General features: G+C 52.1%; 1 protein-coding gene and 1 long non-coding RNA gene across 2 annotated transcripts in view; both read right to left on the bottom strand.

Moving 5' to 3' along the window:
• Nucleotides 1-38,761: 38,761 nt before the first annotated feature.
• LOC140428691 (uncharacterized) lies at nucleotides 38,762-57,526 on the bottom strand. The gene is made up of 4 exons (XR_011948829.1): nucleotides 57,367-57,526; nucleotides 55,611-55,746; nucleotides 45,550-45,662; nucleotides 38,762-38,992 (listed from the first exon to the last, which is right to left on the bottom strand). It is a non-coding gene; the product is annotated as an uncharacterized lncRNA (long non-coding RNA).
• A 2,972-nt stretch (nucleotides 57,527-60,498) lies between these two features.
• The window catches only part of LOC140425117 (uncharacterized), a 19,833-nt gene continuing 8,242 nt past the window's right edge, over nucleotides 60,499-72,089 (bottom strand). The window contains exons 2-5 of the mRNA XM_072509069.1: nucleotides 64,443-67,587; nucleotides 62,325-62,570; nucleotides 61,051-61,196; nucleotides 60,499-60,614 (exon numbers count right to left, since the gene is read on the bottom strand). Of these exons, the coding sequence (XP_072365170.1) occupies nucleotides 60,499-60,614; nucleotides 61,051-61,196; nucleotides 62,325-62,570; nucleotides 64,443-67,587 (3,653 nt within the window). The remainder of the gene's footprint in view (nucleotides 60,615-61,050; nucleotides 61,197-62,324; nucleotides 62,571-64,442; nucleotides 67,588-72,089) is intronic.

The raw sequence follows: 72,089 nt of genomic DNA, 5'->3' as shown, positions 1-72,089 counted from the left end.
ACACCCTCTACACCCGGTACACCCTGTACACCCGGTACACCCTGTACACCCTGTACACCCTGTACACCCGGTACACCCTGTACACCCTGTTCACCCGGTACACCCAGTACACCCTGTACACCCTGTACACCCTGTACACCCGGTACACCCTGTACACCCGGTACACCCTGTACACCCGGTACACCCTGTACACCCTGTACACCCTGTACACCCGGTACACCCTGTACACCCTGTACACCCGGGACACCCTGTACACCCGGTACACCCTGTACACCCTGTACACCCGGGACACCCTGTACACCCGGTACACCCTGTACACCCGGTACACCCGGTACACCCGGTACACCCAGGACACCCTGTACACCCGGTACACCCTGTACACACGGGACACCCTGTACACCTGGTACACCCTGTACACCCTGTACACCCTGTACACCCTGTACACCCTGTACATCCTGTACACCCGGTACACCCTGTACACCTGGTACACCCTGTACACCCTGTACACCCGGTACACCCGGTACACCCTGTACACCCGGTACACACTGTACACCCTGTACACCTGGTACACCCTGTACACCCTGTACACCCTGTACATCCTGTACACGCTGCCCTATTTCAAATGGGTTTAAAGCTGACATGTGGCGGGATTCTCCGCCGCGCCACATTCCTGGTTCACCCCGCCGGCGGGTCAGTGGGGTTTCCCAGTATGGGGCAGCCCCACGCCATCGGGAAACCCCCGGGCTGTCGGAAATCGTAGCATCCCGCCGGCGGAGAAACCTGACCGTAGCTTTCCCGCCGGCGCGGTCCGAGATTGGAAGGTCTAACGAGGTTCCGGCGAGCAGTTTTCAGACAGATGGTGGGAAAATAATGGAGTTGAATTTAACTTCCCCGTCCGGTCACTGACACTCAGCAATAGTGGACGGTTTCGCTGAGCAGAACGATTAAAGTAGCTTCTGGAGTGGTGATGTCATTGTGAAAGTTCACTGTCAGCAATCTGCAGGCACGAACTTGTGGTTCTGTCACCCAGCAACGGCGAGCGGACATGAGAGGGACAGAGGAAGTGAAACACAGAGAACCGGATTCTTCCTTCCTCAGACTCGTGTTGATGCCAACGTGGATTCAGTGAACTTTCTCGACAGCAAAACTGCCCACACACACTCATCCCAGCCGCACACACACATTACACTCCCCACACACACTCATCCCAGCCGCACACACACATTACACTCCCCACACACACTCATCCCAGCCGCACACACACATTACACTCCCCACACACACTCATCCCAGCCGCACACACACATTACACTCCCCACACACACTCATCCCAGCCGCACACACACATTACACTCCCCACACACACTCATCCCAGCCGCACACACACATTACACTCCCCACACACACTCATCCCAGCCACACACACATTACACTCCCCACACACACTCATCCCAGCCGCACACACACATTACACTCCCCACACACACTCATCCCAGCCGCACACACACATTACACTCCCCACACACACTCATCCCAGCCGCACACACACATTACACTCCCCACACACACTCATCCCAGCCGCACACACACATTACACTCCCCACACACACTCATCCCAGCCGCACACACATTACACTACCCACACACACTCATCCCAGCCCCACACACACATTACACTCCCCACACACACTCATCCCAGCAGCACACACACATTACACTCCCCACACACACTCATCCCAGCCGCAGACACACATTACACTCCCCACACACACTCATCCCAGCCGCACACACATTACACTCCCCACACACACTCATCCCAGCCCCACACACACATTACACTCCCCACACACACTCATCCCAGCCGCACACACACATTACACTCCCCACACACACTCATCCCAGCCGCACACACACATTACACTCCCCACACACACTCATCCCAGCCGCACACACATTACACTCCCCACACACACTCATCCCAGCCGCACACACACATTACACTCCCCACACACACTCATCCCAGCCCCACACACACATTACACTCCCCACACACACTCATCCCAGCCCCACACACACATTACACTCCCCACACACACTCATCCCAGCCACACACACACATTACACTCCCCACACACACTCATCCCAGCCACACACACACATTACACTCCCCACACAAACTCATCCCAGCCGCACACACACATTACACTCCCCACACACACTCATCCAAGCCGCACACACACATTCCACTCCCCACACACACTCATCCCAGCCGCACACACACATTACACTCCCCACACACACTCATCCCAGCCCCACACACACATTACACTCCCCACACACACTCATCCCAGCCAGACACACACATTACACTCCCCACACAAACTCATCCCAGCCGCACACACACATTACACTCCCCACACACACTCATCCCAGCCGCACACACACATTACACTCCCCACACACACTCATCCCAGCCGCACACACACATTCCACTCCCCACACACACTCATCGCAGCCGCACAAACACATTACACTCCCCACACACACTCATCCCAGCCCCACACACACATTACACTCCCCACACACACTCATCCCAGCCACACACACACATTACACTCCCCACACAAACTCATCCCAGCCGCACACACACATTACACTCCCCACACACACTCATCCCAGCCGCACACACACATTCCACTCCCCACACACACTCATCCCAGCCGCACACACACATTACACTCCCCACACACACTCATCCCAGCCGCACACACATTACACTCCCCACACACACTCATCCCAGCCCCACACACACATTACACTCCCCACACACACTTATCCCAGCCGCACACACACATTACACTCCCCACACACACTCATCCCAGCCCCACACACACATTACACTCCCCACACACACTCATCCCAGCCACACACACACATTACACTCCCCACACACACTCATCCCAGCCGCACACGCACATTACACTCTCCACACACACTCATCCCAGCCGCACACACACATTACACTCCCCACACACACTCATCCCAGCCGCACACACATTACACTCCCCACACACACTCATCCCAGCCGCACACACATTACACTCCCCACACACACTCATCCCAGCCGCACACACATTACACTCCCCACACACACTCATCCCAGCCGCACACACACATTACACTCCCCACACACACTCATCCCAGCCGCACACACATTACACTCCCCACACACACTCATCCCAGCCGTACACACACATTACACTCACCACACACACTCATCCCAGCCGCACACACACATTACACTCCCCACACACACTCATTCCAGCCCCACACACATTACACTCCCCACACACACTCATCCCAGCCGCACACACACATTACACTCCCCACACACACTCATTCCAGCCCCACACACATTACACTCCCCACACACACTCATCCCAGCCACACACACACATTACACTCCCCACACACACTCATCCCAGCCGCACACACACATTACACTCCCCACACACACTCATCCCAGCCGCACACACACATTACACTCCCCACACACACTCATTCCAGCCCCACACACATTACACTCCCCACACACACTCATCCCAGCACCACACACACATTACACTCCCCACACACACTCATCCCAGCCACACACACACATTACACTCCCCACACACACTCATCCCAGCCACACACACACATTACACTCCCCACACACACTCATCCCAGCCGCACACACACATTACACTCCCCACACACACTCATCCCAGCCGCACGCACACATTACACTCCCCACACACACTCATCCCAGCCGCACACACACATTACACTCCCCACACACACTCATCCCAGCCACACACACACATTACACTCCCCACACACACTCATCCCAGGCGCACACACACATTACACTCCCCACACACACTCATCCTAGCGCACACTCACATTACACTCCCCACACACACTCATCCCAGCAGCACACACACATTACACTCCCCACACACACCCATCCCAGCCTCACACACACATTACACTCCCCACACACACTCATCCCAGCAGCACACACACATTACACTCCCCACACACACTCATCCCAGCAGCACACACACATTACACTCCCCACACACACTCATCCCAGCCGCACACACACATTAGACTCCCCACACACACTCATCCTAGCGCACACTCACATTACACTCCCCACACACACACATCCCAGCCGCACACTCACATTACACTCCCCACACACACTCATCCCAGCCGCACACACACATTACACTCCCCACACACACTCATCCCAGCAGCACACACACATTACACTCCCCACACACACTCATCCCAGCTGCACACACACATTACACTCCCCACACACACTCATCCCAGCTGCACACACATTACACTCCTCACACACACTCATCCCAGCCACACACACACATTACACTCCCCACACACACTCATCCCAGCTGCACACACACATTACACTCCCCACACACACTCATCCCAGCTGCACACACATTACACTCCTCACACACACTCATCCCAGCCACACACACACATTACACTCCCCACACACACTCATCCCAGCTGCACACACATTACACTCCCCACACACATTCATCCCAGCCGCACACACATTACACTCCCCACACACACTCATCCCAGCCGCACACACACATTACACTCCCCACACACACTCATCCAAGCCGCACACACACATTACACTCTCCACACACACTCATCCCAGCCGCACACACACATTACACTCCCCACACACACTCATCCCAGCCGCACACACACATTACACTCCCCACACACACTCATCCCAGTCGCACACACACATTATATTCCCCACACACACTCATCCCAGCCGCACACACACATTACACTCCCCACACACACTCATCCCAGCCTCCTACACACATTACACTCTCCACACACACTCATCCCAGCCGCACACACACATTATACTCCCCACACACACTCATCCCAGTCGCACACACACATTAAACTCCCCACACACACTCATCCCAGCCGCACACACACATTACACTCCCCACACACACTCATCCCAGCCGCACACACACATTACACTCCCCACACACACTCATCCCAGCCTCACACACACATTAGACTCCCCACACACACTCATCCCAGCGCACACACACATTACACTCCCCACACACACTCATCCCAGCCACACACACACATTAGACTCCCCACACACACTCATCCCAACCACACACACACATTACACTCCCCACACACACTCATCCCAGCCGCACACACACATTACACTCCCCACACACACTCATCCCAGCCGCACACACACATTACACTCCCCACACACACTCATCCCAGCCGCACACACACATTACACTCCCCACACACACTCATCCCAGCCGCACACACACATTACACTCCCCACACACACTCATCCCAGCCGCACACACACATTACACTCCTCACACACACTCATCCCAGCCGCCCACACACATTACACTCCCCACACACACTCATCCCAGCCGCACACACATTACATTCCCCACACACACTCATCCCAGCCGCACACACACATTACACTCCCCACACACACTCATCCCAGCCGCACACACATTACATTCCCCACACACACTCATCCCAGCCGCACACACACATTACATTCCCCACACACACTCATCCCAGCCGCACACACACATTACATTCCCCACACACACTCATCCCAGCCGCACACACACATTAGACTCCCCACACACACTCATCCCAACCACACACACACATTACACTCCCCACACACACTCATCCCAGCCGCACACACACATTACACTCCCCACACACACTCATCCCAGCAGCACACACACATTACACTCCCCACACACACTCATCCCAGCCGCACACACACATTACACTCCCCACACACACTCATCCCAGCAGCACACACACATTACACTCCCCACACACACTCATCCCAGCCGCACACACACATTACACTCCCCACACACACTCATCCCAGCCGCGCACACACATTACACTCCCCACACACACTCATCCCAGCCGCACACACACATTACACTCCCCACACACACTCATCCCAGCTGCACACACACATTACACTCCCCACACACACTCATCCCAGCCGCACACACACATTACACACCCCTCACACACTCATCCCAGCCGCACTCAGACATTACACTCCCCACACACACTCAACCCAGCCGCACACACACATTACACTCCCCACACACACTCATCCCAGCCGCACACACACATTACACTCCCCACACAAACTCATCCCAGCCGCACACACACATTACACTCCCCACACACACTCATCCACGCTGCACACACACATTACACACCCCTCACACACTCATCCCAGCCGCACACAGACATTACACTCCCCACACACACTCATCCCAGCCGCACACACATATTACACTCCCCACACACACTCATCCCAGCCGCACACAGACATTACACTCCCCACACACACTCATCCCAGCCGCACACACACATTACACTCCCCACACACACTCATCCCAGCAGCACACACACATTACACTCCCCACACACACTCATCCACGCTGCACACACACATTACACACCCCTCACACACTCATCCCAGCCGCACACAGACATTACACTCCCCACACACACTCATCCCAGCCGCACACACATATTACACTCCCCACACACACTCATCCCAGCCGCACACAGACATTACACTCCCCACACACACTCATCCCAGCCGCACACACACATTCCACTCCCCACACACACTCATCCCAGCCGCACACACACATTACACTCCCCACACACACTCATCCCAGCCGCACACACACATTACACTCCCACACACTCATCCCAGCCGCACACACACATTACACTCCCCACACACACTCATCCCAGCCGTACACACACATTACACTCCCCACACACACTCATCCCAGCCTCCTACACACATTACACTCTCCACACACACTCATCCCAGCCGCACACACACATTATACTCCCCACACACACTCATCCCAGTCGCACACACACATTAAACTCCCCACACACACTCATCCCAGCCGCACACACACATTACACTCCCCACACACACTCATCCCAGCCGCACACACACATTACACTCCCCACACACACTCATCCAAGCCTCACACACACATTAGACTCCCCACACACACTCATCCCGGACGCACACACACATTACACTCCCCACACACACTCATCCAAGCCTCACACACACATTAGACTCCCCACACACACTCATCCCGGACGCACACACACATTACACTCCCCACACACACTCATCCAAGCCTCACACACACATTAGACTCCCCACACACACTCATCCCAGCCTCACACACACATTAGACTCCCCACACACACTCATCACAGCCACACACACACAATTCACTCCCCACACACACTCATCCCAGCAGCACACACACATTACACTCCCCACACACACTCATCCCAGCAGCACACACACATTACACTCCCCACACACACTCATCCCAGCCGCACACACACATTACACTCCCCACACACACTCATCCCAGCCTCCTACACACATTACACTCCCCACACACACTCTCATCCCAGCCGCGCACACACATTACACTCCCCACACACACTCATCCCAGCAGCACACACACATTACACTCCCCACACACACTCATCCCAGCTGCACACACACATTACACTCCCCACACACACTCATCCCAGCCGCACACACACATTACACACCCCTCACACACTCATCCCAGCCGCACTCAGACATTACACTCCCCACACACACTCATCCCAGCTGCACACACACATTACACTCCCCACACACACTCATCCCAGCTGCACACACACATTACACTCCCCACACACACTCATCCCAGCCGCACACACACATTACACTCCCCACACACACTCATCCCAGCTGCACACACACATTACACTCCCCACACACACTCATCCCAGCCGCACACACACATTACACTCCCCACACACACTCATCCCAACCGCACACACATTACACTCCCCACACACACTCATCCCAGCTGCACACACACATTACACTCCCCACACACACTCATCCCAGCCGCACACACACATTACACTCCCCACAAACACTCCTCCCAGCCGCACACACACATTACACTCCCCACACACACTCATCCCAGCCGCACACACACATTACACTCCCCACACACACTCATCCCAGCCGCACACACACATTACACTCCCCACACACACTCATCCCAGCAGCACACACACATTACACTCCCCACACACACTCATCCCAGCCCCCACACACATTCCACTCCCCACACACACTCATCCCAGCCGCACACACACATTACACTCCCACACACTCATCCCAGCCGCACACACACATTACACTCCCCACACACACTCATCCCAGCCTCCTACACACATTACACTCTCCACACACACTCATCCCAGCCGCACACACACATTATACTCCCCACACACACTCATCCCAGCCGCACACACACATTACACTCCCACACACTCATCCCAGCCGCACACACACATTACACTCCCCACACACACTCATCCCAGCCTCCTACACACATTACACTCTCCACACACACTCATCCCAGCCGCACACACACATTATACTCCCCACACACACTCATCCCAGCCGCACACACACATTACACTCTCCACACACACTCATCCCAGCCGCACACACACATTATACTCCCCACACACACTCATCCCAGTCGCACACACACATTAAACTCCCCACACACACTCATCCCAGCCACACACACACATTACACTCCCCACACACACTCACCCCAGCCACACACACACATTACACTCCCCACACACACTCATCCCAGCCGCACACACACATTACACTCCCCACACACACTCATCCCAGCCTCCTACACACATTACACTCTCCACACACACTCATCCCAGCCGCACACACACATTATACTCCCCACACACACTCATCCCAGTCGCACACACACATTAAACTCCCCACACACACTCATCCCAGTCGCACACACACATTACACTCCCCACACACACACATCCCAGCTGCACACACACATTACACTCCCCACACACACTCATCCCAGCCGCACACACACATTACACTCCCCACACACACTCATCCCAGCAGCACACACACATTACACTCCCCAGACACACTCATCCCAGCCGCACACACACATTACACTCCCCACACACACTCATCCCAGCCTCACACACACATTAGACTCCCCACACACACTCATCCCAGCCGCACACACACATTACACTCCCCACACACACTCATCCCAGCCGCACACACACATTACACTCCCCACACACACTCATCCCAGCTGCACACACACATTACACTCCCCACACACACTCATCCCAGCAGCACACACACATTACACTCCCCACACACACTCATCCCAGCCTCACACACACATTACACTCCCCACACACACTCATCCCAGCCGCACACACACATTACACTCCCTACACACACTCATCCCAGCCGCACACACACATTACACTCACCACACACACTCATCCCAGCCGCACACACACATTACACTCCCCACACACACTCATCCCAGCCTCCTACACACATTACACTCCCCACACACACTCATCCCAGCCTCCTACACACATTACACTCCCCACACACACTCATCCACGCTGCACACACACATTACACACCCCTCACACACTCATCCCAGCCGCACACAGACATTACACTCCCCACACACACTCATCCCAGCCGCACACACATATTACACTCCCCACACACACTCATCCCAGCCGCACACAGACATTACACTCCCCACACACACTCATCCCAGCCGCACACACACATTACACTCCCCACACACACTCATCCCAGCAGCACACACACATTACACTCACCACACACACTCATCCCAGCCGCACACACACATTACACTCCCCACACACACTCATCCCAGCCGCACACACACATTACACTCCCCACACACACTCATCCCAGCCGCACACACACATTACACTCCCCACACACACTCATCCCAGCCGCACACACACATTACACTCCCCACACACACTCATCCCAGCCACACACACACATTACACTCCCCACACACACTCATCCCAGCCCCCACACACATTCCACTCCCCACACACACTCATCCCAGCCGCACACACACATTACACTCCCCACACACACTCATCCCAGCCGCACACACACATTACACTCCCCACACACACTCATCCCAGCCGCACACACACATTACACTCCCCACACACACTCATCCCAGCCGCACACGCACATTAGACTCCCCACACACACTCATCCCAGCCTCCTACACACATTACACTCCCCACACACACTCATCCCAGCCGCACACACACATTACACACACCACACACTCATCCCAGCAGCACACACACATTACGCTCCCCACACACACTCATCCCAGCAGCACACACACATTACACTCCCCACACACACTCATCCCAGCAGCATACACACATTTCACTCCCCACACACACTCATCCCAGCCGCACACACACATTACACTCCCCACACACTCTCATCCCAGCCGCACACACACATTACACTCCCCACACACACTCATCCCAGCCGCACACACACATTACACTCCCCACACACACTCATCCCAGCCACACACACACATTACACTCCCCACACACACTCATCCCAGCAGCATACACACATTTCACTCCCCACACACACTCATCCCAGACGCACACACACATTACACTCCCCACACACACTCATCCCAGCCGCACACACACATTACACTCCCCACACACTCTCATCCCAGCCGCACACACACATTACACTCCCCACACACACTCATCCCAGACGCACACACACATTACACTCCCCACACACACTCATCCCAGCCGCACACACACATTACACTCCCCACACACTCTCATCCCAGCCGCACACACACATTACACTCCCCACACACACTCATCCCAGCCGCACACACACATTACACTCCCCACACACACTCATCCCAGCCGCACACACACATTACACTCCCCACACACTCTCATCCCAGCCGCACACACACATTACACTCCCCACACACACTCATCCCAGCCGCACACACACATTACACTCCCCACACACACTCATCCCAGCCACACACACACATTACACTCCCCACACACACTCATCCCAGCAGCACACACACATTACACTCCCTACATACACTCCTCCCAGCCGCACACACACATTACACTCCCCACACACACTCATCCCAGCCGCACACACACATTACACTCCCGACACACACTCATCCCAGCCGCACACAAAAATTACACTCCCCACACACACTCATCCCAGCCGCACACACACATTACACTCCCCACACACACTCACCCCAGCCGCACACACACATTACACTCCCGACACACACTCATCCCAGCTGCACACACACATTACACTCCCCACACACACTCATCCACGCTGCACACACACATTACACACCCCTCACACACTCATCCCAACCGCACACAGACATTACACTCCCCACACACACTCATCCCAGCCGTACACACACATTACACTCCCCTCACACACTCATCCCAGCCGCACACACATATTACACTCCCCACACACACTCATCCCAGCCGCACACACACATTACACTCCCCACACACACTCATCCCAGCCGCACACACACTACACTCCCCACACACACTCATCCCAGCCGTACACACACATTACACTCCCCTCACACACTCATCCCAGCCGTACACACACATTACACTCCCCACACACACTCATCCCAGCCGTACACACACATTACACTCCCCTCACACACTCATCCCAGCCGTACACACACATTACACTCCCCACACACACTCATCCCAGCCGTACACACACATTACACTCCCCACACACACTCATCCCAGCCGTACACACACATTACACTCCCCTCACACACTCATCCCAGCCGCACACACACATTACACTCCCCACACACACTCATCCCAGCAGCACACACACATTACACTCCCCACACACACTCATCCCAGCCCCCACACACATTCCACTCCCCACACACACTCATCCCAGCCGCACACACACATTACACTCCCCACACACACTCATCCCAGCCGCACACACACATTACACTCCCCACACACTCATCCCAGCCGCACACACACATTACACTCCCCACACACACTCATCCCAGCCGCACACACACATTACACTCCCCACACACACTCATCCCAGCCGCACACACACATTACACTCCCCACACACGCTCATCCCAGCCGCACACACACATTACACTCCCCACACACACTCATCCCAGCCGCACACACACATTACACTCCCCACACACGCTCATCCCAGCCGCACACACACATTACACTCCCCACACACACTCATCCCAGCCGCACACACACATTCCACTCCCCACACACACTCATCCCAGACGCACACACACATTACACTCCCCACACACACTCATCCCAGCCGCACACACACATTCCACTCCCCACACACACTCATCCCAGACGCACACACACATTACACTCCCCACACACACTCATCCCAGCTGCACACACACATTACACTCCCCACACACACTCATCCCAGCCACACACACACATTACACTCCCCACACACACTCATCCCAGCTGCACACACACATTACACTCCCCACACACACTCATCCCAGCTGCACACACACATTACACTCCCCACACACACTCATCCCAGCCGCACACACACATTACACTCCCCACACACACTCATCCCAGCTGCACACACACATTACACTCCCCACACACACTCATCCCAGCCGCACACACACATTATACTCCCCACATACACTCATTCCAGCCGCACACACACATTACACTCCCTACACACACTCATCCCAGCCGCACACACACATTACACTACCCACACACACTCATCCCAGCCGCACACACACATTACACTCCCGACACACACTCATCCCAGCCGCACACAAAAATTACACTCCCCACACACACTCATCCCAGCCGCACACACACATTACACTCCCCACACACACTCACCCCAGCCGCACACACACATTACACTCCCGACACACACTCATCCCAGCTGCACACACAAATTACACTCCCCACACACACTCATCCCAGCCACACACACACATTACACTCCCCACACACACTCACCCCAGCCACACAAACACATTACACTACACACACACACTCATCCCAGCGCACACACACATGACACTCCCCACACACACTCATCCCAGCCACACACACACATTACACTCCCCACACACACTCATACCAGCCGCACACACATTACACTCCCCACACACACTCATCCCAGCCACACACACACATTACACTCCCCACACACACTCATCCCAGCCGCACACACATTACACTCCCCACACACACTCATTCCAGCCACGCTCACTCATTACACTCCCCACTCACACTCATCCCAGCCACACACACACATTACACTACCCACACACACTCATCCCAGCCGCGCACGCACATTACACTCCCCACACACACTCACCCCAGCCGCACACACACATGACACTCCCCACACACACTCATCCCAGCCGCACACACACATTACACTCCCCACACACACTCATCCCAGCTGCACCCACACATTACACTCCCCACACACACTCATCCCAGACGCACACACACATTACACTCCCACACAATCTCATCCCAGCCACACACACACATTACACTCCCCACACACACTCATCCCAGCCGCACACACACATTACACTCCCCACACTCTCTTCCCAGCCACACACACACATTACACTCCCCACACACACTCATCCCAGCTGCACACACATGACACTCCCCACACACACTCCTCCCAGCTGCACACACACATTACACTCCCCACACACACTCATCCCAGCCGCACACACACATTACACTCCCCACACACACTCATCCCAGCTGCACACACACATTACACTCCCCACACACACTCATCCCAGCCGCACACACACATTACACTCCCCACACACACTCATCCCAGCCGCGCACACACATTACACTCCCCACACACACTCATCCCAGCTGCACACACACATTACACTCCCCACACACACTCATCCCAGCCGCACACACACATTACACACCCCTCACACACTCATCCCAGCCGCACTCAGACATTACACTCCCCACACACACTCAACCCAGCCGCACACACACATTACACTCCCCACACACACTCATCCCAGCCGCACACACACATTACAATCCCCACACACACTCATCCCAGCTGCACACACACATTACACTCCCCACACACACTCATCCACGCTGCACACACACATTACACACCCCTCACACACTCATCCCAGCCGCACACAGACATTACACTCCCCACACACACTCATCCCAGCCGTACACACACATTACACTCCCCTCACACACTCATCCCAGCCGCACACACATATTACACTCCCCACACACACTCATCCCAGCCGCACACAGACATTACACTCCCCACACACACTCATCCCAGCCGCACACACACATTACACTCCCCACACACACTCATCCCAGCCGCACACACACATTACACTCTCCACACACACACATCCCAGCCGCACACACACATTACACTCCCCACACACACTCATCCCATCCGCACACACACATTACACTCTCCACACACACACATCCCAGCCGCACACACACATTACACTCCCCCCACACACTCATCCCAGCCGCACACACACATTACACTCCCCACACACACTCATCCCAGACGCACACAAAAATTACACTCCCCACACACTCATCCCAGCCGCACACACACATTACACTCCCCACACACACTCATCCCAGCCGCACACACACATTACACTCCCCACACACACTCACCCCAGCCGCACACACACATTACACTCCCGACACACACTCATCCCAGCTGAACACACAAATGACACTCCCCACACACACTCCTCCCAGCTGCACACACACATTACACTCCCCACACACACTCATTCCAGCCACGCACACACATTACACTCCCCACACACACTCATCCCAGCCGCACACACACATTACACGACCCACACACACTCATCCCAGCCACCCACACACATTACTCTCCCCACACACACTCATCCCAGCCGCACCCACACATTACACTCCCCATACACACTCATCCCAGATGCACACACACATTACACTCCCACACACACTCATCCCAGCCACACACACACATTACACTCCCCACACACACTCATCCCAGCCACACACACACATTACACTCCCCACACACACTCATCCCAGCCGCACACACACATTACATTCCCCACACACTCTTCCCAGCCACACACACACATTACACTCACCACACACACTCATCCCAGCCGCACACACATGGCACTCCCCACACACACTCCCCCTAGCCGCATACACACATTACACTCCCCACACACACTCATCCCAGCCGCACACTCACATTACACTCCCATCACACACTCATCCCAGCCGCACTCAGACATTACACTCCCCACACACACTCATCCCAGCCGCGCACACACATTACACTCCCCACACACACTCATCCCAGCTGCACACACACCTTACACTCCCCACACACACTCATCACAGCCGCACACACACATTACACTCCACTCACACACTCATCCCAGCCGCACTCAGACATTACACTCCCCACACACACTCATCCCAGCCGCACACACACATTACACTCCCCTCACACACTCATCCCAGCCGCACACAGACATTACACTCCCCACACACACTCATCCCAGCCGCACACACACATTACACGACCCACACACACTCATCCCAGCCGCCCACACACATTACTCTCCCCACACACACTCATCCCAGCCGCACCCACAGGGGACATGAGAAGTATTTGGCAGGAAGGATCAAGGAAAACCCAAAAGCTTTCTATAGGTATGTCAGGAATAAGCGAATGACTAGGGAAAGAGTAGGACCAGTCAAGGACAGGGATGGGAAATTGTGTGTGGAGTCTGAAGAGATAGGCGAGATACTAAATGAATATTTTTCGTCAGTATTCACTCAGGAAAAAGATAATGTTGTGGCGGAGAATGCTGAGCCCCAGGCTAATAGAATAGATGGCATTGAGGTACGTAGGGAAGAGGTGTTGGCAATTCTGGACAGGCTGAAAATAGATAAGTCCCCGGGACCTGATGGGATTTATCCTAGGATTCTATGGGAGGCCAGGGAAGAGATTGCTGGACCTTTGGCTTTGATTTTTATGTCATCATTGGCTACAGGAATAGTGCCAGAGGACTGGAGGACAGCAAATGTGGTCCCTTTGTTCAAAAAGGGGAGCAGAGACAACCCCGGCAACTATAGACCGGTGAGCCTCACGTCTGTAGTGGGTAAAGTCTTGGAGGGGATTATAAGGGACAAGATTTATAATCATCTAGATAGGAATAATATGATCAGGTATAGTCAGCATGGCTTTGTGAAGGGTAGGTCATGCCTCACAAACCTTATTGAGTTCTTTGAGAAGGTGACTGAACAGGTAGACGAGGGTAGAGCAGTTGATGTGGTGTATATGGATTTCAGCAAAGCGTTTGATAAGGTTCCCCACGGTAGGCTATTGCAAAAAATACGGAGGCTGGGGATTGAGGGTGATTTAGAGATGTGGATCAGAAATTGGCTAGCTGAAAGAAGACAGAGGGTGGTGGTTGATGGGAAATGTTCAGAATGGAGTACAGTCACAAGTGGAGTACCACAAGGATCTGTTCTGGGGCCGTTGCTGTTTGTCATTTTTATCAATGACCTAGAGGAAGGCGCAGAAGGGTGGGTGAGTAAATTTGCAGACGATACTAAAGTCGGTGGTGTTGTCGATAGTGTGGAAGGATGTAGCAGGTTACAGAGGGATATAGATAAGCTGCAGAGCTGGGCTGAGAGGTGGCAAATGGAGTTTAATGTAGAGAAGTGTGAGGTGATTCACTTTGGAAGGAATAACAGGAATGCGGAATATTTGGCTAATGGTAAAGTTCTTGAAAGTGTGGCTGAGCAGAGGGATCTAGGTGTCCATGTACATAGATCCCTGAAAGTTGCCACCCAGGTTGATAGGGTTGTGAAGAAGGCCTATGGAGTGTTGGCCTTTATTGGTAGAGGGATTGAGTTCCGGAGTCGGGAGGTCATGTTGCAGCTGTACAGAACTCTGGTACGGCCGCATTTGGAGTATTGCGTACAGTTCTGGTCACCGCATTATAGGAAGGACGTGGAGGCTTTGGAGCGGGTGCAGAGGAGATTTACCAGGATGTTGCCTGGTATGGAGGGAAAATCTTATGAGGAAAGGCTGACGGACTTGAGGTTGTTTTCGTTGGAGAGAAGAAGGTTAAGAGGAGACTTAATAGAGGCATACAAAATGATCAGGGGGTTGGATAGGGTGGACAGTGAGAGCCTTCTCCCGCGGATGGATATGGCTGGCACGAGGGACATAACTTTAAACTGAGGGGTAATAGATATAGGACAGAGGTCAGAGGTAGGTTCTTTACGCAAAGAGTAGTGAGGCCGTGGAATGCCCTACCTGCTACAGTAGTGAACTCGCCAACATTGAGGGCATTTAAAAGTTTATTGGATAAATATATGGATGATAATGGCATAGTGTAGGTTAGATGGCTTTTGTTTCGGTGCAACATCGTGGGCCGAAGGGCCTGTACTGCGCTGTATTGTTCTATGTTCTATGTACACACACATTACACTCCCCTCACACACTCATCGCAGCCGCACACACACATTACACTCCCCACACACACTCATCCCAGCCGCACACAGACATTACACTCCCCACACACACTCATCCCAGCCGCACACACACATTACACTCCCCACACACACTCATCCCAGCCGCACACACATGACACTCCCCACACACACTCCCCCTAGCCGCACACACACATTACACTCCCCACACACACTCATCCCAGCCGCACACTCACATTACACTCCCATCACACACTCATCCCAGCCGCACTCAGACATTACACTCCCCACACACACTCATCCCAGCCGCGCACACACATTACACTCCCCACACACACTCATCCCAGCTGCACACACACATTACACTCCCCACACACACTCATCACAGCCGCACACACACATTACACTCCCCTCACACACTCATCCCAGCCGCACTCAGACATTACACTCCCCACACACACTCATCCCAGCCGTACACACACATTACACTCCCCTCACACACTCATCCCAGCCGCACACACATTACACTCCACACACACACTCATCCCAGCCTCACACCCACATTACACTCGCCACACACACTCACCCCAGCCTCACACACACATTACACTCCCCACACACACTCATCCCAGCCGCACACACACACTACACTCCCCACACACACTCGTCCCAGCCGCACACACACATTACACTCCCCACACACACTCATCCCAGCCGCGCACACATTACACTCCCCACACACAATCCCCCCAGCCGCACACACACATTACAATCCCGACACACACTCATCCCAGCCGCACACACACATTACACTCCCCACACACACTCATCCCAGCCGCACACACACATTACACTCCCCACACACACTCATCCCAGCCTCACACACACATTACACTCCCCACACACACTCATCCCAGTCTCACACACACATTACACTCCACACACACTCATCCCAGCCGCACACACACATTACACTCCCCACACACACTCATCCCAGCGCACACACACATTACACTCCCCACACACACTCATCCCAGCCACACACACACATTACACTCCCCACACACACTCATCCCAGCCACACACACACATTACACTCCCCACACACACTCATCCCAGCCGCACACACACATTACACTCCCCACACACACTCATCCCAGCGCACACACACATTACACTCCCCACACACACTCATCCCAGCCACACACACACATTACACTCCCCACACACACTCGTCCCAGCCGCACACACACATTACACTCCCCACACACACTCACCCCAGCCGCACACACACATTACACTCCCCACACACACTCATCCCAGCCACACACACACATTACACTCCCCACACACACTCATCCCAGCCACACACACACATTACACTCCCCACACACACTCATCCCAGCCGCACACACACATTACACTCCCCACACACACTCATCCCAGCCGCACACACACATTACACTCCCCACACACACTCATCCCAGCCACACACACACATTACACTCCCCACACACACTCATCCCAGCGCACACACACATTACACTCCCCACACACACTCATCCCAGCCACACACACACATTACACTCCCCACACACACTCATCCCAGCCGCACACACACATTACACTCCCCACACACTCATCCCAGCCGCACACACACATTACACTCCCCACACACACTCATCCCAGCCGCACACACACATTACACTCCCCACACACTCATCCCAGCCTCACACACACATTACACTCCCCACACACACTCATCCCAGCCGCACACACACATTACACTCCCCACACACACGCACCCCAGCCTCACACACACATTACACTCCCCACACACACTCATCCCAGCCCCACACACACATTACACTCCCCACACACACTCATCCCAGCCGCACACACACATTACACTCCCCACTCACACTCATCCCAGACAACAAGATGGCCCCGAGGTTTACAGACACTGAGCTGGAGGAGAAGTGGGTGACCCTGAACCCCTGCCCGCGAAGGTGGGTGAGGAGGGGGAAGTGTGAGGGGGGTGAGGAGGGGGCAGTGTGAGGGTGGGGGGGTGAGGAGGGGGCAGTGTGAGGTGGGGGGGTGAGGAGGGGGCAGTGTGAGGGGGGGGTGAGGAGGGGGCAGTGTGAGGGTGGGTGGGTGAGGAGGGGGCAGTGTGAGGGTGGGGGGGTGAGGAGGGGGCAGTTTGAGGTGGGGGGTGTGAGGAGGGGGCAGTGTGAGGGGGGGGTGAGGAGGGGGCAGTGTGAGGGTGGGGGGGTGAGGAGGGGGCAGTGTGAGGGTGGGGGGGTGAGGAGGGGGCAGTGTGATGGTGGGGGGGTGAGGAGGGGGCAGTGTGAGGGTGGGGGGGTGAGGAGGGGGCAGTGTGAGGGTGGGGGGTGAGGAGGGAGCAGTGTGAGGGGGGGGTGATGAGGGGGCAGTGTGAGGGTGGGGGGGTGAGGAGGGGGCAGTGTGAGGGTGGGGGGGTGAGGAGGGGGCAGGGTGAGGGTGGGGGGGTGAGGAGGGGGCAGTGTGAGGGTGGGGGGGTGAGGAGGGGGCAGTGTGAGGGTGGGGGGTGAGGAGAGGGCAGTGTGAGGGTGGGGGGGTGAGGAGGGGGCAGTGTGAGGGTGGGGGTGAGGAGGGGGCAGTCTGAGGGGGTGTTGAGGAGGGGGCAGTGTGAGGGGGTGAGGAGGGGGCAGTGTGAGGGTGGGGGGGTGAGGAGGGGGCAGTGTGAGGGTGGGGGGTGAGGAGGGGGCAGTGTGAGGGGGGGGTGAGGAGGGGGCAGTGTGAGGTGGGGGGGTGAGGAGGGGGCAGTGTGAGGGGGGGTGAGGAGGGGGCAGTGTGAGGGTGGGGGGGTGAGGAGGGGGCAGTGTGAGGGTGGGGGGGTGAGGAGGGTGCAGTGTGTGGGTGGGGGGGTGAGGAGGGGGCAGTGTGAGGGTGGGGGGGTGAGGAGGGGGCAGTGTGAGGGTGGGGGGGTGAGGAGGGGGCAGTGTGAGGGTGGGGGGGTGAGGAGGGGGCAGTGTGAGGGTGGGGGGGTGAGGAGGGGGCAGTGTGAGGTGGGGGGGGTGAGGAGGGGGCAGTGTGAGGGGGGGTGAGGAGGGGGCAGTGTGAGGGTGGGGGGGTGAGGAGGGGGCAGTGTGAGGGTGGGGGGGTGAGGAGGGGGCAGTGTGAGGGTGGGGGGGTGAGGAGGGGGCAGTGTGAGGTTGGGGGGGTGAGGAGGGGGCAGTGTGAGGGTGGGGGGGTGGCCCTGTTCCCCGGTCCGGACACAGGTGGTCAGCGCCATGGGCTACACCGTAACCCTGGCACTGACCCCGTCCCTCACCCATAACCCCACCCCCCACACCCCCACACCCCCACCCACACCCCTCCCCCACCCCCCCCCACCCCCCTCCCCCACAACCCCCACCCCCCTCGCCCGCCCCCCATCCTCCTCCCCAAACCCTCCCCCCCACCCCCTCCCCCACACCCCTCCCCCTCCCCCACACCCCCACCCCTCCCCACACCCCACACCCCTCCCCACACCCCTCCCCCACCCCCACACCCCTCTCCGACACCCCCACCCCTCCCCACACCCCCACCCCTCCCCACACCCCAACCCCACCACCACCCCCCTTCCCCACACCCCCACCCCTCCCCACCCCAACACCCCTCCCCCACCCCCACACCCATCCCCCACCCCCACACCCCTCCCCCACCCCCCTCCCCCACCCATCCCCCACCCCTCCCCCACCCCCACCCCCCTCCCCCACCCATCCCCCACACCCCCACCCCTCCCCCACACCCCACACCCCTCCCCCACACCCCTCCCCCACCCCCACATCCCTCCCCCACCCCCACCCCCTCCCCCACAACCCTCCCCCACCCCCACCCCCCACCCCCACACCCCTCCCCCACCCCCACCCCCCTCCCACACCCATCCCCCACCCCCACCCCCCTCCCCACACCCCCACCCCCAAACCCCTCCCCCACCCCCACACCCCTCCCCCACCCCCACCCCCCTCCCCCACCCCCACACCCCTCCCCCACCCCCACCCCCCCTCCCCCACACCCCCACCCCTCCCCATCCCCCACACAGCTCCCCACCCCCCTACCCACCCCCACACCCCTCCCCCACCCCCACACCCCTCCCCCACCCCCCTCCCCCACACCCCCACCCCTCCCCATCCCCCACACCCCTCCCCCACACCCCTCCCCACACCCCTCCCCACCCCCACACCACCGCGTACCTGGTAACCTCATGATGCTCCACTTCTCCAGCTTCCACCCTAAACACATTAAAGAAGCCATCCCCTATGGACAAGCGCTCCGTATACACAGGATCTGCTCAGACGAGGAGGAGCGTCTACAGACATTGAAAGATGCCCTCGTACGAACGGGATATGGCACTCGACTCATCGATCGACAGTTCCAACACGTCACAGCGAAAAACCGGACCGACCTCCTCAGAAGACAAACATGGGACACAACCGACAGAATACCCTTCGTCGTCCAGTACTTCCCCGGAGCGGAGAAACTACGCCATCTTCTTCACAGCCTTCAACACATCATTGATGACGATGAACATCTTGCCAAGGCCATCCCCACACCCCCACTACTTGCCTTCAAACAACCGCGCAACCTCAAACAAACCATTGTTTGCAGCAAACTACCCAGTCTTCAGAACAGTGGCCACGACACCACACAACCGTGCCATGGCAATCTCTGCAAGACGTGCCAGATCATCGACATGGATACCACGATTACACGTGAGAACACCACCCACCAGGTACGCGGTACATACTCGTGCGACTCGGCCAACGTTGTCTACCTCATACGCTGCAGGAAAGGATGTCCCGAAGCGTGGTACATTGGCGAGACCATGCAGACGCTGCGACAACGAGTGAACGGACATCGCGCAACAATCACCAGGCAGGAATGTTCCCTTCCAGTCGGGGAACACTTCAGCAGTCAAGGGCATTCAGCCTCTGATCTCCGGGTAAGCGTTCTCCAAGGCGGCCTTCAGGACCCGCGACAACGCAGAATCGCCGAGCAGAAACTTATAGCCAAGTTCCGCACACATGAGTGCGGCCTCAACCGGGACCTGGGATTCATGTCGCATTACATTCATCCCCCACCATCTGGCCTGCAAAATCCTACCAACTGTCCTGGCTTGAGACAATTTACACCTCTTTAACCTGGGGTTACCCCATCTCTGGATCTGTAAAGATTTAATCACCTGCTAATGCTCGCATTCCAAGCATTGTTTGGCATCTTTGAATTTGTCTATATATGTGTTTCTGGAACAGACCTCTTCATTCACCTGAGGAAGGAGCAGCGCTCCGAAAGCTAGTGACATCTAAACAAACCTGTTGGACTTTAACCTGGTGTTGTAAGACTTCGTACTGTGCTCACCCCAGTCCAACGCCGGCATCTCCACATCATGTACATTTCTTTGTTCTTTGTTTTTTGTCCCGGTTCCCAGTTTCGATTCCCGGCTTGGGTCATTGTCTGTGCGGAGTCTGCACATCCTCCCCGTGTGTGCGTGGGTTTCCTCCGGGTGCTCCGGTTTCCTCCCACAGTCCAAAGATGTGCAGGTTAGGTGGATTGGCCATGATAAATTGCCCATGGTGTCCAAAATTGCCCTTAGTGTTGGGTGGGGTTACTGGGTTATGGGGATAGGGTGGAGGTGTTGACCTAGGGTAGGGTGCGCTTTCCAAGAGCCGGTGCAGACTCGATGGGCCGAATGGCCTCCTTCGGCACTGTAAATTCTATGAACACCACAGCACCTCGGACTCCCCTCCCCCCCTTTCTCTCCCTGGTGCATCTGGTGGGCAGCGGGCACAACAAGGTGTCACCAAGCGATCCGGGACACCCGAGCAGCGGCCAGGCCCATCCAAGTGAACTCCTTGCGTGCAAATTTTGGAGCGGCCCAATGTCAACTTTTGCCTCCCGTTTGTCTTTAAATACATTAAAAACAAACGGGAGGCAAAAGTTGACATTGGGCCGCTCCAAAATGACGCTGGTAATTTTGTGATGGGAGACAAGGAAATAGCCGAGGAACTGAATAAGTACTTTGCATCAGTCTTCACAGTAGAAGACATGAGTAATATCCCAACAATTCCGGAGAGTCAGGGGGCAGAGTTGAATATGGTAGCCATCACAAAGGAGAAAGTGCTAGAGAAACTAAGAGGTCTAAAAATTGATAAATCTCCGGGCCCAGATGGACTACATCCTAGAGTTCTAAAGGAGATAGCTGAAGAAATAGTGGAGGCGTTAGTTATGATCTTTCAAAAGTCACTGGAGTCAGGGAAAGTCCCAGAGGATTGGAAAATCGCTGTTGTAACCCCCCTGTTCAAGAAGGGAACAAGGAAAAAGATGGAAAATTATAGGCCAATTAGCCTAACCTCGGTTGTTGGCAAGATTCTAGAATCCATTGTTAAGGATGAGATTTCTAAATTCTTGGAAGTGCAGGGTCAGATTAGGACAAGTCAGCATGGATTTAGTAAGGGGAGGTCGTGCCTGACAAACCTGTTAGAGTTTGTTGAAGAGATAACAAATAGGTTAGACCAAGGAGAGCCAATGGATGTTATCTATCTTGACTTCCAAAAGGCTTTTGATAAGGTGCCTCACGGGAGACTGCTGAGTAAAATAAGGGCCCATGGTATTCGAGGCAAGGTACTAACATGGATTGACGATTGGCTGTCAGGCAGAAGGCAGAGAGCTGGGATAAAAGGTTCTTTTTCGGAATGGCAACCGGTGACGAGTGGTGTCCCGCAGGGTTCAGTGTTGGGGCCACAGCTGTTCTCTTTATATATTAACGATCTAGATGACGGGACTGGGGGCATTCTGGCTAAGTTTGCCGATGATACAAAGATAGGTGGAGGGGCAGGTAGTATGGAGGAGGTGGGGAGGCTGCAGAAAGATTTAGACAGTTTAGGAGAGTGGTCCAAGAAATAGCTGATGAAATTCAACGTGGGCAAGTGCGAGGTCTTGCACTTTGGAAAAAAGAATAGAGGCATGGACTATTTTCTAAACGGTGACAAAATTCATAATGCTGAAGTGCAAAGGGACTTGGGAGTCCTAGTCCAGGATTCTCTAAAGGTAAACTTGCAGGTTGAGTCCGTAATTAAGAAAGCAAATGCAATGTTGTCATTTATCTCAAGAGGCTTGGAATATAAAAGCAGGGATGTACTTCTGAAGCTTTATAAAGCATTAGTTAGGCCCCATTTAGAATACTGTGAGCAATTTTGGGCCCCACACCTCAGGAAGGACATACTGGCACTGGAGCGGGTCCAGCGGAGATTCACACGGATGATCCCAGGAATGGTAGGCCTAACATACGATGAACGTCTGAGGATCCTGGGAATATATTCATTGGAGTTTAGGAGGTTGAGGGGAGATCTAATAGAAACTTACAAGATAATGAATGGCTTAGATAGGGTGGACGTAGGGAAGTTATTTCCATTAGCAGGGGAGACTAGGACCCGGGGGCACAGCCTTAGAATAAAAGGGAGTCACTTTAGAACAGAGATGAGGAGAAATTTCTTCAGCCAGAGAGTGGTGGGTCTGTGGAATTCATTGCCACAGAGGGCGGTGGAGGCCGGGACGTTGAGTGTCTTTAAGACAGAAGTTGATAAATTCTTGATTTCGCGAGGAATTAAGGGCTATGGAGAGAGAGCGGGTAAATGGAGTTGAAATCAGCCATGATTGAATGGTGGAGTGGACTCGATGGGCCGAATGGCCTTACTTCCGCTCCTATGTCTTAAGGTCTTATGGTCTAAAATCCCACACCTGCCAATATCTGAACTGACTGCCCCTTGGTAGCTCGAACCTCTCCCGCTGCTCCTCTAGCCCAGTAAACATCCCCTCTGCAAACATGTCCCTGGCCCATTCTAACGCCAACATCTCCCTCTACATCCATCCCGCTCCCTGATGTAAACCTATGATTCCCCACAATGGCATCATCACCGCCATGTGACCCAGTTTAAAGAGCTGCCTCAGCGGGTTCCAGATTTGTATCAACGACCCCAGGACCGGATTGTTAAGTAATAGGTTCAGAGACATTGCAATTAGTTGTCTCATTTATGTTAAGTATCCATTATTTGACACTGATATCATAGAATTTACAGTGCATAAGGAGGCCATTCGGCCCATTGAGTCTGCACCGGTTCTTGGAAATAGCACCCTACACAAGGGCAACACCTCCATCCTATCCCCATAACCCAGTAACCCCACCCAACACTAAGGGCAATTTTGGACACCAAGGGTAATTTATCATGGCCTATCCACCTAACCTGCACATCTTTGGACTGTGGGAGGAAACCGGAGCACCCGGAGGAAACCCACGCACGCACGGGGAGGATGTGCAGACTCCGCACAGACAGTGACCCAAGCCGGAATCGAACCTGGGACCCTGGAGCTGTGAAGCAATTGTGCTATCCACAATGCTACCGTGCTGCCCTATGTAAAGGGGCTTCAGGTGGCCTCTGTCAGGTGATGGATAGTGACAGTTTTGTGCAAAGGCTGTTGGAAGGAAATAAATGTGCGTTTGTGAAAAAGGAGCAGAACTTTAGACTCTTCATATCACAGCAACTAACACGGATTCCCCGGATACTTCCTCGGGGCAATCAGCAGCGGGGCCGTCACCAGAGCCCTCAGGCGCGACCCCTTGCAAACCTCCACCTCTAACCTGACCCAATCCGCCCTCACCCCCTCCCTCCCACCATCGCCTCACCTTCGCTGCTCAATAATAATTCAACCAATTCGGGAGCGCCGACCTACCTTCCCGCCTCTACATTTGCAGAGCCCTCTTCACTCTGGGCATCTTCCCCGCCCACACACATTCTGAGATCAACGCATCCACCTTCCGAAAAAAAGTCTTGGGGAGGAAAATCAGGAGGGATTGAAACACAGATCGGAATCTTGGCAGTATGCTCACCTTCACCCCCTGCACCCTCCCCGCCAATGTCAGGTGCAGCACATCCCAGCTTTTAAGGTCCCCCTTAACCGTCTCCATCAACACCGCCAAGTTCCACCTGTGCATCATGGCCCACTTATCAGTAACCTGAATCCCAGGTACCGGAACCGCTCCCTTGCCACCTTAAATGGCAGTGCCCCTCGGTTCACCCCCCCCACCCCACAGCATTCACCGGGAACACCTCGCTGATCCCAACATTCACTTTATAGCCTGAAAAGACCCAGCAAGCCCATGATTCTGCCCATGCTTTCTAACGAGTCCGTCACGAACAGCAACAGATGATCGGCGTACAACAATACCCGGTGCTCCCTGCCGCTCCTCCTCAACCCCTCGCCACTCAGCTGAGGCCCAAAGTGCTACTGCCAAGGGCTCAATCTCCAATGCGAACAACACCAGGAACAGTGGACACTCCTGCCTCGTACCCCTGTGCAGCCAAAGTACCCCGAGTTCGCCTCATTTGCCCACACACTTGCCATGTGGGGAGCATACAACCCACACCACAAGCCTCGGCCCGAACCCAAACCTCCCCAGGATTTCCAACAGATACAGCCACTCTACCCAATCAAAGACCTTCTCTGCATCCAATCACCTCCGCCTCCCCCCCCCCACCCCCCCCAAACAGGGTCCTAATTACATTTAAAAACTTCCCAATATTATTGGAGAGCAGCCTCCCCTTCACAAACCATGTTTGATCTTCCGAGACCACCTCTGACACATACCCCACCAATCTTCTCGCCAATACCTTTCCCAGGACTTTAGCATCCGGATTCCTCCACAAAATGGGCCTTTAGGAGTCGTACTCCAATGGATCCTTCCCCTTTTCTGGGATCAGCTAAATCGCGCCTGCGCCAGCATCGCCGGCAACGCACCCTTCTCCACCGCGTCATCAAACATGTCCAAAAGGTGGTGGGGTCCCGGAGACTTATCTGCCTTTAATCCCATCAGTTTATTCAATACCGTCTCCCTCGTGATGGTTATTGCACCAAGTTCCTCTGCACCAACTGCAATTTTCGGAAATCTTTTATTATCCTCCACCGTGAAGACAGAGACAAAATATTGGTTCAGTGCCTCCGCCATCTCTGTGTTCCCCATTCTTACCTCACCAGTATCGTCCTCCAAAGGGCCAACATTTACTTTAGCTATTCTCTTCCTCTTATGGAAGCTTTCGGTATCAGTCTTTATGTTTTCTCCTAGTTTCCTTTCGTAGTTCATCTTAGCTCTTTTGATTTTATTTTGAGGAGTCTTTTGCTGGACCTTAAAGTTCTCCCAATCCTCAATCTTACCACTAACTTTTGCAGTATGGTATGCCCTAGGTTTTGTCTTTATGCGCTCCTTGACTTCCTTGTTTTGCCATGGAATGTTTTTCTTCCTTTTACTATTCCTCTTCCTCTCAGGAATATACTTTAATTTAAAGGTGTTTAATATCTCCCCGAACATCCGCCATTGTTCCTCAACTGCTCTACCGTCAGTTATCTGTCCCCAGACTGCTTGGGCCAACTCTTTCCCCAGGCCTGTATAATTACCTCTGCCCAACGCTAAAACTCTAGTATGGCACTCTGTCTTCTCTCGCTCAATCTGAAGTTGACATTCTCGCAGGCTGTGATCACTCCTTCCAAGAGGATCCTTAACAACAAGACTATTTATAGTCTTGTTGTTACCTTCTGTGGTAAACCATTGTTACACCTTTATTAGATGATGTACGGTAGGACCTGTACTCCAGGTTCGCCGGTCTTCCCTGCCTGCTGGCTCCATCCAGTAGGCGGAGTATACATATGTGTGCCCTCTATGCAGCAGCCATTTTGCCAGCTGCTGTGGGAGGCCACACATCTTCGAGCAATAAAGCCTGAGTTGTACCCAACTCTAGTCTTTGTACACTTGATCGTGCCTCAATTTATTGCTCTAAGATTTTCTAAAAGATGGACCTCCGAATCAAACCAGATCGCCTGCAGCGGGATCCGCAATCAAGCGACGCCGAAAAGGACTTTATCACTGGCGAGCTTGCTTCGAGGCGTACATCAACTCAGCTCCCAGCCCTGTTCCAGAGGCTCAGAAGATACAGATCCTGTGCTCAAGGTTGAGCTCCAACGTGTTTCCGCTGATCCAGGATGCCCCGAACTACGCCGACGTCATGGCGCTTCTCAAAGAAAACTACGCACAGAAGACAAACGCGCTCTTCGCCAGGCACGTACTCGCCACTCACTCTCAACTCCCTGGTGAGTCCATCGAAGACTTCTGGCGGGCCCTAATCCCACTCGTCCGGGACTGTGACTGTCAGGCCGTTACGGCCACTGAACATTCTACCTCCTTATTCGGGATGGATTCGTTACGGGGATTTGGTTGGACCTCATACACCAAAGACTGTTAGAAGGGGCCACACTCGATCATGCTGAGACAAAGAAGCTAGCGCTCTCCATGACGGTCGCCTCGCGCAACATTCAGGCCTACCTCCCCCCCAGCTGCGCGGCCCATCCCTCCTACGCATTGTGGACCCCACAGACGGCCGCCTCAGCGGGGGCCTTACCCAGCCAGTACGCCTGCGCATCGCGCCAGTCAGCGCACCCCGGGGGTCCCCGATGTTAATTCTGCGGCCAGCAGGAGCACCCTCGCCAACGCTGCCCGGCCCGCGCTGCCCTTTGCAAGGCTTGCGGTAAAAAGGGGCATTTTGCCGCGGTGTGCCAGGTCTGCACAGTCGCCACTATCGTGCCCACCCCCCTAGTCTACGCACAATGGGCGCCGCCATCTACCCCCTTCAGGCCACGTGCGGCCCATGGGCGCCGCCATCTTGTCCAACCCCCGCAACGTGCGGCCCATGGGTGCCGCCATCTTGTCCCCCCCACGGGACATGGACACCGCCAGCGTTCCAGGACCTGGGCGCCCAGGGCTCCCCATCATCCAACGCCACGACGACCGACCACGACTCGCCTCACTGACAATCGACCAGTCTCGTCCGCACAACCTGGCCACCGCATCGACCAGCGTGAAAGTCAACGGCCACGTGACCTCTTGCCTGCTGGACTCCGGCAGCACTGAAAGCTTCATACACCCGGATACGGTAAGGCGCTGCTCCCTCGCGGTACACCCCGCCCCCTCGCGGTACACCCCGCCAGCCAAAGAATTTCCCTGGCCTCTGGATCCCATTCCGTGGCAATCCGGGGGTTCTGCACGGTCACACTCACGGTCCAGGGCATAGAATTCAGCGGCTTCCCCCTCTACGTCCTCCCTAACCTCTGCGCTGCCCTACTACTCGGCCTGGACTTCCAGTGTAACCTCCAGAGCCTAACCCTCAAATTCGGCGGGCCCCTACCACCCCTCAGTGTGTGCGGCCTCGCGACCCTAAAGGTCGATCCGCCTTCCCTCTTCGCCAATCTAACCCCGGATTGCAAACCCGTCGCCACCAGGAGCAGACGGTACAGCGCCCAGGACAGGACCTTCATCAGGTCTGATGTCCAGCAGCTGCTTCGGGAAGGCATCATCGAGGCCAGCAACAGCCCCTGGAGAGCCCAAGTGGTAGTCGTTAAAACTGGGGAGAAACACAGAATGGTCGTGGACTACAGCCAGACCATCAATCGGTACACGCAGCTCGACGCGCACCCCCTCCCACGCATATCTGATATGGTCAATCAGATTGCACAGTACCGGGTCTTCTCAATGGTAGACCTCAAATCCGCCTACCACCAGCTCCCCATCCGTAAATCAGACCGTCCATACACCGCTTTCGAGGCGGACGGTCATCCCAATCACTTCCTCAGGGTTCCCTTCGGCGTCACTAACGGGGTTTCGGTCTCAGAAAGGGAGATGGACCGAATGGTCGACCGGTACGGTTTGCGGGCCACCTTCCCGTACCTAGACAACGTCACCATCTGCGGCCATGACCAGCAGGGCCACGATGCCAACCTTGCTAAATTTCTCCACACCGCCACTCTCCTCAACCTCACCTACAACAAGGAGAAGTGCGTGTTTAGCACGACCCGCTTAGCCATACCCGGCTATGTGGTCCAGAACGGAGTTCTGGGGCCCGATCCCGACCGCATGCGCCCCCTCATGGAGCTCCCCCTCCCCCACTGCCCCAAGGCCCTCAAACGCTGCCTGGGGTTCTTCTCACACTACGCCTAATGGGTCACAAACTTTGCGGACAAGGCCCGCCCACTCATTCAGTCCACCCACTGTCCCCTGACGGCCGAGGCACAACAGGCCTTCGCCCGTATCAGAGCCGATATCGCCAAGGCCGGGATGCACGCAGTAGATGAGACGCTGCCCTTTCAAGTAGAGAGTGACGCATCAGACATCGCCCTAGCCGCCACCCTCAATCAGGCAGGCAGGCCAGTGGCATTCTTCTCCTGCACCCTTCATGCCTCAGAGATTCGGCACACCTCCGTCGAAAAAGAGGCCCAAGCTATCGTTGAAGCTGTGCGGCATTGGAGGCATTACCTGGCTGGCAAGAGATTCACTCTCCTCACTGACCAACGGTTTCATGTTCAATAACACACAGCAGGGCAAGATAAAGAACGATAAGACCTTGAGGTGGAGGATCGAGCTCTCCATCTACAATTACGAGATTTTGTATCGCCCCGGCAAGCTCAACGAGTTCCCAGACGCCCTATCCCGAGGTACATGTGCCAGCGCACAGGTAGACTGACTCCGGATCCTGCACGACAGCCTTTGTCACCCGGGAGTCACACGGTTGTACCATTTCATAAAGGCCCGCAACCTGCCCTACTCCGTCGAGGAAGTAAGGACAGTCACCAGGGAGTGCCAGGTCTGTGCGGAGTGCAAGCCGCACTTCTACCGGCCGGACCGTGCGCGCCTGGTGAAGGCCTCCCGCCTCTTTGAGCGCCTCAGTGTGGATTTCAAAGGGCCCCTCCCCTCCACCGACCGTAACACGTATTTTCTCAGTGTGGTCGATGAGTACTCCAGATTCCCCTTCGCCATCCCATGCCCCGATATGACGTCTGCCACCGTCATCAAAGCCCTAAACACAATCTTCGCTCTGTTCGGCTTCCCCGCCTACATCCACAGTGACAGGGGATCCTCATTCATGAGCGATGAGCTACGTTAGTTCCTGCTCAGCAGGAGTATCGCCTCCAGCAGGACGACCAGCTATAACCCCCGGGGAAACGGGCAGGTAGAGAGGGAGAACAGGACGGTATGGAGGGCCGTCCAACTGGCCCTACGGTCCAGGAACCTCCCACCTCTCGCTGACAGGAGGTCCTCCCTGATGCACTCCACTCCATTCGGTCACTACTGTGCACCACTACCAACAACACACCCCATGAACGTCTTTTTGCCTTCCCCAGGAAGTTCACATCCGGGGTGTCGCTCCCGACTTGGCTCGCAGCTCCAGGACCAGTCCTGCTCCGTCGGCACATCCGCCTCCACAAGGCGGACCCGTTGGTGGAAAGGGTGCAATTGCTCCATGCCAACCCCCAGTATGCCTACGTCGAGTACCCCGACGGCCGCCAGGATACTGTCTCCCTCAGGGACCTGGTACCAGCAGGTTCCACACACACACCCCCCTCCGGCACGGCGCCACCCTCCCCTCCCCCGGCACACCCAGCATCAACCCTCCCGGGACCATCCATCCTTCCCCTGCCCACGCCCGAGGATGAAGAGGATTTCGGCACGCTCCCGGAGTCACCGAGCATCAGGCCAGCATCGACATCGCCGCCACCGCTACGTCGCTCCCAGCGGAACATCAAGGCACCGGACCGGTTAAATCTCTAACTGATCCACCGGACTTCAAAAGACATTTGTTTTGCTCTCAAATATTGTAAATATAAATTCATTGCTGTATATAGTTCTCCACCACTCCCGCCGGACACAATTTTAACATAGGATGAATGTGGTAAACCACGATTACACCTTTATTAGGTGATGTAAGGTAAGACCTGTACTACAAGTTTGCCGGTAGTCCCTGCCTGCTGGCTCCGCCCAGTAGGTGGAGTATAAATATGTGTGTCCTCCATTCAGCAGCCATTTTGCCAGCTGCTGTGGGAGGCCACACATCTTAGAGCAATAAAGCCTCAGTTGCATCCAACTCTAGTCTTTGTGCAATTGATCGTGCATCACCTTCTTCATAATATGATACTAAATCTAAAATGTCCTGCTCCCTGGTTGGCTCCATAACATATTGCTCTGAGAAACAATCCCTCGTACTCTATGAAATCTCCCTCGAGGCTACCCTTGCCAATTTGATTAATCCAGTCAATAAGCATGTTTAAATTACCCATGATTCCTGTTGTGCCTTCTCACAATCCCTCATTATTTCCTGGTTTACACTTTGGAAGTATTGCTTGGGGTCCTGTAAATTACTCCTACCAAGGAGTTTTTTCCCTAGTTTTTTATTTCCACCTGGATCAATTCAACACCTTGGCCCTTAGTGCCAATATCATTTCTTAATACAGACTTGATGTCATCTTTAACCAATAAAGCAACTCCACCTCCTGTTCCATCCGGTCTATCCTTTCAGAATACTGAGCACCCTCGGACATTACACTCCCCGTCCCGGTCCCCGTACGACCATGTTTCAGTGATCCCCACCAAATCATACCCATTTGTCTCGATTTGTGCCGTCAGCTCATTGACTTTATTCCCATTACTGGGTGCATTTAGGTACAAGGTTTTTAAATATGCCGTACTGATTTGCCTTTCCCTTGCAGGATTTTCACCCATTCTGACCTCCTTCATTAATCTCTGATAACACTCGGCCTCATCCCCAACTTTCACTCCCACAGGCTCGTTTCATTTTGATTTTTTACGTTTTCTTTCCCCTCCGTCGTGGTTAGACTGGCCCTGGCTGTTCATCCGATTAACCTTCTCCCCACACACTGACCTGCTGCTCTGGTTCCCACTGACCATTGTACTTCCTGCAGTTTAACCTTCCCTCCCCCCATCGGCTAGTTTAAAGTCCTTGTGACCCCCCTATTTACCCTTTCTGCTGGAACATTGGTTGCCGATCGGTTCAGGTGCTCAGTAAATGTGGCTTCAGGGTGCTGTTGATGGCTCCTTCCATAACCTCTCCCCCCCCCCCCCCACGCCGGGTGGGAGAATCGCCAGGGCACCGCGTGAGCCCCGCCACGCCTCCCCGGCTCCCACACCCCCCAAACCGGCGCGGCGAGACTCACCGCTGGCGGCTCGGAGAATCGCCGCTCGCCATTTGTAACGGGCGAGCGGCGAATCTCCGGCCCGGATGGGCCGAGCGGCCTGCCCAATACGACGGGTTCCCGCCGCTGCCGTCCACACCTGGTCGCTACCGGCGGGAACAGCGCGGGAACGCTGGGGGGGCGGCCTGTCGGGGGGGGGGGAGGGGGGTTCCTGCACCGGGGGGGGACTCCGATGGGGTCTGGCCCGCGGTCGGTGCCCACCGATCGGCGGGCTGGCCTCTCTGAAGGAGGACCTCCTTTCCTCCGCCACCCCGCAAGATCCATCCGCCATATTCTTGCGGGGCGGCCGCGGGGAGGACGGCGACTGCGCATGCGCGGATGACGTCATTTACGCGTCGCCGGCCGTGTCATTTATGCGGCGTCGCTTTTACGCGGCACCGCTCCTAGCCCCCTGGGGGCGGGAGGATAGGGAGCTGGGAACAGCCTCCAACGCCGAACACTCCGGTTTTCACTCTGGTGTCGTCACTTAGTCTCCCGATGGGAGAATTGCGCCCTAGGAATTAGAACCAAAGTCCATTTTCCTCCAAATGTGTATATATCCTGTCCCTCAGTATCTTTTCCAAAAGCATCCCCACCACTGATTTCAGACTCACCGGCCTATAATTTGTCCCTTGTTATGGGCGAGGCTTTTCAGAACCCCAAGATGTACCCCAACGTCTCCCTTTAATGTATTTGTTGCTTTTCCTAGCACACGGCTTGTTCCCTAGGTGTGGGATTACAATTATGGACACGTGGGTTTTGAAACACTAAACACTGTTTATTCCATGAACGCAGCTTAACATCTTAAATAAACATTGGCCCTCTTAACACCCCTTACTTCAAAGATAACTCCTTAAAATGTTGCTTCAAACTTCCAAGAGACTTAACACCTTTAAACAAAATCACATCAGGTTAAAGGCTTCACTATTATCAGTTTAAATCACCCAAATTATCCAGAAATAATCTTTCATGGCAGAGATCCAGCTCACTGCAAAACACAGACACTCCCAAGCTCTTTTCCAACAAACTACAAAACTAAACTGCAAAATGGCTGACCTGACCTCAGCTCCACCCACTCTCTGACATCACTGTTTTCTTAAAGGTATATTGTTTAAACATCCATGTCTTAAAGGTACTCTTACATGACACCCTGCTTCCTTTCTTAAACAAGGGAAAATTGGCTATTCTCCAGTCCTTTGGAACCTCGCCTGTGATCAAAGAGGATGTGAAGATATCTGTTAAGCCCCAGCTATTTCTCCCCTCGCCTCCCACAGTAACCTGGGATAGATCCCACCCGGCCCCGGGGACTTGTCCACCTTAATGCAATTTAGGATATTCCAAATTTCCTCCTTTGATATATTGACGCTCCCAAGAGAGTTCACAAACCTATCCCTGAACTCAACATCCGTCATGTCCTTCTCCCTGGTGAATACCGTTACAAATAACTCATTCAGGATTTCACCCACTTCCTGTGGTTCCACGCATAACTTCCTTCCATTGTCCCTGAGTGGGCCCACTCTTTCTCTTGCTGCCTTCTTGCTCCTAATATATGCATAAAGAATGTGGAAACCCCCAGTGAAGATTGTTTAGAAGATGCATCCCCCAGATATGATTGTGTATCTACCCGTTGGAGGATTTCATGATGGAATTTGAAACTATTTGCTGGTGGGTGTTTTTGTTGGTTGTACCAATCACACCATGAAAATAAAATAGTAATTTTATTGTTTTGCATTGAATCTTATTTGCTAGTCGCCCGATCACTTCTGCAATTGGTCTTCGGATTGTGGCCTGGGTTTTCCACTCTGAGTCCGGAATTTCCCGCCAGAGGGTCAATATACCTTTAAACTGTCCGTCACATTATTGCCCCCCCCCCCCCCCCCCCCCCACGGCGATGGGGCCGAAAAATTTACCCACCCCAGTCTTTTAACCTTGTTGGGACTGTCGCTTATGTGTTTGAGGAAGATTCAGGGTCCCAGCACGCCTTCCGGCAGCACTCCAATGAGGATAAGAGTGAAGCTTGTCCAAGAGATTTTCATGAGGAACTTTGTGGAAAGGTTTTGAGAAGTCCAGCATTGACATGAGAGCAGTTCCATCTCTGCGATTGAAGCGAGATGTTTTGTGACTGTTTTGTGAGGGTTACTGTGATATGATTGAGATAGAGGCGAGGTTGGAATGGACAGTGGGCTGAATATTAATGGAGACTTGCTTCGATCTGTCTACTTGACTGGTACCCTGTTCACCTGCCCAACTATCATTGGGGACATTACCCGATCCGGTTTGCCATCTGACTGAGCCCAGATTTGGAGAGGGGAGGGGAAAAGGAAGGAGATTACAGAGGGAGGGAAGTAGGATGGTGTGTGAGAGACCAGGAGGAGAGAAGGGTGGCGGGGTGGCGGGGGGGTGATCATAGCAGGGGGTGAGGGAAGAGGAGGGTTGGCAGGGGGGCAGGGTGGGGGAGGAGGGAGGGTGGGAGGGGAGGGGGGCAGGCAGGGTGGGGGAGGGTTGGGGGGGGCAGGGTGGGGAGGGAGGGAGGGGAGGAGGGATTAGGGAGGCCCTTTTCCCTCACTGAGGTTACAGACCTGGGGTGTTGTTCTGTGGCTGGAGAGGTCGACAGCATCTGCTCCGTGTCGAGAGGACAGTGCCCAAAAGGAGAACTGGGCTAAACCACTGAGAGTAACTGGGAGAGGCCACATCCACAAACTAACCACAGAGCAGCCGAACGTAAGGTAGATCAGGCCAGGAGCAGCAGTATTTTGTGATGGGGTAGTGGTATTAAGGCTGGACTAGTAACTCAGAGACCCAGGGTAATGGCCTGCGAGCCGGATTCAAATCCCATCAAGGCAGATGGCGAAATTTGAATTCAATAGAAAAAATTTGGAATCAGTCTCATGATCACCATGAAACCATTGCTGATTGTTATAAAAAAAAACCATAGAATCATAGAATCATAGAAGTTTACAGCATGGAAACAGGCCCTTCGGCCCAACCAGTCCATGCCGCCCAGTTTTTTACCATTAAGCTAGTCCCAGTTGCCCGCACTTGGCCCATAACCCTCTATACCCATCTTACCCATGTAACCATCTAAATGCTTTTTGAAAGACACAATTGTACCCGCTTCTACTACTACCTCTGGCAGCCCATTCCAGACACTCACTACCCTCTGAGTGAAGAAATTGCCCCTCTGGGCCCTTCTGAATCTCTCCCCTCTCACCTTAAACCTATGCCCTCTAGTTTTAGACTCCCCTACCTTTGGGAAAAGATGTTGACTATCTACCTTATCTATGCCCCTCATTATTTTATAGACCTCTATAAGATCACCCCTAAGCCTCCTACGCTCCAGGGAAAAAAGTCCCAGTCTATCCAGCCTCTCCTTATAACTCAAACCATCAAGTCCCGGCAACATCCTAGTAAATCTTTTCTGCACTCTTTCTAGTTTAATAATATCCTTTCTATAATAGGGTGACCAGAACTGCACACAGTATTCCAAGTGTGGCCGTACCAATGTCTTGTACAACTTCAACAAGACGTCCCAACTCCTATATTCAATGTTCTGACCAATGAAACCAAGCATGCCGAATGCCTTCTTCACCACCCTGTCCACCTGCGACTCCACCTTCAAGGAGCTATGAACCTGTACTCCTAGATCTCTTTGTTCTATAACTCTCCCCAACGCCATACCATTAACTGAGTAGGTCCTGGCCTGATTCGATCTGCCAAAATGCATCATCTCACATTTATCTAAATTAAACTCCATCTGCCATTCGTCGGCCCACTGGCCTAATTGATCAAGATCCCGTTGCAATCCTAGATAACCTTCTTCACTATCCACTGTGCCACCAATCTTGGTGTCATCTGCAAACTTACTAACCATGCCTCCTAAATTCTCATCCAAATCATTAATATAAATCACAAATAACAGTGGACCCAGCACCGATCCCTGAGGCACACCACTGGTCACAGGCCTCCAGTTTGAAAAACAACCCTCTACAACCACCCTCTGCCTTCTGTCGTCCAGCCAATTTTGAATCCAATTGGCAACCTCACCCTGGATCCCGTGAGCTTTAACCTTCTGCAACAACCTACCATGCGGTACCTTGTCAAAGGCTTTGCTAAAGTTTGATGGTTTTAATGGTTTCATTGTCATCATCAGACTTAATTCCTGATTTTTATTGAATTCAAATTTCACCATGTGCAGTGGGGTCCCCAGAGCATTCCCCTGGGTCTCTGGTTTACTAGTCCAGTGACAATACCACTAACCCTCCGCCTCCCTTTACTGCTGAGTAAGTGCCGCGTGACAGCACTGTTGCTGACTCCTTCCATCACTTTGCTGATGATGGAGAGTAGACGGATGGGGGGGTAATTGGCTGGGTTGGATTTGTCCTGTTTCTTGTGTACAGGACACACCTGGGCAATTTCCCACATTGCCGGGTAGATGTCAGTGTTGTAGCTGCACTGGAACAGCTTGGCTAGGGGTGCGGGATGTTCTGGGAGCACAAGTCTTCAGTACTATTGCCAGGATATTGTCAGGGCCCACAGCCTTTGCAGTATCCAGCGCCTTCTGGACATCACGTGGAGTGAATCGTATTGGCTGAAGACTGACGTCCGTGATGCTGGGGACCTCCGGTTGAGATCAGTACCACAGTGACCCAGTTTTATTTCTTTTAACATTTTCTGAGTACGTATTACTACAAGACACTCAGAATCGTCCCGAGTTTGTGATTTCAATGAGAGTTTTGGATGGTCCCCAGTGTGGGGTAATCACCCATCAGACGTTCCAACATCCAGGCATTTACACGGGTGGGTGTTCGAGGGGATTGGTACCCGGCGCATCTTTGATGCTGAGCAGCTCAGAGTTTGACTGGACATTGTTGAGAATTATTAGAGAGAGCTCAGAATGGAAACAAATAAGACAATATCATTGGTGAATCAGGAGTGTTTATACACAACAGGATATCGTATCAACACAGAACCAGGGCCTGGGAGTGTCCAGAAATATTTAATCACTAAATACATCATGTCGCTCTCAGTTATTGTTGCCGTGTACTCTCCTCTCATTCACCTTCGGATGTAGCAGTTTGGATTATCTTGGTCTCTGAGGATTAGTCCAAATTACAAGGCCTTTTAAAAAATCTGGATCGATGCAGATCTGTGAAAACAAGAGAGGGGATTATTTTTCAGCAAGTCCTTCGTAATTGACACGTCATAACTGTTCAAACATGTGTCAGGTCTGCCCAGACACATGCGAGACTATCGGTGCAGGGTTGTTCATGCAGGAATGGTCACTCCTGTCTGGTCAGTGTGTGTGCTGAATGTTGCCCGCAAGTTGCTTGAACTTCACCTTCAGAGAGCTACACTGGGTGTCAGCAATTTACTCATTCTCTGTAGACAAGCTAATTCTTTCTTTTCTCATGTCCGCTCCTCTTTAAATTCTAGCCCCCCCCCCCCCCCTCCGCAAACCTTCCCGCACTTCTGTCAAAGTCCCCCTTTTCCCTCTTTCTCAACATCTTCCTCTCGCTCTACATTGGAATATTGCGCACAATTCTGGTCGCCACACTACCAGAAGGATGTGGAGGCTTTGGAGAGGGTGCAGAGGAGGTTTACCAGGATGTTGCCTGGTATGGAGGGTGTTAGCTCTGGAGAGGCTGAATAGACTCGGACTGTTTTCATTAGAAAGACGGAGGTTGAGGGGTGACCTGATAGAGGCCTACAAGATTATGAGGGGCATGGATAGAGTGGATGGGCAGGCACTCTTTCCCAGGGTGGAGGGGTCAGTCACCAGGGGGCATAGGATTAACGTCCATGGGGCAAGGTTTAGAGGAGATGTGCGAGGCAGGTTTTTTACACAGAGGGTGGTGAGTGCCTGGAACGCGTTGCCAGGGGAGGCTGTGGAAACAGATACATTAACGGCGTTCAAAAGGCATCTTGACAAACACATGGATGGGACGGGGATAGAGGGACACGGCACAAGGAAGTGCTGAGGGATTTGGCCAAGGTTGGTGTCATGACCGGTACGGGCTTGGAGGGCCGAAGGGCCTGTTCCTGTGCTGTATTGTTCTTTGTTCTATCCCAACCCTTCTCTCTGAACCACTCTTTATTAATCTCTCATATGTCCTTCTCTCAGCTTTAGATTTTTTCCTGGGCCTTTCCCTTTCCCTCTCCCTCTGATTCTATCCCTCTATAATCAGCCGAATGCCCTTTCTAAAGTTTGGAAAACAGAACCAAAATCTACAATAGGTGTCTAACTAGGATCCTGTCAATTATTTTTCTCACATTCACACAGTGCAGCCTATTCTATAAAAGTGTGCAATAAAAATTGATGTCCACGTATATTGTGAAATTTGTCCTATTTTTCAAAGTTATTTGAAGAAAATCTAGATCTATAAATGTTCAAAGCTGGAGAAAAATATCCCATTGTTACAGCTGATTAATTGACATTGGGGTATAGCAAACAATAAATATAGGTCCAAATCACCACTCTCGATAGCAATATCCGACCTCGGGTGACTGTCTGTGCGGAGTCTGCACATTCTCCCCGTGTCTGCGTGGGTTTCCTCCGGGTGCTCCGGTTTCCTCCCACAGTCCAAAGACGTGCAGGTTAGGTGGATTGGCCATGATCAATTGCCCTTAGTGTTCAAATATAAGGTTAGGTGGGGTTACGAGGATAGGGTGGAGGTGTGGGCTTGGGTGGGGTGCTCTTTCCAAGGACCGACGCAGACTTGATGGGCCGAATGGCCTCCTTCTGCACTGTAAGGGTTGTCTGATTCTCTAACACAGAAGTGAACAAGCAGGCACTGCCAGCAATCAGACCAATGGCCTTTGTTGCAGGGAGATTGGAGGGGATTGGAAAATAAAGAGGTCTTGCTAGAATTGTACGGGGTGTTGGGGAGACCACCTCTGGAACAGAGTGCGGTTTTGGTCTCCACACTGAGAAGATATATTTGTATTGGAGATGGTGGGGTGAAGGTTCAGTCGATTGGTCCCTGGGGTGAGGGGATTGTCCTCTGACCAGAGGTTGAACAAATGGACCTATTTTCTCTGGAGATTGAAAGAATGAGAGGTGATCTGATCGAAACGTATAAAATTCTGTCGGAGCTCGATAAGACAGACACGAGAGATTGTATCTGCTGCTGGGGGAATCCTAAAACACAGGGGCCACAGTCTCAGGTTTAGAAGCTGAACATTTAGAACAGTTCTTATGTCCAGGTTTTTGTCGGAAATGTGATCACAGAATTATGAAATTTGTATTATAGCAATGTTTAACTTTCTTTAAATTCTTAATTTGGAGATTAGAATTTTCAGGTACTAACTTAAAAAATGAGAAAGCAATTTTGAGCGATCTCAGTGGTCAGAACACAATTAGAGAAAATCAGGTAAAGTCACCACAGTCCCAGATGACCATAGGTTGCTTTCCCCTTTGAGGGGGGGAGCTGACTGGTGGTGATTTAACCCGAGGGTCACCACACCTCAGGCGAGGGGCAAGGTTTAGAAGGGGGGGTCTCCGTGAATCACCTCAGACGGTACGGGAATTGAACCTGTGTGCTGGCCTCGCTCTACATCATGAACCAGCTGTCCAGCCAACTGAGCTAAACCGACTTGGTCTTGTGTCAATTATCATCCCACAGCGCAGAAGGAGGCCATTCAGCCCATCAAATCTGCACCAACTCTCTAAAAGAGCTCCCTACCTAGGCCCAGTCCCTATCCCTGTAATCTGCGCATCCCTGGACACTGATGGGTCAATTTAGCGTGGTCAATCCACCTAATAATAACAATAATCTTTATTAGTGTCACAAGTAGGCTTACATTAACACTGCAATGAAGTAACTGTGAAAAGCCCCTAGTCGCCACATTCCGGCGCCTGTCCGGGTACACAGAGGGAGAATTCAGAATGTCCAATTCACCTAACAGCACATCTTTCAGGACTTGTGGGAGGAAACCGGAGCACCCGGGGGAAACCCACGCAGACACGGGGAGAACGTGCAGACTCCGCACAGACAGTGACCCAGCCGGGAATCGAACCTGGGACCCTGGAGCTGTGAAGCAACAGTGCTGACCACTGTGCCACCGTGCTACCCCTGCTGATTGTGCTCCTGTGAAGCTCCTTGAGGTGCTTTTGTGATATGTTCCAGTGGTAGGATGCTGTTGTTTTGAGCTTTAAATGCTTCCACAGCTTAAAATATTCCTTATTGTTGAGGTTCGCAATTGAGTTACTCCCAATTTACACTGACCTATGATCAGCGTCTGACCCAGACACAGTTCCTGCCTGGCTAAACCCATCTCTTAGACTCTCGCTGTTCATGGGGAATTGTGTTTCACTCAAATTAGTTGCCATGGTTCCTTACACAACAGGACTGGCCGTGCTCAGAAATACTTCATTGACTAAAGTGATTTGGAACGTGCTGAGGTGGTGTGGGTGAAACCCAGGCACTCAGCGCGTCCACGTGACTCGGGGACAAGAGAGACATTCCTGTTATTGAGCAGGTGCAATGAGTCCTGTTGCTCGACATGCGCCTGGGACGGAAAATGGCTCCAATATCAGGAATGAAAGGCACAGTAAACACAACCGGGAGCGACGCCCAGTGATGGAAGTTAACGGTGTGGAAAAGTATTCGACAGGAAACGGATAGAAATTGGTTGCGATCGCAACAGAAAATGCCGGAAAATCCGGCCACGTTGGCAACAGTTTTTTTGTTGTCCAAATGGAATTGCCCTCCTCCCCCTCGCAGGATTATGTTAATGTCACTTCCAAGTTTCAAGTTCTGGTCACCACATTACAGGAAGGATGTGATTGTACTGGAGGGGGTGCAGAGGGGATTCACCAGGATGTTGCCTGGGGTAGAACGTTTCAGTTATGGAGAGAGGTTGGATAGGATTGGGTTGTTTTCTCTGGAGCAGAGAAGACTGAGGGTGACCTGGTCGAGGTGGACAGGATTCTGAGGGGCATGGACAGGGGGGATAGGGAGCGTCTGAAGGGTCAGTTACAAGGAGATACAAGTTCAAGGTGAGGGGTGGGAGGTTTAGGGGGGATTGGAGGAAATACCTTTTACCCAGAGGGTGCTGAGGGTCTGGAACGCGCTGCCTGGGAGGGTGGTGACGGTCTGGAACGCGCTGCCTGGGAGGGTGGTGAGGGTCTGGGACGCGCTGCCTGGGAGGGTGGTGAGGGTCTGGAACGCACTGCCTGGGAGGGTGGTGAGGGTCTGGAACGCACTGCCTGGGAGGGTGGTGAGGGTCTGGAACCCGCTGCCTGGGAGGGTGGTGAGGGTCTGGAACGCGCTGCCTGGGAGGGTGCTGAGGGTCTGGAACGCGCTGCCTGGGAGGGTGGTGACGGTCTGGAACGCGCTGCCTGGGAGGGTGGTGAGGGTCTGGGACGCGCTGCCTGGGAGGGTGGTGAGGGTCTGGAACGCACTGCCTGGGAGGGTGGTGAGGGTCTGGAACGCGCTGCCTGGGAGGGCGGTGAGGGTCTGGAACGCGCTGCCAGGGAGGGTGGTGAGGGTCTGGAACACACTGCCTGGGAGGGTGGTGAGGGTCTGGAACGCGCTGCCTGGGAGGGTGATGAGAGTCTGGAACACACTGCCTGGGAGGGTGGTGAGGGTCTGGAACGCGCTGCCTGGGAGGGTGGTGAGGGTCTGGGACGCGCTGCCTGGGAGGGTGGTGAGGGTCTGGAACGTGCTGCCTGGGAGGGTGGTGAGGGTCTGGAACGCACTGTCTGGGAGGGTGGTGAGGGTCTGGAACGCGCTGCCTGGGAGGGTGGTGAGGGTCTGGAACGCGCTGCCTGGGAGGGTGGTGAGGGTCTGGAACGCACTGCCTGGGAGGGTGATGAGAGTCTGGAACACACTGCCTGGGAGGGTGGTGAGGGTCTGGAACGCACTGCCTGGGAGGGTGGTGAGGGTCTCGGACGCGCTGCCTGGGAGGGTGGTGAGGGTCTGGAACGTGCTGCCTGGGAGGGTGGTGAGGGTCTGGAACGCACTGTCTGGGAGGGTGGTGAGGGTCTGGAACGCACTGCCTGGGAGGGTGGGAGAGGCGATTGCCTCACAATCTTTAAAAAGCACCTGGAGGAGTACTTGAAATGTCACAATATTCAGGGCTATGGGCCCAGTGCTGGGAAGTGGGATTAATGTAGATTTAGTCTAGTTTTCTCAGTGCAAACTTGATGGATTGATGAGCCTCTTAAGTGCTGGATGACTCTATAAACTGATAATGGGAAGGATTACCCGGGCTGATAATGTGACGCGTTGGCCCCATTACTTTGCCCTGCCCCCTGCCTCAAATAACCTGCGATCCAGAGTTAAAAAGCCAGAGGCAGAGCTGGGAATTTTCTCAGCAGCTATTCTCGCTCCACTCTGTCTCAGTCTGTGTTGGCCCCTCACTGGGTCACATCGTCATTTACAACACAACAGGAAGCCTTGGAGTTCATGTCACTTCCCCGCACAGCAATCCAGTCAGTTCCACTCCTCAGCTCGATCTCTATCATCCGGCAAGTTTATTTCCTTTTGCACTCATTGCTGTCTTGTTGCGTCACAGTGCGGCAGGAGTTTGGTGAAACAGGGAGTTAGGTGAAAGAGAGAGAAGCAGAGACAGCTGGACCTGTGAGGGGTTCATGGTTACAAGGAGACCAGGTTTGGGAGTTGAACTTTTCAGAAAGATAGACTGAAAGGAGAAGGAGGTGGTGTAGACGTGCTGGTGAAGAAAGAGATCAGTGATGTAGTGAGAAATGATATAACCACTGGTTTTTTTAAGGCGGGAACCGGACGTTCGAACCGGAGGTTTGACCCGCGGACTTCTGGGAAGGTCCCCCCCCCCCCCCCCCCCCAACCAATAAATTCTGGTGGAGAGGAAACCCGAGACACTACACGTGTAGTGTCTCCCACCCACCCTCCTCCTCTAACCTAATAATAAAACCCATTGGTGTGAGGTAAGTGCCATATTATATATATATATATATATTTTAAAAAATTTATTTATTAGCCAGATCTTGGTTGAAAGTTAGAGGAATGGCAGGGAAGGGAGTGCAATGTTCCTCCTGCAGGATGTTTGAGGTGAGGGATGCCGTTAGTGTCCCTGCTGATTTTACCTGCAGGAAGTGCAGCCATCTCCAGCTCCTCCAAGACCGAGTTAGGGAACTGGAGCTGGAGTTGGAAGAACTTCGGATCATTCGGGAGGCAGAGGGGGTCATAGATAGCAGCTTCAGGGAATTAGTTACACCATAGATTGGAGATAGATGGGTAACTGTAAGGGACTGGGAAGAAGCAGTCAGTGCAGGGATCCCCTGCGGTCGTTCCCCTGAGGAACAAGTATACCGCTTTGGATACTTGTGGGGGGGGGACTTACCAGGGGTAAGCCATGGGGTACGGGCCTCTGGCACGGAGTCTGTCCCTGTTGCTCAGAAGGGAAGGGGACATTACCGCTCGCTGAATAAAACATTCTTCCTCACATTCCTCCCACATCTCCTTCCCAAGGCCTACAACCTGTGTCATGTTGTCCAGCCTTCTCTGTGGCACTTTGTCAAATCTTTCTTCAAATCCATATAGGCAGCATCCACCACATTCCCTTTATCAACCTTCTCTGTTACTTAATCAAAATATTCAGTTAGAATAGTCAAGTACAATTTTTTTTTACAATCTGTGTTCATTCCCCTTAATTAACTCAAGCCTCTTTCCAAGTGTCTGTTGATTTTTTTTTTCTTGATGATTGTTTTAGAAACCTTACCCAATGATGTTTAACTGAACGGCCTGTCGGTCCCGGATTGTCCTTTACATCCTTCCTTCAATAAGGCTGTCACATTTGCCAGTCTCCAATCCTCCGGAATCTCTCCATCGTATCTAGGGAAGTTTGGAAGATTATATCAAGCCCTCTTCCTGTCTCCACTCCCACTCCCTTTAACAACCAAGTATAAAAGCTATCTGACCCAGGTGACTTACCACTCTATGTGTAACCTTTGCAGCATGTTTACCCTCTCAATTTTCACCCCATCCATTACCTCCACAACCTCCGCTTCTCATATTTTGTCTGATTCTTCTTCATTTGTAAAGATTGATAAAAATTAGTCAATAAATAATCTCGTTGTGTCCCTGTCCCTCTGAATATCTTAACACCCTCCTTGCCCTGAATTAAACTACAAGTGTAGCTGGTTTAATAGCTAGTTTAGTCATTGAACAAACAGAACATGGTTGTTGTATCATTGAACTTACAGCACGGTTAGTCACGTTATTGATTGAACAATCCATGTTTGTGATTTAACTGAAATTAGAATAACATCATGAAGCTGCCAGTGCAGAATAATGCAGAGACTGTGAGCAATAGATTCAACCTTTCTGATGTTTAACTGGGGGAAGTTCTGTTTATCGACGACAGTCGCGCGTGCGTGGTCGACGTGGCGCTGGTCGGGGGCCGTTGAAAGAGGCCCCACGGCGAATCTCCGCGGTCAACTGGCTGAGTTCCTGCTGCCGTGCTTCACGTTTGGTTCCACCCGGTGGGAACTTGGCGTCGAGGCTGCGGGGGCTGTCCTGGTGGGGGGGGGGGGGGGGGGCGGGGGGGATCAGTCTCCGGAGGGGCCTCCACAAGGACCGGGGGCGATCGGGGGCCACCGATCGGTGGATGCGCGCGATCTGGGGGGGGGGGGGGGGCGACCTTCTTCAGTGCCGGCCTGCTGTGTGGGTCGGCCATGCCGCGCGGGGACGGCGTGGAAACGGCGTGGACACGCAGCCGGAGGTGCAGCTGCGTGGAGCACTCCGACGCCGTGCTAGCCCCCTGTGGGCCACAGAATCGCTGGGCCAAGCGGCGTTTACGCCGGCGTCAACGCTTAGCCGCATTTTCAGAGAATCCCGTCCAATGTTTCCATTGCTATCGATGGAAATTCCCATTGAAGCCACCCCACGCTGCTGGGAAACCCACGTTTGGTGGGATCAGAGATTCCTACTGCCAGAGAACGTCCGGAGAATTCACACCCACGGCCACAGGTTCCCCTTTGCGAACCTCGAACGTTGACACCTCAAACACTCTTCATAAATTATTAAACAGGGTTTCTCTTTCAGAAATCTATGTTAATATTGTCTGTACCCATCATTGTTTTAAATAGCCTGAAATAACCTTCTTAATAATGGATTCCATCAATTTTCCGAAAGCAGCTATTAAATTAACCTTCTATATTTTTCTTCTTCCTCCCTTTCTCGTTTCTCGATGTCACATCAGAGATTTTCCAATCCACTGGGATCCTTCCAGAATTGAAGGAATTTTGGAAGATTATAACCAATGTATCCACCATCTCTGCAGTCACTTCTTTTAAAACTTCTTTAAAACCCAAAATATATGGGCCATCTGATCCTGGAGACTTTAGGTCCAATAGTTTTCCCAGCACCTTTTCCCCGTGATGGTGATTGCTTTAAGACCCTCCCTCTGATAACATCTCAATATTCACGTATCTGTGGGACGTTTCCTAAATCCTGCTGCAGTTGAAAAGTCACAAAATACCCACCAACACTGCCAGCATTTCCATGATCAATTCCTCAGACTCAGGGAATCACTGCACCGTGCTCGACACGCAACAATGCGAGTACATTTTACAAAGAACAGTACAGCACAGGAACAGGCCCTTTGTCCCTCCAAGCCCGTGCCCGATCGTGATGCCTGTCTGAACTAATACCTTCTGCACGTCCGGGGTCCATATCCCTCATATTCATATTCCCATATTCATGTATTTGTCAAGATGCCTTTTAACGGTCGCTTATCGTATCTGTTTCCACCACAATCTCCGGCAACGAGTTCCATTCACCCACTACCCCCTCCAGCCTGGCCTGTTTTATGGCAGTATCAGCAGCTCCCCATTGGTGTCTGGTGGGATCCTCCAGTCCCACCGACGTCGCGGGTGTTTTATATGGTTTTCCTGCCCCACCGGCAGGAACTCTCTGCGGGCGAGTAAACGCCACCCAGTGGGTAAAGTCGGTGAAGGATAACTGGATTGCACTGCATCGGTTTTGGGAGGGGGCTGGGTGCTGAGCTACTGAAATCAGAATACCCACAGTACAGAAGGATTCGGCCCATTGAATCTGCACCAACCTCTGGAAGGGACCTACCTAGGCCCACTCACCCACCCTATCTCAATAGTCCCTTGGCCTAACCTGCACATCTTTGGACTGTGGGGGAAACCGGAGCACCCGGAGGAAACCCACGTCCACACGGGGAGGACGTGCAGACTCCGCACAGACAGTGACCCAAGGTCGGAATCGTACCCGGGGTCCCTGGTGCTGTGAGGCAGCAGTGCTAACCCCTGTGCCACTGTGCCGCCCTGGCACTGTGAGGCAGAAGTGCTAACCCCTGTGCTCCCATGCTGCCTGCACTGATCCAGACTTGCCCCACTGTTCTTTTTGTCCCTTGCTCTGCCCATTTTCCACTCTGATCATGGATACTGGGTCTAAAGGTGAATTCGGAACCTACAGAGGTCCTGCCTTATCTTGGGGCTCCTTGGAAACACCAGCCCCATCTATAACCTGATATCAACCCTGATATTCTGACAGCGTCATGTTGGATCACATGATAGCTGATCATGTGATGTTTACAAATGTTGTTGCCTCTCTCACCCTATCAGCTTGGCCTTTGGTGTGAAGTCCAAGTTGGTTTGGAGGTGATCTCTCCGGATTGGCTAATTTAGTCCCACTCGCTGCTCTTCCCCTATAACCCGGAAAATGATCATTCCGCAAGTACGGTCTCATTACATTTCGAAAGATCCTCTGGAATCTGATTTCACAAATCCCACAGTCAGTCATTTTAAATCTGTCAACTCTCGTTACCAACGCATTAGTTGTCTGTCCCTGGCCTGTGCACATCACTGGGAGGGTCTGCAATTATTATCCATCCTTAATTGCTATGGCCGGAGGATATGGTTTCTTCCACTTGTTCATTATTATAAACACTGCAATTTGACTTCCTTTTAACCTTCTCTGCTTTCTGTAGAACAATTGCAATCTCCACGCCACCAAGGTTCTCTCGGGCCATTGTGACAAATCTCTTCCCCAAGGCTTCGATATCCCACCTGAATTGTGCCCAATCGGAGAATCCCTGCAGAACAGAGCGAGACCATTTGGCCCATCGGGTCTGCAGCCACCCTCCGAAAGGAGGTACACGATTCTCCACTTGAAGGTCCACTCAATGGATTGTGGATGTGCTTCATCGCTTTCTTACTTTGCAGTCAACACCCTATTTTCAAAGCGAAATACCACCTATGCTTTTTTAACCGTCTTATCAATTTGCCCGACAACCTTCAAACATTTGTAAGTATGCACCCCGACTTTATTCTACTTTTGAAACAGCTTCAAAACAGTATATAATAAGTACCAATCAGCTTGTATTTCCATTAGCCAATTACATAGCCCATTTACCCTGTCCATTTGATAACGTGTAACACACTGTTCTCCTACTACTTTATCCAATGCCTTTTGGAAGTCCTAAATATACAACATCGACTACATCACCGTCATTGACCCTCTCTATTTCTTCATCAAAGAATGCACTCAAGATAAAGTGGATACAGTGGTTAGGAAGGCGTATGGTATACTTGTCTTTATTAGCCAAGGCATAGAGTTTAAGAGCAAGGAGGTGATGCCTAAAATGTTGGTTGGGCCACAGCTAGAGTATTGTGGACAGTTCTGGAATCCACATTACAGGAGGGATGTGATAGCTCTGGAAAGGATGCAGAGGAGATTTACCCGGATGCTGCCCGGGCTGGAGAGTGTTCGTTATGAACAGAGATTGGATAGACTGGGGGTGTTTTCTTTGGAGCAGAGGAGACCGAGGGGGACATGACTGAGATGGATAAAATTATGAGGGGCATAGAGTAGACAGGAAGAAACTTTTCCCCTTGGTGGAGGGGTCAATGACCAGGGGGCAGAGATTTAAGGTGAGGGGCAGGAGGGTCAGAGGGGATGTGAGGAAAATCCTTTTTACCCAGGGGGAGGTGGGAGTCTGGAACTCGCTGCCTGAAAGGGGGGTGGAGGCAGAGACCCTCAGCACATTGAAGAAGTATTTAGATGTGCGCTTGCCCAGGGCAGACACGGCTATGGACCAAGTGCTGGGAAATGGGATTAGAATAGTCAGGTGGTTGTTTCTATTTTTAGAAATTTAGAGTACCCAATTCATTTCTCCAATAAGAGGCAATTTTGCGTGGCCAATCCACCTAGCCTGCACATCTTTGGGTTGTGGGGGTGAGACCCATGCAGACACGGGGAGAATGTGTAAACTCCACACGGACAGTGACCCAGAGCCGGGATCGAACCTGGGACCTCGGCGCCGTGAGGCCGCAGTGCTACCCACTGTGCCACTGTGCTGCCTAGGTGGTTGTTTTTGACTGGTGCTAACGTGATGGGCTGAATGGCCTTTTCTGTGCTGTGGACCGCAATGACTCTATGATAGTAAGACATGATTTTCCTTTCCGATTGAGTGAGACAAAATCCTTGGTCAGGTTGCTGAAGGCCATGCAGAATGGTTGTTGCTGCTCCTGGAATTGTCTCGAAGTTGCAGAGCAGTGAAAATCATACCCGTTGTTCCCGGTTTGTTTGGAAGCCACTGGATTTCCGGAAAGATGTCTTTGGAGACGAGGAGAAGGCTGGGATTCAGGTGATGACCTTCATGGTGATGGAGAGGAAAGAGATAACTCAGTAGTCCCCACAGTCCGCTTTGTCTCCTTTCTTGAAGATTGTGACATCCCAGAGGTCAGCAGGAATTTCTTCTCTGTCCCAGATTTTCAGTAACAGTTGACGGAGATGGCGAATGATCTCTCCTCCAAGTTAGAGCATCTCCACTGGGACCCCGTCCACTCCTCTGGCTTTTCCATTCTTCGTGTGTTGAATGGCGGCTCTGATTTCGCCACGCTTGATGTGAGTCCAAGATCATCTTAGATTGGGGAGTTGGGAGATTTCCTCAAACACGTCCTCATCTATGGATGTGTCACGGTTTTGGGGTTCTTTGTGTTAGACGTTTTAGTTACCATTGTATGAAGCGTCAAAAGTCCTGTTCCTTTTCACCAAACACCATTTATTTCACTTCCACAGCCTCTGCACAAAACTCTAACAACGCACCACCTGACACAGGGGCCACCTGGAGCCCCTTTACATATCAGTGTCAATCATTGGATACTTAACATAAATGAGACAACTAATTGCAATGCCTCTTAATGCATTACTTAACTCTTAACCCATTACTTAACAGTCTCCCCTTCCTTGGAGAAAAAAAATAATTAGGTGAAAACAAAATTTCAAGAAACGCCCCCTTCTTTTTTTTTCTGGAAGAAAAAAAACCAACTCACAGAAACAAGCGCCCTTCATTAACAATATCCAAAAGTTAAATTTCTGTCAATATCTGAGATATATAAAAGGCCACATCCACCGCCTCTACAAAGCTTAACGTCTCAGCAGCCAAAGTGCTTTTGACCACTTTCCTTATTTTCTTGGTTTCCGACACAAGAGGGCAACATTTACCATTGTTCCCCAAGAGGAAAATTATAAAACCTCCTGTGCTTGATTTGCATAGGACGCATCACTACAAACTATGAGTTTCAAGTGCCTAAGTTCACCTAAAACCGGGAACCTCAAAACACACTCCTGCATTTTTAGTTTAGCCAAACGCTTCATTTGCTCTTATTATGTCTTCCACTTTGGGATCATTCACTTTGTACTCAACTCTAAGACATCAAAACTCACGTCCGGTCTAGTCTGTCTACCTAGCCAGTTCAGTTGCCCAATTAAACTTTGCAGTTGCTCTTTTTCCATCTTTGAGACCATTACGTCTTTTTGTGAAACCCGGCCACGATTAATTGCTATTGGGCTGATGCTTTCCAAATAAGATTGCTGATTAAAGTTGCCCCTAACTTAGTCTGTCCGATTTCCTGTCCAATATATTTAAATGCACTGAAGCCTGACTTCCACCCCTGAATTCTTTCCGCAAACCAGAGATTACAATAGCTTCAAAATCACTAGTCCCGCCCCACAAAAATAATTTGACACGCATCATAAAGATGCCAGAAAGGTTTCCTTTATAGTGCCAGTAAAACATTGCAGGATCTGCTTTTAACTGGCAACAGCCTAACATTAACAAAACTGACCTTACCGAAAAATACCAGACTCTAGCTGCATCATTTAATCCAGATACACATTTGTTCAACTTCTAGAGTACCCCTCCTGCGTTAGTTGCTTCTTTAGGAGGACGGAGAAAAAAATCTCTCTGGAGCTCGTGCCCTGCAAAAAGGCAGCTTTTATATCTATAGATTTGCATTCCCATGCCTTTGTGGCTAATAGAGCCAAGAAGATCTTTAAAATAACCTTTCCTGCTGTAGGTGAATCTACCCTCAAATCCTGATCTTCTAAGTTTTCTTCAAACCCCCTTGCCACGAGCCTGGCCTTTGCCTTATAAGTTCCATCCGGAAGAACCTTTTCCGTGCAAATCCATCTGTGGGATAGAGCTCTTTGTCCCCTATCCGGTACTTCTGTGTATACCCTAAATTCACTCCAACTATGCAATTCTTGCTGTTTAGCTTCTTTGATAACTTTTTCATATAATTTATTGGAAGCCACCAAAATCTCACGTGATGTGGGCTTCTACTCCTATTAGTATTCGTAGTCTTACTCATGTTCCGAGATCTTGACAAACTACGTCCCCTCTCCCGCCTGGTATCTCGTTCTGTACTGCTACTGCTTGATCTTTCCCTTCTGCTGTGGGATGTCCTTTCTCGACCTTTTCCTGCGGACCTGTTCACTATCCGATGTACTATCTGAACTGGCACTGCGTTTCTGTGCCCTCCATTTTGAACTTTGTGTTCCCAATCCATTGTCTTCACTCCCTCTCCTGAATGCTGTACATTCAACCAATGTTTATACTTTCCAATGGCCTTCCCTGCTCTACTATTAACAGTTGCATCCTTCCATTGACTAGACCCTTCAGGCAAGTATGTCACTTTTGTACCAACTTTTGGTAGTTTTACTTTCGGAAAAATGGCCTTATCCCAGATCTTAAGGTCCATGGCCACAATGTTGTTAAAATCCCTGGCCAAAGATAGGTTACTATCGGTCGTGCTGGTGTCCTTCTGTACTTCCTACAAACTTCACAGCAATCACTAACCTGTTCTATCAGTTTAGTACAGTCTTCATCCCTTACCCCTGCATCCTTTAATACATTTTTCAGCCTCCGCAGTTTTAATACAACAAGCTTTTTATCAACGAAAGTCCCATTTTCAACTGCCCATAACACATCCTTAACAACTGTACTTGAAATATTATTTGTCAGTAATGGAATACAATAGTGTCCCGACTGTGTAAATTGTAAGTCCACCGTCTTTCCAAAAACTGTTGCCTTATCCTGTTCCATATCCAGTTTCATGGGTGCTTTCTTCATCGACGGTCTGCTCAGAAGCAAAGGTAGCTCACTTGATACAACATCCGAGCTAATGAAATGATTCATTCCGGCAATATTGCAAGGGATCACCACTCTTTTCAGCGACTTCAGAGTATTATCATCCCCAAACCTGAAACTTGTGGAACTTTCAAATTCCTTAACCTTGTTACGATTTTCAGCATTCAAAGAGTCCAGGTAACATTTTAACCAGTCAATTCCACACACAGTAGATGTGCAGCCACTGTCCAATACAGCACAGTTGAAGGATTCTGCAACCAACACCCTCATTACCGGCGTAAAACTGCTTGTCAATAGGACAATGCCTTCTTTCTGGTCACTATCCTTTTCCTCTTTTGACTCTTCCGTGTCAAGTGTCGCTTCAAACACAGCCAGCACATCTTTTTGGAAAGTGTGGTGGCCAGAATTGGATGCAATCTGTTTGCCGTTTTTTTATCTCAGGGCGCTGCCCCCTGCACACTCTCACCTGTGTTATGGGCCCCACTACAACATCCCAGCTATGGAGAATATTTTGGGTCCCACGCTCACCCCAATTCTCCAGCCTCCCCCTCTTCCCAAGCCCCTATTCCCCATTTCAGTGAACAGTCATTCATTCAACGCAGGATTTTAAAAGCCGCTACTTTGCACGTGAATAATAGAGGAGAATGAGGTGAGACGAGAGCAGATAATTGAACCTGAAAGAGACGGGGAGAGAGTGAGAGAGAAAGACTTGAAGTTCACGGACAGCACACAAGTGAGGTAGGTTATTAGACTGGAATGAGCACAAGGGGAGAAAATGGAAATATATTGCATGTTAGCACAGTGGTTAGCACTGTTGCTTTACAGTGCCAGGGTCCCAGGTTCGATTCCCGGCTTGGGTGTGGAGTCTGCGCGTTCTCCCCGTGTCTGCGTGGGTTTCCTCCGGGTGCTCCGGTTTCCTCCCACAAGTCCCGAAAGACGTGCTGTTAGGTGAATTGGACATTCTGAATTCTCCCTCAGTGTACCCGAACAGGCGCCGGAATGTGGCCACTAGGGGCTTTTCACAGTAACTTCATTGCAGTGTTAATGTAAGCCTACTTGTGACAATAAGGATTATTATTAGTATTAGAAAGTGAGCGTATAACATAGAGAAAGGTATAAACAGAGATAACAACAGAGACGACATGAGATAGGAGATTGTAAGATTAAGAAATGATGTGATATTTAGTATGAATTGGAGAAACAGAGAGAAACTGTGAGACAGTGGGTGGGATTCTCTAATAATGGGACTATGTCCCCATGCTGGCGTGAAAACTGGTGTCAGCGGCTCCCTAAGTGAGGAATTCTCACCTTTCTAGGGGGTAGATTACCGCCGGAGTTGTCCCCGCAGCTCCAGCTGGCACGGAACGGCCGGCGTATCCCCACGCATGTGCGGAACGGCCGGCGCATCCCCACACATGTGCGGAACGGCCGGCGCATCCCCACACATGTGCGGAACGGCCGGCGTATCCCCACGCATGTGCGGAACGGCCAGCGTATCCCCACGCATGTGCGGAACGGCCGGCGTATCCCCACGCATGTGCGGAACGGCCGGCGTATCCCCACGCATGTGCGGAACGGCCGGCGTATTCCCACGCATGTGCGGAACGGCCGGCGTATCCCCACGTATGTGCGGAACGGCCGGCATATTCCCACGCATGTGCGGAATGGCCAGCATATTCCCACGCATGTGCGGAACGGCCAGCGTATTCCCTTCTCTGCCCCGGCCCCTGGGCAATATGGCGGAGCTCTACAGGGGCCCAGCGCAAAGTACAGTATGCCCCGGCGGAACCAGCCTGCCCGCCGATCGGTTGGCCCCCATCGCGGGCCAGGCCACCGTGGGGCCCCCCCTCCAGGACGGCCCCCGCACACTCACCTTCCAGGTCCCGCCGTGTGGGAGGTGAGGAATCCGCGCCGGTGGGACTCGGCCAAACCCGTCGACCACTCGGCCCATCGGGGCCCGGAGAATCGCCGGGAGGGCCGCTGTCAACGGCCCCCGACCGGCGTGACGACGGACCCGCCGGCACCCGAAAAACATTGCCAAAGAATGGGGCAGCCGGCGTCGGGGCGGCAGGGCTCGATTCATGTGCCCCCGCCCCCCCGGGATTCTCAGACCCCCCGCCGGGTCGCAGAAACCCGGCCAGAGAGTCTGAGAGGTCACATTGTAGGGACAGAGCAAAAGATGGCGGGAGAGCAGGAAAGTGGAGAGAATTAGAGATAATGCAGAGAGCCTAATGTTGGGAGAGACACAGAGAGTTTGGTCGGGAATCATTTAAATCCGATACTCTTGAGAAATAAAAAGGGAGGACAGAGATTGAAGAGACGGTCAATATAAATATGACCAGTTTCAGTCTGAAAATGGAATCAATTCTATTTACCTGCTGTGTGTTGATGCGCTTGTGAAGCATCTCCATCGCTTTACGTAAAACAAAACGATCACATTAACAGCCAGAAGCAGAAGGAAGGCTAACAGCGAGCCCAGGACAATGGGAACCAGATTGAGAGACCAGCTTTCTGAAAAATAACAACAATTTCATACAATTCAATCACCAACGCAGAGGTGTAACTGATGTCACGAAACGCAGTCACTGTTTTCATGAGGCCTCACAACAACCAATTTGCACAAACCAGGAATGACGAGGTCACCTGTTTTTGCGACGATGTTTGAGGGATAAGTATTGGCCGGGACAGCAGAGAGAACTGCCCTGCTCTGATTCCAAACACCATGGGGCAGGGCCATGGGGAACTTCCGCAAGGTCCCAGAGGACAGGCATTCTCTTTAACTTGTGGGGGAGGGGTGGAGGCGCTGGGACATGGGGGTGGAGAGCAGTCTGAGTAAAAACTGAAAGGACTGGTCGCGGTTGCAAGAGGTTTCTGTTGAAAATAAAGAAAATAAGACCGAGAGAGAGAGTGAGAGACAGAGAAAGACACAGAGACAGAGAGAGAGAGAGAGAGAGGGGTGACTGCATTGTGTGGGGTTTATGAGGGTCTCACCCACAGATTGGAAAAACCAGCAGGGAACTCATGGAATATTTGAATACATATTTGAATGAATATCAAAAATGGAATCCAAAGATGTGCAAAGATGTGCAATCGAAAGGTGGATTGACCATGATGAAAACTTATCCCTCGGGATGTATAGATTAGGTGAAATTGTGGGGAGTGTGCTTAGGCAGGGTGCTCTTTCGGAGGGTGGGTGCAGGCTCGATGGGCCGAATGGCCTCCTTCTGCATTGCAGAGCTTCCATGGTTCTATGGAACATCCTTCAGGCACTTCAGTGGGCGCTGTGGGTCCTCTCCTGCCCTTGAGGCCCGCCCACGCACAGCTGCGAACCAATCGGAAGCTGGCAGCTATTCACTGCCACCAGCGGGAGTGATGGCGGACTGTATTACACCCACCGGTAATGTCATAGGGGCCCAGACTAAAGGTGGGCAAGGGTGGATGGGGATCGAGGGTTCGTTGGCACGCTGGAGGATAGGCATGGGGTGGTCGGATAACGAGGGACCCATTAAATCCAGTCCAAATGGAGCGCCAGTCAAGCAGAGGGACGTAGCAAATGTGATTTGAACACATGGGATGAGCAGAGAGATGGAAGCCGGGGAAGAACGGCACAGACACAAGAGGAAAGGCAATGAGAGGCAGTGGAAAGGATAGTGACCAGATCACTGAAAAATAATCCCAGGCAGAATGCTCAGCAAGAGCACAGATAACTTTACTGCAAACATCATTGCGATGGGGGGAATGTGCAGTGACCAACTCTGTGCTCATTGCTAGCTGAAAATGTGTTTGGTTCTATCCAGATATTACTGCCACTCTAATAGGCTCATCTTACAATACTCCCAGAGGAGAAAGTGCGAGCTCAAAGCCCCAATGTCCAGGGTTGTTTGGATATGGTATGGAATTGGGAGTATAATGGGGCAGTAGATCCAGTGCCATTGGGAACACAATAGGAACACAATATACCCATTTGGAAAAGACGGTGGCAATCCCATGCCTCGGGGACAAGACGGACGCACATTTTAATGTCAATATTTGAGGCATTTACAGCTATTTCTGGGGGTTATAGTCGTTTGCTGTATAAAGACACCCCTGCCTTTAATAACATCAAAATAAGCCAAATTTAAATCAACTCACTTGCTGCGCTTAACTGGGTAATATTCCTGGAAATTTCAGCAATGGTAACAACCCTTTCAGTCCCATTCCAGGGATGGTCAGCAATGGTTCCAATTCCTTTAGACAAAGTCTGACGTCTATTTTCACTGGTTAGATTCAGTTCCTGCTCAGTCCCAGAAATGTCTTCACTGGTTTCATTCTGTTCAGACACTGGATTCAACTCAGTCCCGTTCCTGGGGATTACCCCACTCGTTTCATTCCGTTTCGGCACATCACCAGAGGTAACTCCACTGGCAGCATTTATTAAATTCTCGGATGTCTCTACACCGGCTGCATTCAGCTCATTCCCATTCCTGTATGACCCTCCACTGGCTGCATTCAGCTCATTCCCAGCCCTGGATATCTCTCCACTGGCTGCATTCAGCTCATTTCCAGCCCTGGATATCTCTCCACTGGCTGCATTTAGATCCTTCCCAACACTGGATATCTCACCACTGGCTGCATTCAGCTCTTTCCCAGCCCTGGATATCTCTCCACTGGCTGCATTCAGCTCATTTCCAGCCCTAGATATCTCTCCACTGGATGTATTCATCTCGTTCCAAGCCCTGGATATCTCTCCACTGGCTGCATTCAGCTCATTCCCAGCCCTGGATATCTCTCCACTGGCTGCATTTAGATCCTTCCCAACACTGGATATCTCACCACTGTCTGCATTCAGCTCTTTCCCAGCCCGGGATATCTCTCCACTGGCTGCATTCAGCTCATTCCCAGCCCTGGATATCTCTCCACTGGCTGCATTCAGCTCATTCCCAGCCCTGGATATCTCTCCACTGGCTGCATTTAGATCCTTCCCAACACTGGATATCTCACCACTGGCTGCATTCAGCTCTATCCCAGCCCTGGATATCTCTCCACTGGCTGCATGCAGCTCATTCCCAGCCCTGGATATCTCTCCACTGGTTGCATTCAGCTCATTCCCAGCACTGGATATCTCTCCTCTGGCTGCATTCAGCTCATTCCCAGCCCTGGATATCTCTCCACTGGCTGCATGCAGCTCATTCCCAGCCCTGGATATCTCTCCACTGGCTGCATTCAGCTCATTCCCAGCCCTGGATATCTCCCCACTGGCTGCATTCAGCTCATTCCCATTCCGAGCTATCTTTCCACTGGTATCATTTTCTTTGGACACATTCGTGTATATTTCTTCATTGGTTACTTCAGGATCATTCCCGTCTTTGCGAGCCTCTCCACTGGGCGCATTTTGTTCATTCCTGGATTTAATTCCACTGGTTCCATTCAGCACATTTGCATTTCGAGACGATTCTCCACTGGAAGCATTCCTTTGGGAGACTGGCCTTTCTGTTCCTCCACTGGCTGCATTCAGCTCATTCCCAGCCCTGGATATCTCCCCACTGGCTGCATTCAGCTCGTTCCCAGCCCTGGATATCTCTCCACTGGCTGCATTCATCTCGTTCCCAGCCCTGGATATCTCTCCACTGGCAGCATTCAGCTCATTCCCAGCCCTGGATATCTCTCCACTGGCTGCATTCAGCTCATTCCCAGCCCTGGATATCTCTCCACTGGCTGCATTCAGCTCATTCCCAGCACGGGATTTCTCCCCACTGGCTGCATTCAGCTCATTCCCATTCCGAATTATCTTTCCACTGGTATCATTTTCTTTGGACACATTCATGTATATTTCTTCATTGGTCACTTCTGGGTCATTTCCGTCTTTGGGAACCTCTCCACTGGGTGCATTTTGTTCATTCCTGGATTTAATTCCACTGGTTCCATTCAGCACATTCGCATTTCGAGAGGATTCTCCACTGGAAGCATTCCTTTGGGAGACTGGCCTTTCTGTTCCTCCACTGGCTGCATTCAGCTCATTCCCAGCCCTGGATATCTCCCCACTGGCTGCATTCATCTCGTTCCCAGCCCTGGATATCTCCCCACTGGCTGCATTCAGCTGATTCCCAGCCCTGGATATCTCCCCACTGGCTGCATTCAGCTCATTCCCAGCCCTGGATATCTCTCCACTGGCTGCATTCAGCTTATTCCCAGCCCTGGATATCTCTCCACTGGCTGAATTCAGCTTATTCCCAGCCCTGGATATCTCTCCACTGGCTGCATTCAGCTTATTCCCAGCCCTGGCTGTCTCTCCACTGTTTGGATTCTGCTCATTCCCAGCCCTGGACATCTCTCCACTGGCTGCATTCAGCTTATTCCCAGCCCTGGATATCTCTCCTCTGGCTGCATTCAGCTCATTCCCAGCCCTGGACATCTCTCCACTGGCTGCATTCAGCTTATTCCCAGCCCTGGATATCTCTCCTCTGGCTGCATTCAGCTCATTCCCAGCCCTGGATATCTCTCCACTGGCTGCATTCAGCTCATTCCCATTCCGAGCTATCTTTCCACTGGTATCATTTTCTTTGGACACATTCGTGTATATTTCTTCATTGGTTACTTCTGGGTCATTCCCGTCTTTGGGAACCTCTCCACTGGGTGCATTTTGTTCATTCCTAGATTTAATTCCACTGGTTCCATTCAGCACATTTGCATTTCGAGACGATTCTCCACTGGAAGCATTCCTTTGGGAGACTGGCCTTTCTGTTCCTCCACTGGCTGCATTCAGCTCATTCCCAGCCCTGGATATCTCCCCACTGGCTGCATTCATCTCGCTCCCAGCCCTGGATATCTCCCCACTGGCTGCATTCAGCTCATTCCCAGCCCTGGATATCTCCCCACTGGCTGCATTCAGCTCATTCCCAGCCCTGGATATCTCTCCACTGGCTGCATTCAGCTTATTCCCAGCCCTGGATATCTCTCCACTGGCTGAATTCAGCTTATTCCCAGCCCTGGATATCTCTCCACTGGCTGCATTCAGCTCATTCCCAGCCCTGGCTATCTCTCCACTGTTTGGATTCTGCTCATTCCCAGCCCTGGACATCTCTCCACTGGCTGCATTCAGCTTTTTCCCAGCCCTGGATATCTCTCCTCTGGCTGCATTCAGCTCATTCCCAACCCTGGACATCTCTCCACTGGCTGCATTCAGCTTATTCCCAGCCCTGGATATCTCTCCTCTGGCTGCATTCAGCTCATTCCCAGCCCTGGATATCTCCCCACTGGCTGCATTCAGCTCATTCCCATTCCGAGCTATCTTTCCACTGGTATCATTTTCTTTGGACACATTCGTGTATATTTCTTCAATGGATAATTCAGGATCATTCCCGTCTTTGGGAACCTCTCCACTGGGTGCATTTTGTTCATTTCTGGATTTAATTCCACTGGTTCCATTCAGCACATTCACATTTCGAGAGGATTCTCCACTGGAAGCATTCCTTTGGGAGACTGGCCTTTCTGTTCCTCCACTGGCTGCATTCAGCTCATTCCCAGCCCTGGATATCTCCCCACTGGCTGCATTCAGCTCATTCCCAGCCCTGAATATCTCTCCTTTGGCTGCATTCAGCTCATTTCCAGCCCTGGATATCTCTCCACTGGCTGAATTCAGCTTATTCCCAGTCCTGGATATCTCTCCACTGGCTGCATTTAGCTTATTCCCAGCCCTGGGTATCTCTCCGCTGTTTGGATTCTGCTCATTCCCAGCCCTGGACATCTCTCCACTGGCTGCATTCAGCTTATTCCAAGCCCTGGATATCTCTCCTCTGGCTGCATTCAGCTCATTCCCAGCCCTGGATATCTCTCCACTGGCTGCATTCAGCTCATTCCCATTCCGAGCTATCGTTCCACTGGTATCATTTTCTTTGGACACATTCGTGTATATTTCTTCATTGGTTAATTCAGGATCATTCCCGTCTTTGGGAACCTCTCCACTGGGTGCATTTTGTTCATTCCTGGATTTAATTCCACTGGTTACATTCAGCACATTCGCATTTCGAGAGGATTCTCCACTGGAAGCATTCCTTTGGGAGACTGGCCTTTCTGTTCCTCCACTGACTGCATTCAGCTCATTCCCAGCCCTGGATATCTCCCCACTGGCTGCATTCAGCTCATTCCCAGCCCTGGATATCTCCCCACTGGCTGCATTCAGCTCATTCCCAGCCCTGGATATCTCCCCACTGGCTGCATTCAGCTCATCCCCATTCCGAGCTATCTTTCCACTGGCATCATTGTCTTTGGACACATTCGAGTATATTTCTTCATTGGTTACTTCAGGATCATTCCCGTCTTTAAGAACCTCTCCACTGGGTGCATTTTGTTCATTCCTGGATTTAATTCCACTGGTTCCATTCAGCACATTCACATTTCGAGAGGATTCTCCACTGGAAGCATTCCTTTGGGAGACTGGCCTTTCTGTTCCTCCACTGTCTGCATTCAGCTCATTCCCAGCCCTGGATATCTCCCCACTGGTTGCATTCAGCTCATTCCCAGCCCTGGATATCTCTCCTCTGGCTGCATTCAGCTTATTCCCAGCCCTGGATATCTCTCCACTGGCTGCATTCAGCTCATTCCCAGCCCTGGATATCTCCCCACTGGCTGCATTCATCTCGTTCCCAGCCCTGGATATCTCCCCACTGGCTGCATTCAGCTCATTTCCAGCCCTGGATATCTCCCCACTGGCTGCATTCAGCTCATTCTCAGCCCTGGATATCTCTCCTTTGGCTGCATTCAGCTCATTTCCAGCCCTGGATATCTCCCCACTGGCTGCATTCAGCTCATTCCCAGCCCTGGATATCTCTCCTCTGGCTGCATTCAGCTTATTCCCAGCCCTGGATATCTCTCCACTGGCTGCATTCAGCTTATTCCCAGCCCTCGATATCTCTCCACTGGCTGCATTCAGCTTATTCCCAGCCCTGGATATCTCTCCACTGTTTGGATTCTGCTCATTCCCAGCCCTGGATATCTCTCCACTGGCTGCATTCAGCTCATTCCCAGCCCTCGATATCTCTCCACTGGCTGCATTTAGCTTATTCCCAGCCCTGGATATCTCTCCTCTGGCTGCATTCAGCTCATTCCCAGACCTGGATATCTCCCCACTGGCTGTATTCAGCTCATTCTGAGCCCTGGATATCTCTCCACTGTTTGGATTCTGCTCATTCCCAGCCTTGGATATCTCTCCTCTGGCTGCATTCAGCTCATTCCCATTCCGAGCTATCTTTCCACTGGTATCATTCCCTTTGGACACATTTGTGTATATTTCTTCATTTGTTACTTCAGGATCATTCCCATCTTTGGGAACCTCTCCACTGGGTGCATTTTGGTCATTCCTGGATTTAATTCCACTGGTTCCATTCAGCACATTCGCATTTCGAGAGGATTCTCCACTGGAAGCATTCCTTTGGGAGACTGGCCTTTCTTTTCCTCCACTGGCTGCATTCAGCTCATTCCCAGCCCTGGATATCTCCCCACTGGCTGCATTCAGCCCATTTCCAGCCCTGGATATCTCACCACTGGCTGCATTCAGCTCATTCCAGGCCCTGGATATCTCTGAGCTGGCTGCATTCAGCTCATTCACAGCACTGGATATCTCCCCACTGGCAGCATTCAGCTCATTCCCAGCCCTGGATATCTCCCCACTGGCTGCATTCAGCCCATTCCCAGCACTGGATATCTCACCACTGGCTGCATTCAGCTCATTCCCAGCCCTGGATATCTCACCACTGGCTGCATTCAGCTCATTCCCAGCCCTGGATATCTCCTGACTGGCTGCATTCAGCTCATTCCCAGCACTGGATATCTCCCCACTGGCAGCATTCATCCCATTCCCATTCGGAGCTATCTTTCCAATGGTACCATTCTGTTTAGACACATTCGTGTAGATTTTTCCGTTGGTTACGTTTGGCCTTCCTGTCTCTCCACTGGTTCCACTCAGCTCTTTCCCAGCCCTGGAGGACCGTCCACTGGCTGCATTCAGCTCATTCCCAGCCCTGGAGGACCCTCCACTGGCTGCATCCAGCTCATTCCCAGCCCTGGATATCTGTCCACTGGCTGAATTCAGCTCATTCCCAGCACTGGATATCTCTCCACTGGCTGCATTCAGTTCATTCTCAACCCTGGATATCTCTCCACTGGCTGCATTCAGCTCATTCCCAGCCCTGGATATCTCTCCACTGGCTGCATTCAGCTCATTCCCAGCACTCAAAATCTCCCCACTGGCTGCATTCAGCTCATTCTCAGCGCTGGATATCTCTCCTCTGGCTGCATTCAGCTCATTCCCAGCCCTGGATATCTCTCCACTGGCTGCATTCAGCTCATTCCCAGCCCAGGCTATCTCTCCACTGGCTGCATTCAGCTCATTCTCAGTCCTGGATATCTCACCACTGGCTGCATTTGGCTTATTCCCAGCCCTGGATATCTCACCACTGGCTGCATTTGGCTTATTCCCAGCCCTGGATATCTCACCACTGGCTGCATTCAGCTCTTTCCCAGTCCTGGATATCTCTCCACTGGCTGCATTCAGCTCATTCCCAGTCCTGGATATTTCTCCACTGGCTGCATTTGGCTTATTCCCAGCCCTGGATATCTCTCCACTGGTTCCACTCAGCTCATTCCCAGCCCTGGAAGACCGTCCAATGGCTGCATTCAGCTCATTCCCAGCCTTGGCGAACCGTCCACTGGCTGGATTCAGCTCATTCCCAGCCCTGGATATCTCTCCACTGGCTGCATTTGGCTCATTCCCAGCCCTGGATATCCCTCCACTGGCTGGATTCAGCTCATTCCCAGCCCTGGGTGTCTCTCCACTGGCTGCATTCAGCTCATTCCCAGCACTGGATATCTCTCCACTGGCTGCGTTCAGCTCATTCCCAGCCATGGAAGTCACTCCACTGGCTGCATTTGGCTCATTCCCAGCCCTGGATATCTCTCCACTGGCTGTGTTCGGATCATTTCCAGCCCTGGATATCTCTCCACTGGCTGCATACAGCTCATTCCCAGCCCTGGATATCTCTCCACTGGCTGCGTTCGGCTCATTCCCAGCCCTGGATATCTCTCCACTGGCTGCATACAGCTCATTCCCAGCCCTGGATATCTCTCCACTGGCTGCACTCAGCTCATTCCCAGCCCTGGATATCTCTCCACTGGCTGCATTCAGCTCATTCCCAGCCCTGGAAGGGCCTCCACTGGTATCATTGTGTTCAGACACATTTGTGTATCTTCCTCCACTTGTTGCAGTCAGCGTATTTCTGTCTTTGGAAAGCCCTGTTACATTGAGCTCATTCCTGGATATATTCCAACTGCTTCCATTCAACACATTCCCATTCCTGGAACTCTCTTCAGTGGTTTCATTCTGGTTAGATACATTCCCGGATATCTCCCCATTGGATGCATTGAGCTCATTCCCATTCCTGGAGCTCTCTCTGCTAGTGCCATTTCCGTTAGACAGTTTGCTGGATAGATCTACATTGGTTACAATCAGCTCATTTAAAATCCTGGAAAACACTCCACTGGCTGGATTCAGCTCATTCTCATCCCTGGAAAAAATTTCACTGGCTGGATTCTGCTCATTCCCATCCCTGGAAAACACTCCACTGGCTGGATTCAGCTCATTCCCATCACTGGAAAATACTCCAATGGCTGGATTCAGCTCATTCCCATTCCTGGAAAATACTCCACTGGCTGGGTTCAGCTCATTCCCATTCCTGGAAAACACTCCACTGGCTGGATTCAGCTCATTCACAGTTTTCGATATCTCCACATTGGTTGGATTCAGCCCATTCCCAGCCCTGGATATATCCCCACTGGCTGCATTCAGCCCATTCCCAGCCCTGGATACCTCCCCACTGGCTGCATTCAGCCCATTCCCAGCCCTGGATATTTCCCCACTGGCTGCATTCAGCCCATTCCCAGCCCTGGATATATCCCCACTGGCTGCATTCAGCCCATTCCCAGCCCTGGATACCTCCCCACTGGCTGCATTCAGCCCATTCCCAGCCCTGGATATTTCCCCACTGGCTGCATTCAGCCCATTCCCAGCCCTGGATATCTCCCCACTGGTACCATTTGGTTCAGACACATTCGTGTATATTTCTTCATTGGTTACTTTTGGATCATTCCCATCTTTGGGAACCTCTCCACTGGTTGAATTTTGTTCATTCCCGGTGTTGGGAAACACTCCACTGGTTACATTCAGCACATTCCCATTCCTGGAAATTTCTCCACTGGAAACATTCCTATGGGAGACTGGCCTTTCTGTCCCTCCACTGGCTGCGTTCAGCTCATTCCCAGCCCTGGATGTCACTCCACTGGCTGCATTCAGCTCATTCCCAGCCCTGGATATCTCTCCACTGGCTGCATTCAGCTCATTCCCAGCCATGGATATCTCTCCACTGGCTGCATTTGGCTCATTCCCAGCCCTGGATGTCACTCCACTGGCTGCATTTGGCTCATTCCCAGCCCTGGATATCTCTCCACTGGCTGCATTCAGCTCATTCCCAGCCCTGGATATCTGTCCACTGGCTGCATTTGTCTTATTCCCAGCCCTGGATATCTCTCCTCTGGCTGCATTCAGCTCATTCCCAGCCCTGAATATCTCTCCACTGGCTGCATTTGTCTTATTCCCAGCCCTGGATATCTCTCCACTGGCTGCATTCAACTCATTCCCAGCCCTGGATATCTGTTCACTGGCTGCATTCTGCTCATTCCCAGCCCTGGAAGTCACTCCACTGGCTGCATTTGGCTCATTCCCAGCCCTGGGTATCTCTCCACTGGCTGCATTTGGCTCATTCCCTTCCCTGGATGTCACTCCACTGGCTGCATTTAGCTCATTCCCAGCCCTGGATATCTCTCCACTGGCTGCATTCAGTGCGTCCTCAGCCCTGGATATCTCTCCACTGGCTGCATTCAGCTCATTTCCAGCCCTGGATATCTCTCCACTGGCTGCATTTGTCTTATTCCCAGCCCTGGATATCTCTCCACTGGCTGCATTCAACTCAATCCCAGCCCTGGATATCTGTCCACTGGCTGCATTCAACTCATTCCCAGCCCTGGATGTCACTCCACTGGCTGCATTCTGCTCATTCCCAGCCCTGGAAGTCACTCCACTGGCTGCATTCAGCTGATTCCCAGCCATGGATATCTCTCCACTGGGTGCATTTGGCTCATTCCCAGTCCTGGAAGTCACTCCACTGGCTGCATTTGGCTCATTCCCAGCCCTGGATATCTCTCCACTGGCTGCATTCAGCTCATTCCCAGCCCTGGATATCTCTCCACTGGCTGCATTTGGCTCATTCCCAGCCCTGGATATCTCTCCACTGGCTGCATTTGGCTCATTCCCAGCCCTGGATATCTCTCCACTGGCTGCATTTGGCTCATTCCCAGTCCTGGATATCCCTCCACTGGCTGCATTCGGCTCATTCCCAGCCATGGATATCACGCCACTGGCTGCACTCAGCTCATTCCCAGCCTTGGAAGGGCCTCCACTGGTATCATTCTGTTGAGACACATTTGTGTATCTTCCTCCACTTGTTGCAGTCAGCGTATTTCTGTCTTTGGAAAGCCCTGTTACATTGAGCTCATTCCTGGATATATTCCAACTGCTTCCATTCAACACATTCCCATTCCTGGAACTCTCACCACTGGTTCCATTCCATTTTGACACCGTCATTTCCATTTGCCCACTGGCTGGTTTCAGCACAGTCCCAGTCCTGATTTTCTCTACACTGGTTAGATTCAACTCAGTCCCATTCCGAGCCATCTTTGCACCAGTTCCAGTTATTTCTGGTACAATCCTCATTGTCTCTTCACTGGTTATATTCTGTTTAATTCCAATCCTTGGTGTCTCATTGGTTTCATTCTGTTTAATTCCAACTCCAGTTGACTCTCCCGTGGTTATTTTCGGTTTCCTATCAATCGTCAATATCTTTTCATTCTGCTTAATTCCAATTCCAGATGACTCTTTGTTGGTCACATTCGGTTTAATTCCAATTGTCAATGTCTCTGCACTGGTTACACTCAGCTGTGATCCACTCCCACTGATATCTCCCCACACGGAGCAGTAATAGACGGCAGTGTCACTGGGCTGCACGTTGCTGATTGTCAGGATGAAGGTTTTATTGGACGTGTCTCGGGAAGGATGGAAACGCTCAGTGAAACCTGGACTCCGTCGTGTGTTGTTCTTTATATCATGGGTTAAAACCCTCTCCATATCTTTCCCTGGCAGCTCCCGGTTCCAGTGAACATCGGTGTGTGTCACTGCGGCGTTCCGCATGGTGCACTGTAACCGTGCAGTCTGACCCTCTGTGACACGTTCCAGACGCGGAGACTGGATAAGGACTGGAGCATTCGCACCTTTAAGAGAGAAATACCAGTAAATTAAAAGGTGCTTGGTACCTCGAGTGTTCTAAGTGAAACTAAGTTTCACGCATCTATCCCTCTAACCTAAATGTTTATTTCCTTACAGCCCATCTAATTTCCTTTTGAATCATTCATTTTCTCAGTTTCCATCCCCTCCGTAGGCAGCGAGATCCGTGTAAAAATATTCTTACTCACATCCCCATCTAACTCTTGCCCAGAAGGTTAAGTGTGCTTTTTAATCACAACCAATGGGAAGAGATATTCTTTTCTGTCTTACCCTAATGTTTTTTAAATCTTGTACATCTCGATAAAACCTCCCCTCACTCTCCTTTGCTCCAAGAAGGACAACTGAGCTCCTCCAACCAAACCCTACAACTAAAATCTCGCATTCCCATCTCCATTACTGTGTCTGTAAATCTGGACTGCTGGTAACATGGAAGAATAAAAGATGTTAGTTGAACGAGATAAATTACCCGATTGACAGTGTGTCACTGTGTCCTCACAAACAGGAACACTGACCGCTATTAACTGCTGCAGTCCCTGAGGTGTAGGTACACCCACTGTGCTGTTAGGGAGGGAGTTCCAGGATGTTACCCCAGTGACAGTGAAGGAACGGCGATATATTTCCAAGTCAGGGGGGGTCAGTGACTCGGAGGGGAACCTCCAGCTGGTGGTGTTCCCAGGTATCTGCTGCTCTTGTCCTTCTAGATGGTAGTGGTTGTGGGTTTGGAAGGTGTTGTCTAAGGAACCTTGGTCAGTTACTACAGTGCATTTTGTTGATGGTACACACGGCTGCCATTGTGCGTCGGCGGTGAAGGGAGTGATTGTTAGTGGATGGGGGTAACAATCAAGTGGCTGCTTTGTCCTGGATGGTGTTGAGCTTCTCGAGTGTTGTTGGAGCTGCACTCATCCAGGCAAGTGGAGAGTATTGCATCACACTCCTGACTGGTGCCTTGTAGATGGTGGACAGCCTTTGGGGGGGGGGGGGGTTCTGGAGGTGAGTTACTTGCTTTAGGATTCCTAGCCTCTGACCTGCTCTGGAAGCCACAGTATTAATGTGGCTGGGTCCAGTTCAGTTTCTGATCAATGGTAACCCCCAGGGTGTTGATTGTGAGGATTCAGCGATGGTGATGCCATTGAATGTCAAAGGGCAGTTGTTAGATCCTCTCTTGTTGGTGACGGTCATTGCCTGATACTTGTATGTCGCAAATGTAATTTGTCAGCCCCGAGCCTGGATATTGTCCGGGTCTTGCTGCATTTGGACAGGGACTGCTTCATTATCTGAGGAGTCACGAATGGTGCTGAACATTGTGCTGTCATCGCAAACATCCCCACTTCTGACCTTATGATGGAAGGGAGGTCATTGGTGAAGCAGCTGAAGATGGTTGGGCCGAGGACACGACCCTGAGGAACTCCTGCAGTGATGGTCCTGGAGCTGAGTTGATTGACCTCCAACCACCACAACCATCTTCCTTTGTGCCGGGTACGACTCCAACCAGCGGAGAGTTTCCCCCCTGATTCCCATTGGCTCCAGTTTAGCTCGGGCTCCTTGATGCCACACTCGGTCAAACGCTGCCTTGATGTCGAGGTCAGTCACTCTCACCTCACGTCTGGCATTCAGCTCTTTGTCCATGTTTGAACCAAGGCTGTAATGAGGTCAGGAGCTGAGTGACCCTGGCGGAACCCAAACTGAGCGTCCGTGAGCAGGTTATTGCTGAGTAAATGCCGCGTGATAGCGCTGTTGCTGACTCCTTCCATCACTTTGCTGATGATGGAGAGTAGCCTGATCGGGCGGTAATTGGCTGGGTTGGATTTGTCCTGTTTCTTGTGTACAGGACACACCTGGGCAATTCCCCACATTGCCGGGTAGATGCCAGTGTTGTAGCTGTACTGGAACAGCTTGGCTAGGGGTGCGGGATGTTCTGAAGCACAAGCCTTCAGTACTATTGCCAGGATATTGTCAGGGCCACAGCCTTTGCAGTATCCAGTGCCTTCAACCCTTTATTGATATCACTGGAGTGAATCGTCTTGGCTGAAGACTGACATCTGTGATGCTGGGGACCTCCGGAGGAGACCGAGATGGATCATCCACTCGGCACTTCTGGCTGAAGATTGTTGCGAATTCCTCAGCCCTGTCTTTTGCACATATCCGATCCAAGGAAGAAGCATACAGATTGACCAAGAAAAATAATAGGTCTGAGGATTGGGAGCAGTTTAGAATTCAACAAAGAAGGACAAAGGGATTGATTAAGAAGGGGAAAGTACAGTACGAGAGGAAGCTTGCAGGGAACATAAAGACTGACACTAAGAGTTTCTACAGATATGTGAAGAGAAAGAGATTGGTAAAGAGAAATGTAGGCCCCCTACAGACAGAAACAGGGGAATGCGTAATAAGGGACAAAGAAATGGCCGAGCAATTGAATACATACTTTGATTCTGTCTTCACAAATGAGGACACAAATCAGATCCCAGAAATGCTGGAGAATGAAAGGTTTAGTGCGAGGGAAGAACTGAGGGAGATCACATTAGCTGAGAAATGGTGCTGGGAAAACTGATGGGATTGAAGGCGGATAAATCCCCAGGGCCTGAGAATCTGCATCCCAGAGTCCTTAAGGAGGTGTTTCTGGAAATAGTGGATGCATTGGTGGTCATCTTCCGGGATTCTATACACTCTGGAACTGTCCCTGCTGATTGGAGGGTAGCTCACATAACTCCGATATTCAAAAAGGGAGGTAGAGAGAAAGCAGGGAATTATAGACCAGTGAGCCTAACATTGGCAGTGGGGAAAATGCTTGAATCCGTTATCAAGGACTTTAGAGTGGAACATTTAGAAAGCAGTGGCAGGATCAGTCAGAGTCAGCATGGATTTATGAAGGGAAAATCATGCTTGACAAATCTGTTGGAATTGTTTGAAGATGTAACCAGTACAGTCGACAAGGGGGAGCCAGTCGATGTGGTATATTTTGACTTTCAGAAGGTGTTTGACAAAGTCCCGTATAAGAGATTATTGTGCAAGATTAAAGCCCATGGGATTGGGGGAAATGTATTGAGGTGGATAGAAAACTGGTTGGCAGAGAGGAAACAAAGAGTAGGGATTAATGGGTCCTTTTCAAATTGGCAGGCAGTAACCAGTGGGGTACCGCAGGGATCGGTGCTGGGACCCCAGCTATTCACAATATATATTAGTGATTTGGATGAAGGAACAAAATGGAACATCTCAAAGTTTGCAGATCATAGCAAGTTGGGTGGGAGGGTGAACTGTGATGAGGATGCAGGGATCCTACAGCAGGATCTGGACCGGTTGGGCGAGTGGGCAAAACAATGGCAGATGCAGTAGAATTTGGATAAGTGTGAGGTTATTCACTTTGGAAGCAAAAACAGGAAGGCAGATTGCTACCTGAATGGTTGTAAATTGGGAGAGGGGAGTGTGCAGCGGGACCTGGGTGTCCTTGTGCACCAGTCACTGAAGGTAAGCATGCAGGTGCAGCAGGCGGTAAAGAAGGCTAATGGTATGTTGGCCTTCATTGCGAGAGGTTTCGAGTATAGAAGCAGGGATGTGTTGCTGCAATTGTACAGGGCCTTGGTGAGGCCACACCTGGAGTATTGTGCGCAGTTTTGGTCTCCTTCTCTGAGGAAGGATGTTCTTGCTCTTGAGGGAGAGCAGCGAAGGTTTACCAGACTGATTCCAGACTGTCATATGAGGAGAGATTGACTAGGTTGGGATTGTTCTCGCTGGAGTTCAGAAGAATGCGAGGGGATCTCAAAGAGATTTATAAAATTCTAACAGGACTGGACAGGGTAGATGCAGGGAAGATGTTCCCAATGATGGGTGTGTCCAGAACCAGGGGTCACAGTCTGAGGATTCAGGGTAAACCATTTCGGACAGAGATAAGGAGACATTTCTTCACACAGAGAGTGGTGAGCCTGTGGAATTCATTACCACAGGAAGTAGTTGATGCTAAAACATTGAATATATTCAAGAGGTGGCTGGATACAGCACTTGGGGAGAATGGGATCACAGGCTATGGGGAGAAAGCAGGATTAGGCTATTGAGTTGGATGATCAGCCATGACGGTGATGAATGGCGGAGCAGGCTCGAAGGGCCAAAAGGCCTCCTCCTGCTCCTATCTTCTATGTATCTATGTATCTATGTATGTGCTGGGCTCCTCCATCATTGAGGATGGGGATATTTGTGACGCCTCCTTCTCCAGTGAGTTGTTTAATTGTCCACCACCATTCACAGCTGGATGTGGCAGGACTCGAGCTTAGATCTGACCTATTGGTGAGGAATCGCTTCGCTCTGTCTGTCACTTGCTGTTTATGCTGTTTGACACACAAGTAGTCCCGTGTTGAAGCTTCACCAGGTTGACACCTCAGTTCTCGGTCTGCCTGATGTTGCTCCTGGCACGCTCTCCTGCACTCTTCACTGAACCAGGGTTGATCCCCTGGCTGGGTGGTAATGGTAGAGTGGGGGATATGCCGGGCCAGGAGGTTGC

This window comes from Scyliorhinus torazame, chromosome 1 (assembly GCF_047496885.1).
Source record: "Scyliorhinus torazame isolate Kashiwa2021f chromosome 1, sScyTor2.1, whole genome shotgun sequence".
Classification (NCBI taxonomy): Eukaryota; Metazoa; Chordata; class Chondrichthyes; order Carcharhiniformes; family Scyliorhinidae; genus Scyliorhinus; species Scyliorhinus torazame.
The sequence above is the reverse complement of the archived record's forward strand: the minus strand, read 5'-3'. Positions and strand labels throughout refer to the sequence as shown.